The 72,089-nt window shown below is 37.4% G+C and overlaps 3 protein-coding genes and 1 non-coding gene across 4 annotated transcripts; 3 read left to right on the top strand and 1 right to left on the bottom strand.

The window, feature by feature from the left end:
* Positions 1–4,234: 4,234 nt before the first annotated feature.
* On the top strand, positions 4,235–9,634 carry LOC105054634 (bax inhibitor 1). The gene is made up of 6 exons (XM_010936198.3): positions 4,235–4,455; positions 5,272–5,415; positions 5,515–5,606; positions 8,712–8,898; positions 9,000–9,155; positions 9,276–9,634. Exons 1-6 carry the CDS (start codon positions 4,348–4,350, stop codon positions 9,327–9,329), a joined length of 741 nt encoding a protein of 246 aa, XP_010934500.1. The 5' UTR covers positions 4,235–4,347; the 3' UTR covers positions 9,330–9,634.
* Positions 9,635–13,874: 4,240 nt separating this feature from the next.
* On the top strand, positions 13,875–26,695 carry LOC105054636 (light-harvesting complex-like protein 3 isotype 1, chloroplastic). The gene is made up of 3 exons (XM_010936199.4): positions 13,875–14,430; positions 26,029–26,166; positions 26,255–26,695. Exons 1-3 carry the CDS (start codon positions 14,064–14,066, stop codon positions 26,500–26,502), a joined length of 753 nt encoding a protein of 250 aa, XP_010934501.1. The 5' UTR covers positions 13,875–14,063; the 3' UTR covers positions 26,503–26,695.
* Positions 26,696–39,375: 12,680 nt separating this feature from the next.
* On the top strand, positions 39,376–42,048 carry LOC105054637 (pentatricopeptide repeat-containing protein At4g14190, chloroplastic). The gene is made up of 2 exons (XM_010936200.4): positions 39,376–39,832; positions 40,675–42,048. The coding sequence occupies exons 1-2, from the start codon at positions 39,440–39,442 to the stop codon at positions 41,824–41,826; spliced, it is 1,545 nt and encodes a 514-aa protein (XP_010934502.1). The 5' UTR covers positions 39,376–39,439; the 3' UTR covers positions 41,827–42,048.
* Positions 42,049–66,283: 24,235 nt separating this feature from the next.
* On the bottom strand, positions 66,284–66,389 carry LOC140853065 (small nucleolar RNA R71). The gene has a single exon (XR_012136143.1). It is a non-coding gene; the product is annotated as a small nucleolar RNA R71 (small nucleolar RNA).
* Positions 66,390–72,089: the final 5,700 nt, after the last annotated feature.

Below are 72,089 nucleotides of genomic sequence, written 5' to 3'. Positions count from 1 at the left end.
GGAGGATTTTATAGATAGCCTTCATGCCACAATTTAAATGTATAATAATAGGTTGATAATTCTTTTAACTTAATTATTGTTAAATTATAAAGGGACACAAAAAAAAAATTATGTATTCGAATTTATGTCAGAATTAAATCAAATAAGAACAACAACCTCGCATACAATAATGATCAGATAATTTTTTTAGTAGGTTGGATGATGTATATTATTTGATAAAAAATATATCTATAAAAATTAAAAAATAAAATATTACTAAATCGTAAAGAAAGATCAGTCAAAATTATCTAAAAAGATTCATCCAATTCATCTAAACCATCCAATCAGTCACTTCTTGATAAATATGTAAGGTAATAATAATTGTAAAAATTGATCAGATAAATTTTTCAGGGCTAAACCACTCTAAAATATAACCATTCGAAGTTTGTAACCAGGGATAATGCTTCCATTATTTTTTATCTTTAATAATTAGTTCAAGTGAAATATTCTAGAGACACGTTTTTATGGGGCTACCAGAAAAATGAGTACTTTATCTAATTAATTTAAAAAAAATTTATTTACAAAAAAATCTAACTTTTAACTTATTTATCAAAATGATGCAAACAGGATAAAACGCTATTCAAAATGACGTTTTTTGATTGCCACTTCACCACCCCATTCTACCCAAATTTTCACATAGACGAAAAAAAATAAAATAAAACAAAATCGCCATTTGAAATGGCGTTTTCAAAAATACTATTTTTTTCCTTTCCTTCATTTTATTCCAAAAATATCATTTTATCCCAAAAATATCATTTTATCCCAAAAACATCATTTTATCCTTTTTTTTATGTTATCCCAAAAACGTCATTTTATCCCAAAAATGCCATTTTTTTCCTTTTTTAAGGTATTTTTTATTTTATTTTTTATTTTTTAAGATATATTTTTTTGAGATATTTTTTTAAAAAAATTAATTTTAAAAGAAGATTGTAATTTGAAATGATGATTTTTATTTGAATTAAAATTAATTTTTTTTTAAATTTAAAATTTTTATTTTTATTTTTATTTTTTTCTTTTTTTCTTTTTTTATTTTCTTTTTAATTTTTTTAATTTATTTTTTAGGGATATTTTTTTAACAAAATTAATTTTAAAAGAGAATTGTAATTTGAAATAATGATTTTTGTTTGAATTAAAATTAAAATTTTAAAATTTTTTTCTTTTTTTCATATATATTTTTTAAAAATAATTTGAAATGGGGATAGTAATTTGAAATGATATTTTTTACTTCAATTAAAGTTAAAATTTTAATTTTATTTAAATTTCTAATTTATCATTTTATTTTTTCCCTTTTTTAACTTTTTTATGGCATTATTTATTTATTTTTTATTTTTTTTTATTTTCAAATTAAAATTTTAATTTTTTTTTTATAATTTCAAATTATAAATTTAATTCTTTCTATTTTTACTATTTTTTCTATTTTTATGGTATTTTTTTAGGTATTTTTTTGTTTGGAATATTTTTTTAAAAAATTAATTTGAAATGGAGAAGGTAATTTTAAATGATATTTTTTATTTGAATTAAAATTAAAAATTTTATTTTTTTAATTTCAAAATTATAATTTTTATTTTATTTTCTTTTTTTATGGTATTTTTTATTTGTTAAATTTTTAAAGATTTTTTTGAGATATTTAAAAAAAAAAAATTGAAATGGAGAAAGTAATTTGAAATGATGTTTTTTATTTGAATTAAAATTAATTTTTTTTAAATTTAAAATTATAATTTTTATTTTTTTCTCATTTTTTTCTGATTTTTTTATGGTATTTTTTAATTTTTTAATTTTTTAACATTTTTTGGGATATCAAAAATGCTATTGTTTTCTTTTTTTTTTTCATTTTATCCCAAAAATGCTATTTTATCCCAAAAACACCATTTTATCCTTTTTTTTTATCATTTTATTCCAAAAATATCATTTTATCCCAAAAACGTCATTTTATCCCAAAAATGCCATTTTTTCCTTTTTTACAGTATTTTTTTATTTTTTTTATTTTTTAAGATATATTTTTTTGTGATATTTTTTAAAAAAGTTAATTTTAAAAGGAGATTGTAATTTGAAATAATAATTTTTATTTGAATTAAAATTAATTTTTTTTAAATTTGAAATTATAATTTTGATTTTTATTTCATTTTTTTTCAAAAATCAAAATCATTTTTTTTCAAAAATAAAATAAAAATTATAATTATAATTTTAAATTTTAAAAATTAATTTTAATTCAAATAAAAATCATTATTTCAAATTACAATCCTCTTTTAAAATTAATTTTTTTAAAAAAATATCACAAAAAAATATGTCTTAAAAAATTAAAAAAATAAAAAATACTGCAAAAAAGAAAAAAATGGCATTTTTGGGATAAAATGGCGTTTTTGGGATAAAACGACATTTTTAGAATAAAATGAAAAAAAGAATAAAATGGTGTTTTTGGGATAAAATAGTGTTTTTGGGATAAAATGAAAAAAAAAGAGAAAACAATAGCATTTTTGATATCCCAAAAAAATCTTAAAAAATTAAAAAAATAAAAAATACCATAAAAAAAAAATCAAAAAAATGAGAAAAAATATAAAAATTATAATTTTAAATTTAAAAAAATAAAAATTTCAATTTCAATTCAAATAAAAAACATCGTTTCAAATTACTTTCCCCATTTCAAATTATTTTTTTAAAAAAATATCTAAAAAAATATTTAAAAATTAAAAAATAATAAATACCATAAAAAAATAAAAAAATAGAAAGAAAATAAAAATTATATTTTTAAAATTAAAAAAATAAAATTTTTAATTTTAATTCAAATAAAAAACATCATTTCAAATTACTTTCTCCATTTCAAATTAATTTTTTTAAAAAATATTTCAAACAAAGGAAAAAATACTAAAGAAAACCAAAAAAATAGAAAAATAGAAAAAATAGAAAAAAAATTAAATTTATAATTTGAAATTATAAAAAAATTAAAATTTTAATTTAAATTCAAAAAAAATAAAAAATTTCATAAAAAAGTGAAAAAATGGAAAAAATTAAAAATTAAAAATTAAAAATTTAAATTAAATTAAAATTTTAACTTTAATTCAAATAGAAAATGTCATTTCAAATTACTATCCCCATTTCAAATTATTTTTTAAAAAAAATGTATGAAAAAAAATTTAAAATTTTAATTTTAATTCAAATAAAAATCATCATTTCAAATTACAATCCCCTTTTAAAATTAATTTTGTTAAAAAAATATCCCTAAAAAATAAATTAAAAAAATTAAAAATAAAATAAAAAAATAAGAAAAAATGAGAAAGAAATAAAAATAAAAATTAATTTTAATTCAAATAAAAATCATCATTTTAAATTATAATTTTTTTAAAATTAGTTTTTTTTAAAATATCCCAAAAAAATATATCTTGAAAAATTAAAAAAATAAAAAATAACGTAAAAAAAGAAAAAAAGACTTTTTTGGGATAAAAGGATGTTTTTGGGATAAATAGAAAAGAAAGGACAAAATGATGTTTTTAGAATAAAATGATATTTTTGAAATAAAATGATATTTTTGAAATAAAATAAAGAAAAAGAAAAAATAGTATTTTTAAAAATGTCATTTCAAATGGCGTTTCCAAAAACGCCATTTGAAATGATGTTTTCAAAAATACCATTTCAAATGAATGAATGATGAGGTGGTAATTAAAAAATATCATTTTGAATAATATTTTATTCTGTTTGTATCATTTTGATAAATAAATTAAAATTTTAATTATTTTTATAAATATTTTTTTTAAAAATTAATTAAATAAAATACCCCAGAAAAACTCCGTTCTGCTGATTACCAGGCACATATTTGGTCACTATTCTGGGATGTTTATTCCCGTCATCCCGTCCCGTCCCCCACGTCCCGTCCTGCTTCCCCGAAGGAACGAGTTGCTTCCACGGAATAATAACTAGTCCTTAACGCGTACTCCTCCCACGTGGCGCTGTTCCATTGGTCCCAGAAGATAATTTGACATCATATTCCGATCACAACTCGATAAATCCAAACGGGCCCCTATCCTGACGCTTCACAATTCCAGATCAAATCACGCGGTCCAGATCCCATCACATCGACCAATCGACGGGGTAAAATACCGCGAGACTCTTCCGGCGCCGCTTCCTTAGGGGGCACAACTGTAAATAAGTGGTAATGCAGAGACTCGTGTTTGAAGACTTTCGCGAAACCGGAAGCGTTGGACCATTATAAAGAGGTTCCGGATTTCTCAGCCCGTAGCACTTTTCGTTCGTCGCTTTCGCTCTCGGTTTCATCTTCTTCCCCAAATCCCTTCGAAGCTTTCGTTTTGTTTGAGAATGGATTCCTTCTTTCAATCCCAGGCCGGGTTTGGAACCAACTGGAGCTACGAATCGCTGAAGAATTTCAGGCAGATCTCTCCCACCGTCCAGAATCACCTCAAGCTGGTACGATTTGCCAGCTGGAATCCCTAATTCGTGTTCTTCTTTGACTTTCCTCGATCTAATTTGTGTTTTCTCGCTTTGCTTTCATCTATGTGGTTTTCTTGTTGGATTCCTGAGAATTATTGAAATGGGATTGTTTTGTGGTAATATTGATGGCCTTTGTGTTGTTCCTCTCAATTGTTTTAATTGTTTCTTGATTTTATGGTGGCTTATTTAGGGACTGTTGAGGAGTCTGCTTGTTTCCTTTTTGTCTTTTTAATTGGCCGAGCTTTCTCCAATTTTAGCTATTTTTCCCCTTGCCGTATTTCTGTGCTAGAACATTCTTGGATGTTATCTTGGATTCTTGATGCCCGATTGTTCTTCCGTTCCTCATAAGGTGTTGATTGATCTGATTAGTATTTTCTATGTAATTTCTTATCCTGTTATTTATTTAGTTTTGATGAACTTTTATAAATTCTTCTTGGACATGGTTGTTTTTATTACGATTTTTCGCATTATGTCTTGAATTTCCAGTAGGTTTTGCGGAGATTGGAGATTTTGCTTTAGGTTTCTTTTCGTTCTTTTTATTTATGGTTGTCTTGATATCACGGTAGCTTGTGCAGACATTGGTGTTTTTTTCCTTGAATTAGATTTTATGTTTTATTAATTAATTGGCGGATGGTTTCTACTATTGATTTGCTTTAATTTTTACGGTTTTTGAGAAAGAAGCTTTGTTTTGTCTTGTTTCTATTATTTTGGAGGTCTTTTATGTAAACCTATTTCTTTTTTTTTTTTTTTTGATCAATTTGAAGTTTAATTGATTGAGCGATTGATATGCAGGTTTACCTGACACTATGTTGCGCACTAGCTGCTTCTGCGGCTGGAGCATTCTTTCACGTTTTGTGGGGCATTGGTGGCTTCTTGACTACGCTTGGATGCTTCATAAGCATCGCATGGTTATTTTCTTCACCCCCAAATGAGGAAGTATGAATATCTGGTCCTCTTTGATCGTTTTTTAATTTACTTTATTCACACTTTCTAGGTATAACTTTAACCATCACTATTTATTTTTTGCTGGGACAGAGAAAGAGATTTGGACTTCTGATGGCTTCTTCCTTCTTTCAAGGGGCTTCTGTGGGTCCTCTCATTGAGCTAACCATTGACTTTGATTCAAGGTACATTATTTGAGAATGTTAGTTTCTCTAATTTAGGATCTTAGAATTTTGATTTGTCAAGTATGAGGAGATATTGTTAGAAGCTTGAGCGTGTTGATGGTTCTTCCTTGACTTTTCAGTATTCCATAGTATACTAACTAGTAAATCCATGTGAATTTGATCTCTTCTGAGAGTTACTCTGAGAATGGATGGCAAAAGATTTGATATATGTAAATTTTCAGAGGTTGATCAAGGGGTTAGCATATTAACCTCATGGCTGAATTTCCTCATATGTGCCAGCGAGAAAGTTGACCAGCCAACCTAGTCCTCTACTTAATTTTATTATTTATTTTTAGATTTTGCTTGGGAAATGAGGAATGATGGGATGTCATTTTTCTGAAAATAGGGCATGTCTTAGCAAAATCACATGCCATTTTGTAAGCCAATTTGTCATATGTGTGAAACATAAAATATGCATCTTGAAATTAATTTTGCTAATTCTTGCAAACCTTTAAATTATTTGCTGCACTGGATGCATCCCTTGATATGAATTTTTAATGAAGAGAATCTATGACTTGATCCCCAATATTTGCAAAGGCATGATGGCTATGTTACTTGGTTAAGTTATTGGAGATGCCACAAAGGCATGGCAGCTATGTTACTTGGTTAAGTTATTGGAGATGCCACAAAGGCATGGCAGCTATGTTCCTTGGTTAAGCTATTGGAGATGCAACAAAGAGGAAAACTGCATATGGTCCCAACTTAGGAAGAATGGTTACTTCAATTGTTAGAGAGCTGCTCCCTCTAGAACTAAAATTGAGATTTCCTTGCTATCATGATGGTACTCACAATTCTATGTATGGTCACTCTCCTGTTGCTTATTATGTTTTTATAATTAAGCTTGTCATAATACATCTGTTGCATTGTAATGTGCCAATATTTGACAGCCATAGTTCATCAAAGATATGCACAAGTTAACATTTTTTGCCCTAGAAGTGATTGATTCAATATTTTTATTACGATATGTAGATTCTTCTTTCCTCCAAACTATATAGATCCAATAACATCATAACATGCATTGTCACCTGTGAGCATCACTAGCAACTTGCTACCATGTAAATCTTATGTGAATCTTAAATGACAAAAAAATTATATAGGGATATGAAGTCTACTAAAAAATAAAAGAAGATTGACATTTTATCTGTTAGTTGTATTGGTGTGTATTCGTATGTATATTTTTGTCTATTTTGGTGGAGTAAAGCTGATTCACCACACTATCAGGTGATGTTGTTTTGATACATGCCCCTCAATGTGTGAAGGATGTGTATGATGCTGATGGGACTTTAGTTACAATTTGATATCCACTGATACTTAATAAGCCCCTTTTCAAGTAGACAAAAGAGGTAGTTGGCTTCATTAGCAATTTCCAGGACCTACAAATCTCACTTCACCATATCATCAAGTAGACTGATATATTTGCTTTTTCAAATAGTCTTGCTGCATATAGCATTGATGAGCTTCAATCATAACAGTGTCTTTAAATCTAACTCTTCTCCATCATGTTTTTTTTGTCTTGTCTGTATGTTATATATATATATATATATAATCTTTTTGTGAAAGTTACACAATAATATTTAGTATGTTTAATTTTAACTTCCAAATATAGTGTTGCACTTTCTTTGGTTGTCTGACTGACCAAGGTTTTATGGCCCGACGGGACGGAGAGCATCCCAACCGTCCCATCCCGTTCGTGTGAGAAAATGGGATTAGGATGGGGTCGAGACTCCGAAATTCATCCATACAGGGAGAGAAGAAAGAGAGAAAAAAAAAAAGAAAGATGAAGAAAGGAAAAAAATGAAAGAAAAGAAGAAGAAGAAAAAGAAAAAGGAAGGAAAGAAGGAGGAAAGGAAAGAGAAAGAATAAGAAAAAGGAAAAATAGAAAGGAATGGATAAGAAAATGAAACAAAAAAAAAAAGGAGAAATGAAAATAAAAGAAAAGAAGGAAGAAAAGAAGAAAAGAAATAAAAGAAGGGGAGAGAAAAGAGGATATTTATTGGAATGCATGATCGGGATAGTTAATGCATGATCGGGACAGTTATCGGGACAAGATGGGATAGCGGGGCGTCCTGTTCCATGGAGATACCGAGACACGTCTGTCCCACGGGATTTAAAACCTTATGACTGATAATATGCATCTCATAAATTATTATATAGCATAAAACAACATTTCACTTCTCAGTCTATCCCTTTTGAAACCTGAACTTGATGGTCAACTATTTGGTAACTCATTTTTTGGAACTCATTAATTTTGAAAGCCCTCCATTTTTTGTGGATAATTTTATTAAACAATGCTCTTATAATTCTTTAACAAAATTCTCCATGTGTACTATTTAATTGAGAAATCCTTAGATGATTTAACCAATCATTCACATCTTAGATCCTTGAAGTCACCACACTACATCATGGACATGCTTTTTCGCTTGTAATGATTGTGCTTATGGGATTTTTGAAAAACTAAAATATAAGATTTTGAATATCTTTTCATTGGCCTATAGTTTTGTTTTTTTTTCCCCAGAATCATCTTTCTGATCTTTTCTTGCCTATTATATAGAAGTTGATGGAATTGATAATGCATTGTTGTTTGTTACTTGAATTTTGTGCAGACAATTGCCTTATCATTGATTTGCCCATTGTATTTGAAACTTATCTGCATGTGCTATTGTCCTCATCCTTGTTAATGTTGATGTTTAAAAAGATGGAACTGAAATATGAGGCATTTAAGCTCTCAAGAGGTGTGGAATATGCCTCAAGGTGTACCTGGCGTGAAAGTTAGGATGATGTTTCCTCAGTTTCCGTAGAAAGCATCATGTAAAATATAAATACAGGCTACTTCTTGCATTTTATTGTTAGTTTACATTTTATGCAGCTATGCTCACACGATCTTTTGAATGTGGTACATTTGGTTATTTATCATATAGACTTAGCAGTGAGCCCAATGCCTTTTGCAGTGTTTGGCCTGAGGCTTGCAGCAAGTTGTTCAAATAAGTTTTATGATAATTATCTATTCATCATTGGCGTCAAGGACATAGTGGGTTAGTAACTGTGTGTTACTATCTGAATTTTCAGCATACTTCTAACTGCATTTGTGGGGACCGCTCTGGCCTTCGGATGTTTTTCTGGAGCAGCCATTGTAGCCAAGCGGCGTGAGTACCTTTACTTGGGTGGCTTGCTTGCTTCTGGCCTTTCAATCCTCTTCTGGTTGCAGTTGGCAGCATCCATCTTTGGCCACTCTGCTGCTACATTCAAGGTTGAGGTAAGCTGTTGGCAGCATATATAATTGTTGGTGACTATATATTGATTATGACTTTTAGCTTCTCCGTGCCTAGTAGCTTGCTGATGATGTTTTCTTGGCAGCTTTACTTTGGACTGTTGCTATTCCTGGGATATGTAGTCTTTGACACCCAGGAGATCATTGAGAGAGCACACCTTGGAGACCTGGATTATATCAAACATGCCCTGACGCTCTTTACGGACTTTGTTGCAGTTCTTGTTCGTATTCTCATCATCATGGTAAGTGTTCAAAAGTTTGTTGCTTTTTTCTCAGAAGAAATTGTCCATTTTGTGTTTTTTTGAGCATTAGTTATGGCTTCTTTTGCATATCAACCCAACTTTAAATTTCTATTCCTGCAGCTGAAGAATGCATCTGAGAAGTCTGAAGATAAGAAAAGAAAGAAGAGATCATAAAGGTTGCCACAGAATGAAACCAGATATCATAAACCTAGTTGCTATGGCATCATGAATGCATAGCATTGCCTCTACGTTTTTCTCTTCTCTATGAAAACGGTAACCGTATGCTATAACAACAAAATTTGGTCAAGTTTATTTCTTTTTCTTGGAAGTATAGTTTGTTTTCACAGCCGGTGTGTCGCCTGCTCATGTCTGGAAGGGACATCTATGTTTGGTTTTGGTTTTGGTTTTGGTTTTGATCTTGCCAATATAGAAACTTGTTTGGGAAGGGAAAAAAAAGTATAAATCAGAAGTTGCACTGCTGCCCTGCTTTGTGATGTTTTTGTATTTGTTGCATGATTAGTATGTTCTTTTTCCTTTTTTTTTTTTTTTAAATATATATCTTACATGGAGTGGCACGCCATTTTAAAAGGTATGCTCTTGAACATTTGCTTAGATCATGTAGGGTTGCTTGTTACCACAGTTTATGCACATTTGTCTATTTCTTTATCCATTGAACTTACAAGATGCCTAATGTGGTGGTCTTTTCTTATTGTCAATTTCTTCCCTAAAAGAAAAAGGGAAGACAAAATGGATGACCCAGAGAAAGAGAATCCAAGAAAAATAAAGAAGGGAAACATAGACTCGGTTATGGAGTTGGGGAAATGCTGGGCAGCCATCCTGTGTCAGGAATGAATGAATGAATGATACCCCTGCCCCGCCACCCCAACCCCCGAAACCAATTGAGCAGGTCTTGTATGTAGATCAAAAGGTGGCCGCTACCTTGAAATTGTTCAAACTATTCCAACGGTAATGGAGAGACATAATATGGAAAGTATGATGTTTCTTTGAGGGATTAGTGGTGGTATAGTTTTTGCAGCCACATCAAGCTCCCTGAAAGTTCTGTATGGTGCCAAGTCGTTTAGATTTATCCAGCACTATTGTTTCAGAATGATTTTTTTTTTTTTTTTTTTGGGCATTTCTTTCGAGCCAGAATCTTCAGAAGGTGCACATTACAAGTATATTGCATATTTGCACGTTTGCCTTTGTAAGTTTAGTGCTCTTCAAATCTTTCCTGACTTTCAGGAGGGAAGGTGTCAATCCCGACACCAATTCTATGAAGTGTTTCCAAATTGAGATGGCAAAATTACGAGGATCAGCAAGCGATCATGGGTATCGTCTGCTCTTCACTAAAATAATTGTATGCCGGTTCCAATTTTTCTTCTTTTAAGTAACCAACTGTTAAGATCTTGTTCTGAATGCGATACTGGAAGACGAGCTTCAGCTTACTAATTTCTCCTGGAATTTATAGGCTTGACTAGAAGATAAGATACATCATTTGATTGAATCCTCTTGAGTCGGTATTTAAATAGCTGATTTAATGAGCCATTCACAATTTGAATTAGTTGACATTTAAGTAAGAAGCCTCCTAACGATAGATTCAGCTCTGAAAGCTTTTGAGCCTTCTTGAAGCGACACAATAGTTAAAAGCAATCGCTTGGTAGAGAATTTCATATTTCCAAACATATTCAGTTGCAAAATGAGGAGTGGAAAACAAGGATTTTAGATATGCTTCATGTTGATGCTTTTATATTGCCTTGGTATTCAGCGAGGTGGGAGAGTTAGTCCATTCTTAAGCTGCTCAAGAAGAGTTAAAAGATGCTGTGCATGATGTGACACTAGTTACAGTGTTTTTTTTTTTTGGGAATCTACACTAGTTACAGTGTTTTTTTTGGTAAAAAAAAAAACATGGGAATTAGTTCCATGTTTAGAGGAAGATGCATGGAGATACAGAGCATGATGGAAGGAGCCACATGGTTCAGGTGTGCTATCAAAGCAAAAGTGCTAGAGCGTCTATTAGGGTGCGGCTAGATGCAAGTGTATAATTGCATGGCCGTGCAGAAGTGGTCATGCAAGTTCATAGGTGCAAGCACCGCAGCAAGCGATAATTGGAAAATATAACCGTTGGATATTCATTGGTCTCAGTTAGATGTTTGACAGAATCTTAATATGACAACCATGGAGTGAACCCTCAGGGAAGTGTTTAAGACATCATCACCTTCAGCACACACTCTTCCCTGGTGAGGAGTCATTTGCACGAAGTCTTCAGCGTGGACTTCCCTTGAGGGGGGAGCGTAGGAGGTGCATTGTAGTTTAGCTAGGATTTTATTCTTACTTGTTATTTATTTCATTGTTATCCTAGTTAGTTATCGCCATGTTATCCAAGCTAGGATAGGCTCTCTTTTAGTGGGATAGTTGGAGCAAAATTTGGCTCGAGTTTTAATGGACAGGAAATTTTTATTTTACATAATTAAGCAATCAGTCTCATCTTTGTTTGAGTTTGTAGAGGAGTCTAGAGTCTCCTGACATGTGAGTGGGGATCTCTATTTCCTGATGTATGTTCCATTGCAGCAGAAGCCAGGAGCTTTGATCGGCTTTCAAGATTTATTTATTAATAAAATTTATTTATTTTCTTCTTTCAAATTTTACCTTTTTCAATATTTTTTATAATTATATATATATTATTATTATCGCTTATTCATGATAATTCTGAATCTGCCGATCTTATTTTACAAATGATTATACCGTTCTACATATTAACAGATATTTTATAATTTTTTTTATGTGATATTAGAGCCAACGTCCGATTCCTAATGAAAGTAATCTAGTTCCCTTTGTATGGCCATTCAAGGCAAGATCCTAGCTGCAAATGTTCTTGCTAAACGAGACTAGCCTAGGCCTGGCTCTCATGTGCTTTGCAACCAATCATAAGCCCCTCCAACCATCTCTTCCATACTTCATTGAAGTATGGAGCGTATTAAATTTTTGACTGGACATCTCCTTTCTACATAACAACATGGAACCAATTTGTTTGCCACCCTGGCTCGGTTCACAAAGCTTCAACGCCGGTCGGAAAGTAATGGCATTTGCAACACTGGACGCAAGCCGTAAGTCTCAAGGAGTATGCATATAGCTAACAACATCTCGGCAATTACATCTTGTTGTGAATACAGTGACCGGGTTGCAATCGAGCAGATTCAAAATAGAACAGCGAGAGACTCAAGTTTGTCTCAAATCAAAATTCTTAAAATTGAAATTCAAGTCCAGATAGAGCATATCTTAATATCCAAACACCAATCCTACTCAATAAAAAAAATAATAATAATACATTGATCAAATCATATTCAAATTTGAATTATAAAAATAATTAAAAATATATATATTATATTATATTATTTAAAATTTTTATTAATAATATATATTTTAAATAAAATAAAAATATTATTATAAATATTTATGTTTGATTAAATTCATAAATATTTTAGTCAAATATCCTGTCATTCGAGTTTGACTCAATCACAATAATAATTGAGTAGAACACAAACTCGAGACGAATTCCTGCAGCTTTGTTCGGATCGTTTGCACCTCACTCATTGAACAACAAGCAAGCAGCACAAATATTTATAAAATATTAATTTATACTTTCATATGATATATAAAATATAATTTTTTAAAATAATATTTAATTATATTTATCTATTTTATTGTGTCTTTCTCCGATTCATCCGTGGGAGCCGGCAGAGAGCGACAGTTGATTAGGGAGGCTTTGGCTCGGGTTTGGTCCTCGTCAAATTCTTTGACGATCTGATGCAGTCATGCAGAGCAAGTTCCCGTCCTTGATCTTGCGGTCGGATCCAAGAAACGCTGGGGCTTTAATGCCCCAGCCATTTGAACTTTATGAAGCCTACGCTTCTCAGAAATGAAGAGCCATCCCTAAAATTTATTATCAAATAATGTGGCAAGCATTAGGCCGAACCCCCACACGCAATCTTAATTGGGTAAAAAAGGGACCCTGTGACTTAGCGGGAATAAAAAAGAAAAAAAAAATGTCACGCATGAATTTTATATCAAAAAAATATATATAGATGACACGTAAACTTCTTTTATTGGTGCATTCACTGATAACTTACACTACCCATGCTGACATGATCTCTTCCGAGACACCCTAGCAGCCACCCGCGGGGTGCTCTTGATGCACTGCCGCTCGTGCTCCTCCACTTGGCGGCCGCCGCAGCCGCCGCCGCCGTCGCCGTCGGAGATGGAAACGGAGATCAATCCGTCGTCCTCCACCGGCACCGCCCCGTGCGGCGGGGGCACGGGGAGGGAGGGCTGGCAGAGAGCGACATTAGCGACGACACCGGTGCCGAAAAGGATGCAGATCCTGAGATTCCACAGTCGGGCACTCCCTCGTCGTCTCTCGCATCATCGTCGATGAGCCTGCAATGCTCGTCGGGCCCTGGGTGTGGTGGCTGTGAATTAGCCTTCTTGGTGCTTAGTGGGGAGGTTCTGCCCCTCCGGTGGGTGCCACGTGGCTTTCTCTTATTTTTCCCAACACCACACACACACACACACACACACACACACACACACACATATATATATATATATATATATATATATTAGATTAGATATATTATCTTTGTCAACATTAAAATAATAATAATAATAAATAAATCAAATACCTTCCTCTTTGCAAACGTTTGGGGAACCAATGGGGGCGGTATATTAGTGCTCCCCGTTTCGTCATCCCCACACTTCATCGCTCTACTTTCCCCTTGGGCCCTTGACCATCCCCTCACCCGTCTCTCATGGGCGCGGAAATCCCAATCCTCTCGCAAACCCAGCAAGCAGAGAAAAGTCTCTCCCTCCTCTCTTTCCCTCTTCCCCATACGTACGAGCATTTCCAATTCCATGGCCTTATTCTCCCCAATTCCCACCGCCCTCTCTACCTTATCCTCGAAATGTTCTCTCTCCACCAAACCCCACTTCACTCTTCCAACCCGGAGAAATCTCTCCTTGTTTGTCACAAGATCTTCTGCAGATAAAGGAGAAGGGATGGTGGGGTCTGCTGCTGTAGGGGAGAAGGTGGAGAAGAAGAAAGAATCCCCTTCTCCTGATTTGGAGGAGAAGAAGGAGGAGTCTCCTCTGGATTCTAGTGGTGCTGCGGTGAAGGTGGAAATACCCAAGTTCAAGGACCCGGGATGGGTGGGAGGAACCTGGGATTTGAAGCAGTTCGAGAAGGGTGGCAAGATTGACTGGGATGCTGTCATAGATGCTGGTGGGACTCTAGTTATAGTTTAAATTGCGTCTTTTATAATCATATTAGAACTAGGTTTGACATTTGTTTTTTCTTTTTATTTCTGAGCATGTGTGGGGTCTTTGTTTCAAGCAAAAGTTTTATTTTTATCCATGGATTCTTGGGTTTAGTTTCTAGATTTTGGTTTATTTTTGCTTATCCTTCATATTGATAGCTTTTTTTATAATCCTTATTTTGATTGTTTGCTGTAAGAACTTAATTTGACTGAAGATTTTCTAGTATGAGTTTTCTTAATTGACATTGGATGCCAGTTCTGGGAGAAGAAAAAGGGAACTAGTGATGACCTTGTTGTTGTTCTTAGTAATTATCAAGGATGCGCAAAATTTCTGGAAATATGGTGAGAGATTAAGAGGTATAGACAATTCTTCAGTTGTATTAGATGTTGAATAATCCTTTGATTGGGCTGGGATTTTTACAAAGTCGATAATAAAATCTCTTATCATAACTGTATTGCATGTTTCATCATTCGATCGTTAAAAGAGCTTAGAAAATTTTAGTTAGATGAAAGGCTTATAACCTTACGATGTCTAGTACTTTGATAGAGATGTGTCATGCCCGAAAGCTCCTAGAACAGAGAAGATCAAGAAAAATAGAGAGAAGGAAGGGCTCTTGGGTGATGGCAATTGACTGCAACAGTTCGGTGGCTGCCGGAGGTGAGAAAGAAGGGAAAGGGAGAGGTAGGGCTTCGGTGATGGGTCAACAGAGAGGGGGCGGTGGGGTTTAAATAGAGAAATTGGAAGAGGATAAACATCCATTCAACAATTGATAAGTCTGGCCGTTCACTGATGTAATCCATTCAAATGGCCTTCGGCTGTCCCTCACTGGCGCACGACTCTCCTCCAGCGCTTCCACGGCCTTATCCTCTCCATGGATGAAGATTGAGTAGGGGATTAAGGTTTCCTCGTTTCGATAAACTCCTTCTTCTTCTTCTTCTTTTTTTTTGAAAATCTCTGGTGAAGTCGGCAAGGATTGCCGACTTCAAGTTGAACCAGGTCCAATCGGATTAGTTCTCACATTCTCCCCCCTTATAAAAATTTTGTCCTCGAAAATTGAGAAATCTAGATTCTCCAAAGTTAAAGGTGCTCAACCCAAAAATTTACATATACAAATTTGTCCAGCTTTAGTATTTCTATCAAACTAAACGCATGATCACATTACTAAAATGCTCGCAAGCAATCAGACCCATCGAATCAACTACAATATTCATACATATTTTTATACCAAAGCATTGATTTTTTTCAAGAATACTTCGTAATTCAGCACCTCCACATCAATTTTGGAATTTTACCCCTATGATATACAATCAAAGATCTCATCTCTTCTTGATCAAAATCAGTGTGATTACCATATCAAAAGCTTTCAATCGCATTAGGATTAAGATATAGACTAATAAGATCGGCACTGATTAAGTGATCAAGACTCTGAGGTTGAGATAAATGCATGTTCATTTAAGATTAAGTTGGGATCAATTAGATGCAAAACCCTTACAACAAGATTGATTTTTAAAATCAATTGTATTTGGAGTGGATCTTGAAATGAATTCGGCATTAATACTATAAATGAAGTTTGATTCCATAAAAGATAATGGCCCACCTTGATTATAATCAAATCATCAGATGGCTGGAAAGCGATCATGATTATGTAGTAATGGTTTTAGGCAACGATGATCTATCATGATTATAGAAATAATCTTAGAATTGAATCATAAAAATTAAATTTGAGAATATAAAATATCGATATCTTGATTGTTATGTCAGAGTTGAGGTCATAAGGAGGAAAGGAATCACATTGGATTTATTTTGATACTTGATAAATAAAATAAATTCAATTAATGATCAACAACCATAGATATAAGGTAGTCAAAACTTTTCTTAGCATAACTAATATGGTCACATCAGGACTAGTTTGAGAATTCATAGTGATTAAAAACCTCTTTTATTGAAGGATCATATCTTTCATCATAATATATTTGAGACCATCATCTATATTGTCGGTCAATTTTAAATGACTCAACCACCATACTTCCACTCCATTTCTTAATGATTCTAGCTTTAAAATTCTATGAAGTCCAAGCAAAGATTTTGTTGTCATTGGATCGTAATTATTCATCAAGACAATTGCCATGTTTATACCATTATATGATCAAGATACTAACTTTTAAATTTGATTTGAGTCAAGCCAATTTTGGATTATCTTGACAATCCGATTAGACAATTCAAAATCAATCTCTATCTTTTGAGAAAATCAACTCCTAACTTATTCATCATGATCTTGTAACTTGCTAGAGCATAGTAATTAGAGAGGCGAAACAACTTTAGAAAATCCACTCACAACATCAAGTAAAAGAAATTATTCTTGATAACTATTTATAAAATACCCTTCCAATACTTAGATCCTATCATGATCATAGAAGTCTTTCTTACTCGCAATATATTTGAGTAATCATTCGATTACCTTTTGATGAAGATCCTAAGCCATCCTTGTGCGTTTATACTAGACGTGGGTGCAAATCCAGATTTGATTAGGATTTCATCATATTGATGATTTGATTTGAAATCCAAATTTGATTAGAATTTTTTTATATTGGTGATTTGATTTGAAATCTTGGTTTGATTAGGATTTTTTTAAATTATTGATTTGATTTGCAATCCTGATTTGATTAGGATTTCCTCAAATTGCTGATTTGATTTGAAATTCTAATTTGATTAGGATTTTTTTAAATTGCTGATTTGATTTGAAATCTTGATTTGGTTAGGATTTTCTTAAATTATCGATTTGATTTGCTTTGGTAGATTTGAAATCTTGATTTAGTTAGGATTTTTTTAGATTGCTAATTTGATTTGCTTTGATTTTCCTTGTTTATAGGATTCTATATGTATTTCCTTATTTTGTTAAGTGATGTTGCTTAATTTACTACTTCCAATTATGGGATTATAAGCCTATAAATACGGACTCGTAAGACATCATCAATATGTTATGAATGATTAAGAATCAAAGTATTTTGCAAAAGTTTCTGTCTATCTTCTCTGAGTACTCCTAAATTTTTTTCTTATCTTTGCTCTGCCATTTATCTTCTTCTTCTTCTATCTTGATTCTGCATCAATTGGTATCAGAGCAAACTGTGATCCACAACCATTGTTTGCTTCACATAAACAACTCACCACTATCACTACCACAGAACTTCAATGCCCTTGCCACCATCGGAATCATCAATAGCCATCGCTATCACCATCATCAATTTCAGAAGGTGTCCATCGTTCATTCGCCGTCAGAATCCAAGCCTCCACCACTAATCATCGACATCTTTAATCCTTGTCGCACCCAGAAGGCCCACTCTCTTCCCTCTCTGCTGCTGTCGTTGTTCTTTAGGTTGACCCAAACTCAGATCTAGATCTGTACCCACAATCAGATCTGGATCCAATCCAGTTTAAGGCTTCAAATCCGAATCCAACCGGCAAAAAAAAAAAATCTATTTGAAGAAAGTATGCACTTTTGGATCCTTGGAACTCTGATGTAAGGTACGTTTTCTCTATACTTGAGATCTATAACTAATTCCATATTAATTGATAAACTTGCAAATTGCAAAGGGGTCCAAGTAAACCGCTAAAGCCTATTTGTCTTTCTTTTTTATTCAAATTCCTGCTTGCTTGCACCATATTCACTTAGATTTTTAGGATTCCTTATTTCTACTTGTTTGAAAAAAAAATCGCATATCACTTCACATAGTTGCAGTTATTAATTTCATGATTGTTGCAAGAACAACATAGCACTTGGGGAATTATTACTTGTTGCAATTTGAGTCCAAAATCCAGCCTTCATCTTTTTATCCAAACTTCTCAAACATTATTTTATTGAGAATACGATGATCATTCGAGATGTTTCCAATGCCTAAGATGCGTTGGATAAGCGTGTCGATACTATTGTACATAAAGTCGATACTTTCCAAGCAACCATGGATCAATTTCGAAAAGAAATGACTAAACATTTTTTTCAATTACAAGTTGTTGTAGACAAACGTCACTCTAAGGGTAACTCTTCAGTTTCTCTGAATGTTGAGTATGCTGGTAGCATAAGTAATAGGCATCACACCATAGGAACTTCAGATGATAACCTAGGCTTGCTACCTACTCTCATTCGTCAGGTTTTCTTGACATTAAAAGCAGAAAAATTATATGTCAATCTCAAGAAATACTTTTTATGTAGACTCAGGTTGTCTTTTTAGAATTCATTGTCACGACGCAACGTATTACAGCTGACCTCGAGAAAGTGAGAGCTATTAGAGAGTGGCCCGAACCAACGACTCTTTCTGAGGTTTGTAGTTTTCATGGGTTGGTCACCTTTTATGGGCGATTCATTAAGGATTTTAGTACTATTATGGCTTCCATCTAGTGAAGGGCACTGGACCGTGGCTGGCACGGCCTGATCCAGGCCCAGCGGGCTTGAGGCTAAATAGGCCGTGCCAGGCATGGCACGATTAGCATCAGGCCCCAGCCTGGCACGGCCCTAGGCCTGGTGGGTGGCAGGCCATGCCTGGCACGGTCCATTGGCCTGTGGATCTCTTTTTTTTAAAAAAAAATTGTAAACGGGCCATGCCAGGCACGGCCTGTTTCTAGCCATTATAGGCTGTGCCAGGTACGGTCCGTTACGGGCATGGGGTGCAGGTGCAGCGGCCGGGGGAGGACGGAGGGAGTTCTGGGGGGGCGGCTTTGGCGCAGACAGACGCTGGGGCCTGAGGGGAGGAGAGGGAGGGTGGTGGTCACACAGAGCCGGAGGCGAACAACGGGTGCGGCACGGACAGCGGTGGGGCGAGACTGCAGTGGGTGCGGTGCGGACAACCGCGGCGGGTGCCTCGCGAGGGGAGGGTGGAGGGGGTTCTAGGGGGAGGCTTTGGCACAGACAGACGTTAGGGCCCGAGGGGAGGGGAGGAAGGGTGGTGGTCGCATGGAGCTGGAGGTGGACGGCGGGTGTGGCGCTGACGACGGTGGGGCGGGGCCGTGGCGAGTGTGGCGTGGACGACCGCCCCCGCAAAACCCCCTTTGCCCTCCCTCGGTTGCTGCGCCTGCACCACCACCCCAAACGGGCCATGTCATGGCACGGCCCATTTCAAGGGGGCCCGGGCTGGCACGCGGGCCGTGTCGTGCCTGGCCCACGGGTTGTGCCGGCCCAGTCCCTTATGGGCCGTGCTGGGCTTGGGCCGTGGGCCACAAAACCCCAGCTCAATCTGGCCCCCCTCTTATGGATCGTGCCAGGCACGGCACGGCACTGTAGCTGACCGGCACGGCCCGTCTCGTGCTAGGTCAGGCAGTGTCATTGGCGGCCCGGCTCGTTGTCCATCTCTACTTCCATCACTGATAGCATGAAGAAAGAAAAATTTAAATGGACTGATGCTGCACCCACAGCCTTTAGCATGATCAAGCAAAAGATGACTGAGGCACCCATTTTGAGACATCTTGGTTCTTCTAAACTCTTTAAGGCTGCCTGTGATGCATCTGGAATAGGCATTGGAGGTATTTTGAGTCAAGAGGGACATCTAGTCGCATATCTCAGTAAAAAACTCAATGAAGCTAAGCAGAGGTATTCCACATATAACAAGGAGTTTTATGCTGTTGTGTAGTCCGTGAGGCACTAGAGGTATTATTTGTTATCTCAAGAATTTGTGTTGTACTCTGATCATCATGCACTCAAGTACTTGAACTCCCAAAAAAAATTGAGTGCCAGACATGCTTGATGGATTGAGTTTTTCTAGATGTATACATTCATTCTTAACCATCATCCGAGAGTTGAGAACAAGCTATCTGATGCACTTAGTCGATTGGTACATCTCTTGCATACTATAAGTGCTTAGGTGGTATGGTTTGAGAGATTGAAGGATGAGTACATCACTTGTCCTGATTTTGGACTTATATATCAAGAGATCATGGATGGTAATTGTCGTATGTAGATTTTCTCATCTGAAATGGTTATTTAGCGGTCTTAAGCTATGCATCCTCGCACTTCATTTAGAGATTTTATTGTTTAGGAGTTGCATGTCGGTGGCCTTGCTGGTCATTTTGGGTGTGATTATTGACTTTCTTTAAAGAAATATGTTGCTCGAATTGGGTCCCAGTATCGCAATTGTCAATTAGCTAAGGTTAGAAAAAGAAACACTGGTTTGTACACATCATTGCCTGTTCCACACATACCTTGGCATGACCTTAGCATGGACTTTATTCTCGAATTGCTTAGGACTGTTAGAGGTCATGATTCTATCTTAGTTGTTGTGGATAGGTTTTCTAAGATGGCCCATTTCATATCTTGTGCGAAGATAACTGATGCCTCACATGTGGCCAAGCTATTCTTCCGCAAGGTTGTTCAATTGCATGGCTTACCTTCTTCCATAGTATCTGATAGAGATGTCAAGTTTGTAAGCTATTTTTGGAAGACACTTTGAAAGTTGTTTGGGACAACTTCAAAGTTTTCATCTGCTTTCCATCTTTAGGATGATGGACAAATTGAGGTTGTTAATTGTAGTTTAGGAGATTTGCTTAGATGTGTTGTGGGAGAAAAATTAGGAAATTGGGACTTGTTGTTACCTACTGTCGAGTTTGCCTATAACAACTCTGTTAATAGGACCACTGGTAAGTCTCCTTTTCAGATTGTCTTTGGTTTAGCCCCTCACCAGTCCATCGACCTTGTGCCCTTACCTTATAATTTTCGGCCTTCTAAATCTGCAGAATCCTTTGCTCATCATATTCGAAACCTTTATGCTGAAATCAGGCGTAAGATTGCAATGAATAATGAGACTTATAAACTTGCTGTTGATGTTTATCGCAGAAACAGATTTTAATGAGGGTGATTATGTAATGGTGCGTGTGCGTCTTGAGCGTTATCCTAAATATTTTTTCAAAAAATTGCATGCTAGAGCTTCTAGACCTTTTCGTATCATTCGTAAATTGGGACCTAATGCTTATTTGCTTGATTTATCTTCTGATATGACTATTAGTCATATTTTCAATGTGGAGGGTTTGTTTTCTTATCGAGGTACTTTCGAGCATTCCATAATATTTGCAGGTATTTCTATAGGTGGAGGTCGGACTTCTTTTGTACCTATCCCTAAGCTTTCGCCAGTTCATCAGTTAATCTGAGAGTAGATTAAGGGTGTCATTGAGGATGAGATTGTAGGTTCGACATATGGTGGATTCCAACGCTATCTGATCCACTAGAAGGGACGTCCTATCTCTAATGCTACTTGGATTATTGAAGAGGAGTTTCGTCGTCTTGATCGTGATCTTTTAGAGTCATACCAGCATCATAATTCATCGGAGTCGAGTTCTCTTCAGTCAGGGAGAAATGATGGAGATCCTAAGCTGCCCTTATGTATTTATATTAGATGTGGGCGCAAATCCAGATTGGATTAGGATTTTCTTATATCGACAATTTGATTTGAAATCCAAATGTGATTAAGATTTTCTTATATTGGTGATTTGATTTGAAATCCTAACTTGATTATAATTTTCTCAAATTACTGATTTGATTTGAAATCTTGATTTGATTAAGATTTTCTCAAATTGCTGATTTGATGTGAAATCTTGATTTGGTTAGAATTTTCTTAGATTGCTGATTTGATTTACTTTGGTTTTCCTTATTTATAGGATTCTCTATGTATTTTTTTATTTTGTTAAGATGTGTTGCTTAATTTGCTACTTCTAATTGTGGGATTATAAGCCTATAAATACAGGCTTGTAAGAAATTATCAATATATTATGAATGATTAAGAATCAAAGTATTTTGCAAAAGTTTCTGTCTATCTTCTCTGAGTGCTTCTGAATTTCTTCTCTTATCTTTTCTTTGCCATCTATTTTCTTCCTCTTCTTCTTTTGTCTTGGTTCTGCATCACCTTCTTTCTATTCTCTTTATCAACAAAATAATTTTCAACAAATTCTAGATTACTATTACATTCTATAATCATATCAAGATTAAATTGCCAAAATAAATCTTATACTAATACAACGTAGTATAACCCATCTATCATTCAAAGTATACCTCTATATATCAATTGTTTAATCATGATTACATTCTTCCTATAACTAGGCTTGAAGTATTTTACCAGAATCTTAACAATATAAACCTTCTATACTTATCCAAAATAAAGTTCTAAGAAACTCAATTTATATGTGCAAAATAAAATCAGACATTATGAAACAATTTATTATACTTCTAATACCAATATTTATTTTCAGATATTCAATCAAAATCCTAACTCTACCCCACTCTCACTAATCTAAGTTCTCATGGTCTTAAACCTAAGCTCTGATACCATTTTGTTACACTCGAAAGCTCCTGGAACAGAGTAGATTAAGAAAAATAGGGAGAAGGAAGGGCTCTTGGGCAACGGCAATTGATTGCAACAGTCCGGTGGCTGTCGAAGGTGAGGAAGAAGGGAAAGGGAGAGGTAGGGCTTCGGTGATGGGTCAATAGAGAGGGGGCGGTGGGGTTTAAATAGAGAAATTGGAAGAGGATAAAGATCTATTCAACAATTGATAAGTCTGGCCGTCCACCGATGTAATCCATCCAAACGGCCTTCGGACATCCCTCACCGGCGCATGACTCTCCTCCAACGCTTCCACGGCCTTATCCTCTCCACGGATGAAGATTGAGCAGGGGATTAAGGTTCCCTTGTTTCGATAAACTTTTTCTTCTTTTTTTTTTTTTGAAAATCTCTAGTGAAGTCGGCAAGGACTGCTGACTTCAAGCTGAACTGGGTCCAATTGTACCTGTTCTCACAAGATGTGTATAACAAGCCTTTGCAGATGACATCCTTCACAGTTGATAAAAGGTTACCACATATGGATCTTCTCTTCTAAATCAACTAAGACAAGGAAGTCCCATGGTGCCAACCATGTCTCTGGGGCATGTGGATGTGTTCTCTGATTATCTGTCTCCCCACTAGGTTAGCACGTTTCCTTCTTCGTTGCCCTTCGAAGTGAGATAACCTACAAAAGGAACAAAAAGAGAGAAAATGGTTAAAATGATATTAAAGTGCAGTATCTGCTCAGTGATTTATAATAAAGGAAAAACTAGAATTGAGAGGCAGGCACCAGGTACTGGATGAGGATTCAGGGAACCACTTGGCTGAAATTCTTACATCTGTCCAGAAATTTAAAAGCCCTATGTTAGTTATGAAAAATCTGCAGTGATGCAAGATCTTCGAATAAAGAAGAAAGAGTGAAGGATTAGGAATACCAGTAGGAATTTCCTAGTGGATTTTGAAGAGTGCTTCATCCTTCACACCAAAGCCAAGAGTTGCAATCCTCCTTGTAGAGTGACCTTGCAACAGGGTTCATTTATGTACAAGATGGAGAGGAAAGAGATGACAAGATAAGGTGCATAGAGGCATTGTAAAATGGAAGAAAACAAGGAAATGGTATGTAAAGGGAGACTGAAACAAAAATTTAATCTTTTATTATGTAATTAAACCAAAGAAAAAGAAAAATATTCAAGTTGACACAAAGTAAACCTGTCAATTTAAACCAAAGCAGGGAAATATGCATTAGTTGGAAATAAAAGAGAATTCTAGATGCCACAAAAATGTTGATGCTTCAATTTAAGCTGATACATATAAACCATAAAACAATTATGGATTTTTATTTTAATTTCAAAATTAAATGAAAGTTTCAAAACCATGCATGCGGTTTAAGCTGCCACACACTAGTTATGCAGCGGTTTAAGCTGCCACATACTAACCATACATCAGTAAGAAGGGTTGAGCATGAGTCAGAAAAGGAAACTTGGAACAGACACATACTAGCTGTGTGAGGTTAAGTTGGTATGTACTATATGCTAGTTTAGACTGGAGGCTTTTTCTCTTTTAAATGTTTGTAGGAGAAATGGCAGAAACTAAGCATCTCAAAGTAGTTTTTGGGGCTTCAAATGGACAATGAAACAAAAGGGTCAAGATCTGCATCATGTGCTTAAGGACACCTGGGTGGCCCTATAGAGCATCCAGGAGTGGGGTTCCATAAGGAGAAGCCAACCGCAAGATTCAGTGTTAAGATTTGTAAAATTATTACATGCTTAGAGGATTGCATGTGCTGCTAATTTATTTTATTGTTTGACATGTTTTTGCCGATTGCTTATGGGCCTCAGCATCAAACATCCACCTCTTTCATCCAGGCCTGATACCTGCATTGGTGATGCTATATATTTAAAATGTTTTTCAAAATTTTGCAGTAACATCAAAGTCTGACCTTTCACCTCAGGAATACTTAGTGAATGGGGGACTCACAGCTGGTACCAAATGCTCTGGACAAAGGGCTTAATGGTTATGGCTATGTATTGCTGATTAGAGTGATAATATGCTTTCGCTCCTAGTCTTAAGAGTAGGTTACAGATAGTTTTGCCTTTGTTTCTTCATCACTTTAACACATGCTATATAATTCAGCTATATGGTATCCTCTTGATTCAGTTTTCATGAGTGAGACTATTTTAACTGAAGTGCCTTGAGCAAGGTTTTAAGATTACAGATGTTTATGCAAGTAATGTATTAATATCCCTGTCATTCAAGAATCTGAGACAGAAGCCGAACTTTATGTATCAGTTCTTAGCCATCTTCATGCCTGTTCAATTAGCTATCTTAGTTCTGCTTTCTCTACATCTCTAATGTTTCTTAATTTCCTTCAAACCTTTATAAGAAATATAACAATCTTTTGCTAGTCTTGGTAAGTGCTATCACAATCAGCCATTGTCAAATCCTGCAGGTGATGGTAACATCAAGTTCTAGGGAGTCCCTGGCCTCCTGACCTATTGTTTTGTCAAATGTTGGACTGCACCATATCCCCTATGGTAATTATCATGTAGATTTCCTCTCAAAGTACACTTTAAGAAATATGTGACAAAGAAATCCTTCCTGGCTTATTACTAGTGCCAAACAAACTTGATGAGAAGTATTATAGATTAAAATCCTTTTATTAACATTGCTGCTTTCAGCAAGGAAGGAAGGGTGATTATGTACCTGTCTTAGACATCTTTGAGCTTTGGAAAGGCCACAAGCATATCCATCACTAAAAACTGAGAACTTTGTTCTAACCAGATTTAACAGGCTCCATTCTATTGAAGATCCTATATTGGTAGCATCACTTTCGGGAGCCTGTCTATTGTGGCACATGCTATGACATAAACACAAATATGCAAATGAGCATAAGCAATCATGTTTGGCAAAAAGCCTTTTGTGCAGTACTTCCAGGAAGTTGAATTAGAACTAAAATTGTTGGTTTCTTAACATGACTATTTAATTATACACCATAGTTTTGATGTAGTTCGGGAAGTATAAGTCAATTGCTGTATGAAGTATTACTAGTGGGAGCAGCAGGGCTTGACGCATGTAGCTTGATTCATGAAGATATTTGTCACATGAACACCATGCCATGACTTGGGCATACACTGGATTGATTAATTGTTAAACAACACATGAATATTATATTATAAGCCAATTATAAAAATTCTTAGTGTCACATGTTTTTGCTAATGGACATTTGTTTTTAAAATACATCTTACATTTGGCATCTTGTCCTATACTTTTAGAGGCCAGGAGGAGAAAATGGCTTGAAGATTATCCTGAAGCATCAAGCAATGAGGAGCCCATAATCCTTGATACTTCAATTATACCGTGGTGGGCATGGATCAAAAGGTTTCACCTTCCTGAAGCTGAAAGACTTAATGGTTGGTTGTTGTATATCTTCTGAAATTTTTATATAATTGGTTTTAACATTTCCATCTCAATACACTACCAACATCTGCAATTATGCAGGCCGTGCTGCAATGATCGGGTTTTTCATGGCTTATTTGGTTGACAGTTTAACAGGCTTAGGTCTTGTTGATCAAATGGGGAACTTCTTCTGTAAAACTCTATTGTTTATAGCAGTAGTTTGGGTGCTGCTAATTAGGGACAATGAAGATATTGAAAAACTGAGGAAGATTCTTGACGAGACAACATTCTATGACAAGCAATGGCAAGCAACTTGGCAGGACGATGCTTCTAGTGATTCAAAGAAGTAAACTAAATTTTCCAGAAGTTTCTTCATATGTTGTGCATTTTCACTTTGTAACTTGTGGCAGTTAGAGCCAATGTCTTTGTGATCCAACTTTTTTCATTTTCCAAGACAGATGCACTGTTATGCTTGGAGTTCAGTTAGTGCTGTAAATCTTCTTTCTTTCAAATAACTACTTTCCCAATGAATTTTAGCATCCAGATCCTACTGCTTTTTCGTTATTATGGTTCTTTTCAGGTAAATGCTAAAATTTGATGCTTTGTTTGCGATATGACACAAGACCTTCTGACTACTTTTGCAATCGGTATGAGCAGCAACTTTGTGATCTTAGATATTGGTAGATTGGTGAATGCAAAACCCCCTTCATATATGGTTCTACTGAAATGTTAAATTCTTATAAATACCTCTCATTGGGTTTCATATTCTTTGTAATCTTTATATTTCGGCAACAATAATTGTTCTCACTGATGGGTCTTTATTGTCATTTCGGATTTGTCCAGGACTTCACCATGAATCAAAATATCAGTTCATAACCTGCTGATATTCCTGAGAAGAATGCTGAAGACATAGCATTCTTCCATGGCAAATAGAGATAATGCAACTATTCTGATTGAATCTTTCTAGTCAAAATTTATTTGCTTGCCAAAATTGGGATATAATTTTTGTTATTTGTGTTATCATTTCAGAGATTGATAAGATCCCATCTCATAAGCTAGTTTTCATTGTTGCTCAGATTGTGGATGTGACAAGTACTTGAGGGAAGAAATAATGCATGAGGATATGGATACAAGAGATCAATGTTTAAGCAATTGAATTTACTATCTATATTAGAAGATGAAAAATTGAACACTTAGTATGAGTCTACATTGTGTCGTAGACTAGATTATATACTAACACGTACACGATAACACACATGCATGGACACATGTATATCGGGTGGTTGACAAGCTGAGGTATAAACTGCTAGGTAAACCTGGTGAGACTCAAATAAGCCCTCAAACCATCCTGTGGAAGAAAGGAAATCTCTAGTGCTCTCGTAGCTCGCTCAAGCAGAAAGTTCTTGTAACTCGCAATGGATTTTGAAAATAAGAATGCTAAAAGCAAATAGGAGATTCTGAAAGCAACTAAGAATTGAGAGCAGAAAATCTACACCATGAGTTATGTAGCATCCTCTTACTTCAGTTGTCCTGGGTGAGATTATTATTAACTGGACTACCTTTTACAGGTTTTAAGCATGGGAATGTTTAGACGAGTGATACATTGATACCCTTGTCATTCGAGAAACCCAGAGAGGAGCTGAAATATGTGTATCAGTTTTTAGAAATCTAGGTACGACCTAAAGGAGCTTTTTCAGTTCCGTTATTTAGTTATCTTTCATGTTTCTTAATTTGCTTCAAAATTCTATACAAACCTTCTTTTTTTTTTTTTTAATAAGATAGTTGACTAGAAGATACAGCGATTGTAATTGGCGTTTATATCCTGTCTATACCTGCCAATATCGGCTTTCACAAGGGATCCTTGTCCTCACCCAACACTTCGGCATAACAAGGTATGATCATCTGTTGATTATGTTGCAACTTAGACCCTTGCTTTATGACTTTCCCTCCAATTAATCAAAATGTGCCCCATAACGACCCTCCACCTTTAAAGATTCCACCACAAGTAAAACAGAACCCAAATTCCTAAAATCAAAACGAAAAATACCATCCAATTTTGTCCGCAACTGTTGATGGAATGTGAAAAAGGTGATATATGAGCGTACCAGACTACTAGGGAACATCCATGTTGACAATTGTACCTGCCAAAAGAGAACACTAAACTCTTTTGCTAGAATTTGTCCAACCATTACAAAACAGCATCACGATCAAGCAGTCTCAAATCATTCAAGTAATGGTAACATCCAGCACTGGAGTCTATGGCCATTCTCTTCTTCATCTTCAGATCCAGCTCATCAGCCTGAGCAAAATCGACCCTCGGCAGAAACAACAGTGAAGCACTAGTGTCAAGGAAACTTTATGAGAGGAACATCTGTATTTATAGCAGATAAAAAAATAATTCGTAAGTTTATAGACATCACCACATAATTATATAATGTAGTTCTGTGTGGTTATATAGTTAACATTTTCATTTTGATGCATTCCAACATCTGTATTTATGCAGGCTGTGCTGCAATTGTCTGGTTTTTCATGGCTTTTTTGAATCATTCTTTACAGGCTTAGATTTTGTTGATGAAATGTAGAAATTTCTCTACAAGGCTCTGTTCTTTAAAGCAGTAGTTTTGGTATTGCTAATTAGAGAATTAAGATATTGAAACCCTGAAGAAGATTCTTGCGGAGACAACATCCTCTGACAAACAATGGCAAGCAACTTGGCAGGGTCATGCCATTAGTTATTCCAAGAACTAATTAAATTTTCTAAAACAAGTTTCTTCATATTTTGTGCATTTTTACTTTGTTACTCTGCCTCTTATAGTCTGGCAGCGAGAGCTGTTGTTTTGTGATCCATACTTTTCTTTGAAGATATTGAAGATAAGTGAATTATTACTTGAGTTCAATTAGTGGTATAAATCTCATTTCTTTAGAAGGCCAATTTCTCTTTAACTACCCATCAGTGAATCTTGCATTTGATCTATATTCTGCCATTTTTCCATTATTATTATTCTTTTCAGGTACATGCTAAAAATTAGGTGCTACGTTAAACCTTGAGGTCAAATGAGCAGCAGCTATGTCATATTAGATAGTAGTAGATTGGAGAATTCAAAAACCCTTTTTGTACAAGTTTTATTGAAATATGTTGTATGAATTACCATGGTGCTTGAATATATACATCTCATGTGGTTTCATATTCTTTTGTAATCCTTACTATATAGAAAACTTGTGTAACTATGCCAAATGCAAGCATACATACGCCATGCTTTGGATACTGAATCTATAGTAAATGCACCTATCTTTTAGGTTTCAAAATTAAAGATATGAGATTTGCATGAGAGTGAATTGATGATGTGCAGTGGAAAGCAAGGGTAACGATTATTACATTTGACTTGAAATTTGTATCAATCTTTATCTTTTTTGTTGTGGCCAAAACCCAAGCCAGTGAGGTCGGACTTTGTCTCTCTAAAAAAAAGTGCGGCGAAGGGATCTTTGTCAGAAAATGAGATGGAGTCCTCGGCTAGAGATGAGATGGAAGTACCCTCGGAGGGAGATGAAGTGAAAGTGTTCTCAGCTAGAGATGAGATGGAAGTATCTTCGAATGGAGATGAGGTGAAAATGTCCTCATCTGAGGATGTTCTCAACTGGAGATGTGATGGAAGTATCCTCATCTGAGGATGAGGTGGAAATATCCTCATCTGGGGATGATATGGAAGTATCCTCAGTTGGGGATGAGGTGGAGCTCTTGGCTAGATATGAAGTGCAAGTGTCCTCGATTGGAGATGAGGTGAATTAAGTCCTTGGCTGGAAATGAGGTGGAGCCCTCCTGCGTGCTAGAGCTAGACCTGCAAAATAAATCCTTGATCGAAAAGATTTTTCGATGGAAACCCTCCGACGCTCATATTAGCTTGGAATTGGAGAACAATAGTAAGAGAGAGTATTTCGAGATCTTTCGAGAGCTTATCTTAGGGGTCTCCATGCCCCTCTGTTTATAGAGGCAGAGTTAGAGTTGTATACGCTATGGAGTCTAGCTAGTTTTCGATTATTATGCGTAGATTAAGCTGGTGGAGAGTTATTTCCATTCGGGGCATGATCCAATCACGGGGATATTCTTCCTTATCTGGACTTTTTTGAATTGAAGGAGGTGTGGGATCAATCAATGAAGGCTATTGTGCATCATAGTCGAAGGTCGGCTTGGGCTGACTTGGAGTATCATGGTTCTAGTTAAGATCTGAGCTGAGTCCTAAAGGTGATTATGGCTGACTCTTGCTTATCTCGGCCATATATTTGGCCAAGGCCGATGTGGTGGTCTACAACATTTTTATTTTTTATTTATAGAAATATATTTATTATTTATCTAACTTAATTGACATGGTATTGCTTATGGCTTAGTATAATCTCTTATTTTAGATAAAAACTAGAAAAAACATGTTTATTAAAGATAATAGTGATCATAAAGATGAAGATATCTTGAAATGGGATGCCTGTGTTCCAGTGTAAAGATTTCTTTTCTAAGTTTTATCATTTTGAGGTGTTTGGGGTTTGGGGAGTTAGGCTGGAGAGCTGTAGAGCATAACGTTTAGTATTTTTGTTAATACAATATACTGTGCCATAGCTAGTGAGGTACAAACGGCTATTCATGTTTATGAGTTATATAATGTATAAGAGATTGAGCATGACAAGCATTTTAATTTGGCAATTGCTTAGTTTGATTTATTATTATTTTTTTCTATGACTTTGTTTAGAGATACATGAGGCTAAGTCCACGTAAGATCCATTTTCACCCTATATTTAACTTTTGAACAGATGTTAGATTTTAAGATTTAAACTTGGATTCAACATAATAATTATAAATTTTAAACTAATTTTTGAAGAAATTATTAAATGACCCCGATTCATTAAGGATAAAAGTGGTATGGATATAATCTATTTTTGTATCCGAATCAATCCGGATATGAATAGAAATTTGAGGATCCAACTAATATTCGTATCAATATCCATCAAAGAAAAATGGATATAAAAAATGGATAGACAACTATCTGATCCATATCTGAATATCCAAATTTACATGTAACTTTATTAAAAATTTATATAGCACTTACAAGTAAAACATACAGCTATATAAATATTTTATTAGTTTGATTTATCATCTATTTAATAACATCTTTGATTCTGTAGTCATAAAATTTAATTATCTAAGTTATATATTGTTATGGCGATTACTGTGAGCGTCTCAGATCAGCACTATATTATAAGATATTTCAAGTTCTCGGATCATCAATACGACTATTGACCATCGTATGAGCTGAAGAGTCCATCTCCATGCTAAGCTAAGGCGTCTCCGAGGTCTGACCTGTGTATGAGCTGCTCAACCAACTTATCTTTTTAACGAGCGCGACAGCTATCTATCCCGAATAAATAGAATTTGGCGTAACCATCTCTCCTAATCTTGCAGGAGCGATTAAGAGCTGAATTATTTCGTCTAGTTTGGTATGACCAACGATCCGGCAATCTCGAGATCGTGCAATCTCACAGCTAACAATCCAGTTGTCCGATATCCTTCTATATAAACAACCAAAGCTCCGAGGATCCAGGTAAGTCCAATTAAATCCCTCTTAGAAAACCTATTGCTGCTCTTTTATTCTCTGTTTTTCTGACTTGAGCATCAGAGGGTCCTCACCGGAGCCACAAGCTCTGGTTTGGGACTTATTTTGCAGGTCACTTCAGTGCCAGCAATGCCGCATAAGATTTTCAAGTATCCGTCTACCGACTCCGATCGATTTCAGTAGTAATAGATAGAGGAAGGGCCTACATTCACATTCATGGCTCCAAGACAGACACTTCCCGACTTTTTAATGCCGCCGCTTTCCGACAGATGGCCAGCCAAGCTGACAATCAAGTTCAACCACTGGCGTCGGAAATCCTCCTGTCGATTCAATCGATCGTCCCTCCATTGGTTCAACCGGCCTAGTCGGTGCTAGTCACGGCCGACCAATTCGGCCAGCTCTTCTAGCAAGTTCAACATCTGACGATCGTAATCCAAGCGGTCCAGACTTTTTTCGCACCCTTTCAGGCGATGCCACTGCCTCCCTAGGCTGTCTCTGCACCCCCTACGATGGTGCGTCATACAATTCTCTCGATGGTGCTGCCTATGCCTTCTACAGTGGCATCCCTGCAGAATCCTGTTTTGACTGTGGCTCTACAGCCACCACCTCAAGCAGAGCCGCAGGCACCTCCTCGAAGTCTGGTGAGGAGGTTGACTCATCAAAGTTGCCTTAGGGCCCAGCAACCGATCAGGCGGCGATCTCTAAGCCCACAGTCAGGCCATGACTCGACCCTCGAATGTCGATCTCCTCTGCGCTTCGAGGCTGGTACTGTCTGTGAAGTTGATTTTGAAAGGCAATTTCAGGAGCTCGGCTAGTAGTTGGATCAGAAAATAGAAAAAGCCCTTAACAATAATAGCTCATCGATGCTGCCCTACGAAAGATATAACAGCCAGCCACCCTTCACCTCGAGGATTGTGCTGGAACCACTCTCTCTGTACTTCAAAATGCCTCAGTTGGAGGTCTACGACTGGACCACCGACCCCGTCGATCATGTGAAGACCTACAAGACAACCATGCTCCTTTAAGGAGCATCAGATGCAATTTTCTGTGGAGTGTTCCCTCCAACCTTTAAGGGGGCCGCTCGGCAGTGGTACTCGAGTTTGAGGCAGACGTTTATCTATTTCTTTGAGGACTTGTGCCGGTCTTTCATCAGTTATTTCATCAGCAGTCGGCGACAATAGAAGTACTTTGACTACCTCCATACCATCAAGAAAAAGAGAGTGAGTCAATCTGCTCTTTTATGAACAGATACAACGTGGCAATCCTGGAGGTTCAAAATCTGAACCAATCGACCGCAATGACCGCAATGATGAGCGATCTGCAGAAGAACGACTTAAAAAAGTCATTAGTTAAGACTTATTCTCGGGATCTCTCAGATATGCTTATCCGTGTGGAGAAGTATGCCCGTATGGAAGAGATCTTTGTCGATGATACTCCTGTCAGTTCAGCTACGGCAGGATCTAGTAAGGAGCGCCATCCAAGGTGAGAAGAGAAAAGATGCCAGCACTCCCGATCTTTGCCCCGGAGATAGAATAATGGGGGTTGAAATCGTCGATCCCGCAGTCTTCCGAGAAGGGTTCGGCAACTATCACCTCTTGGACAGTACAATAACTACACATCCCTGACTATTTCTCGAAGAGAGGTGTTGTTACAAGTGGAGCCTGAGTTATCCAAATCTCGACTGATGAGAATAAGGTCAGAATACTGTCGAGACCTGAATAAATACTACTTTTACTATCGTGACCATGGTCATGATACTGAAGACTGTCACCAGCTTCGTAATGAGATCGAGAGGCTTGTCAGACAGGGGCGGCTGAATTATTTTATCTAGAGAGCGGCCCCTCAACATTGAGTTCTGAAAGTTTAGTAGCCACCCCCTTTGCCTCCGCAGCCTTAGCCGTAGCAAGCCCCAGCGTGGCAGGAGCGGCAGCAAGTCGAAGGGCAAATGGTGGAAGAAGAGTGACCCATCTGAAGAGAAATCCACATGATTACTGGGGGGGTCGTTTGAATCAGAAAAGTCCCTCGACTTACAACGCCATCTTCGATCGTCCTAGTCTGTAGATTTTGAAAGCTGACATCTCAAGCTACCGTTTGGTGATGAAGTTTCTGACCAAGCACGGAGTGGGGTAGATCTAAGGCAACCAAGCTATGGCTCGTGAACGCTTGCTGCCAAGCTAAGAAGTAGAGAATCAACCGACCCCGGTAGAGATCCAGTCCGAGCACTCGATAGGCTTGGATGCTAGGGAGGACCTTTTAGATATCCCGTTGAGAAAGGAGAATCTGAGCCAGATGATGAAGATCGGCTCATGACTAGATAAAGTAACCAAATACCGGCTAATTAATCTTTTGCAAGAAAATACAGATCTTTTTGCCTGATCTGCTGCAGATGTGTCTGGCATCGATTCTGAGGTGATATCTCATTACCTAAGGATGGACCCAATCTATCGATCGATAAAGTAAAAGAAGTAAAGTTTTATCCTGGCTAAGCCAAAAAAGTTCCAAGCTGATGATTTGGTGCTACGGCAAACCAAATTCTCATAACCTACCAAGCAGGTGCTAGAAGGAGGGCTATCGTCCAACTGAAGGTCCTTATCGGATGGATGAAGTGGGACGCCCAGGAACTTATAGGCTAAAGTAGCTCGATGGGACTCCAATCTTCAGGCCATGGAACTCAATGAACCTCAGTATATATTACCAATGATGTAACATTATTTTTCATGAAAATAAAATTTACAGGGCCATCAACTTATGATGGGCGCCCAAGTCCTCCAAGAATTACCTCCTCCTACTTAAGATTCTGAACTATAACTACGGTTAAGTAACGGGAGGGCAAACTTTTCTGACTCTCGAGAACACCTCACTGACTTCGAGATGGGGTTAACTTACTAGATCCCTGCAGAGTCCAAGTCGCACAAGAAGTGGAGGAAGACTCTTGAGGAAATCTTCGGAGAGATAACTAATCAGACCCTCAGGATGCCGTCGAGAGTGCAAGATGCCGTAGGCACAAGCTCATCACTGGCATATACTATCTCTTGCGCGAAGACGAGAAGTGTTAGATGTCGTAGACACAAGATCGTTGCAGGTACACAATGCCACTTATGAGGGCTAACTTATCAGACCTTTGCAGCACCCGAGTCGCATGAGAAGCAAAGGGAGACCCTTGAGGGAAACTCCGAAGGGATAACTAATCAAATCCTCAGGATGTCGCCAAGAGTGCAAGATGTCGTAGGCACAAGCTTGCCGCTGGCACACATTACCTCTCGCACAAAGATGAGAAGTGCTAGATGCCATAGGCACAAGATTGCCACAGGCACACAACACCACTCATGAAGGCAACTTACCAGACCCTCGAGAAGACCTCGACGACTTCGAGGTAGTGCTAACTTATCAGACACCTGCAGAGACCGAATTGCATGAAAAGTGGAGGGAGACCCTTGAGAAAATCTTCAAAGGGATAACTAATCAGACCCTCATAATGCCGTCAAGAGTGCAAGATGCCATAGGCACAAGCTTATCACGGGCATACATTGCCTCTTCAGAAGAAGAATAAAAAGACGGACAATGTATGGCTGGAGGTATTACCTTAACAGTACTCCTTTGGATCTCAGATTTCATCTAAGAAATTCAAGTCTAGATCCGAATATTTGGCAGCACAACTTGGGCTCGAATAGACTGCCTTCCGGTGTCATAGGCATCGATGGAATATTCGACTCTTTTTTTCTCATATTCTTTTAAGATCCGAAAGTCCTCCATAGCCTTAGAAGCAACCTCGACCATTCGCTTCTCCTCCACCTCCAGTTGGGCCTTCAGCTCTCTTATTTCCTTTTGCAGGTGAGAGTTCTCCTCACGAGCGGCCACATTTCTCTTCACCTGAGCTTCAAACTCCGCTGCCTTGCCCAGTAGCTGAGAATTCTTCTCAATAGCCTTTCTTAACACTGTCTCAATATCTTCAGCTTGCCTCTCGATGGCATTGGTGTTCATGGAGACTTCTCCAACCTCCTTCTCAACCTTCTCTTTCGCTCCTTTGAGCATCTCAGCTTCGAGCCCAGACTTCTTTGCCTATTTAGCCAGCTCATGCGAGCTTTCAATGTACCCTTTCAAGTAATGGATGAGCTGAGAGGAGCAGTCTGGAGAATAGCTCGCTCACCAGCATGGGATCTCTCAGTGTTGAGGCCTCAAGCTTCAACTCAATGGCGCAAAGTCAGGCTCCATGGTGGTCATCTCTCTTTCTCATGCTAGAAAATCACAAAAAGATGAAGAAGAGAGGAACTTGCAGTAGAAGGAGAAGATAACCAGAACTTTGCAAGGTTCGCATCTCATTCTGTCTGGAGATTTTAAATAACCTCAGACTTGAATGGAACCTCCAAAAGCCACCTTTCATTGACACATTAATTGCAGGAGACGTGCATCGACAGAAGACTGACGTATGCATGACACATAGAGACTACGAATGGACATGATTGTTACTGCTGATATGGTAGTTAATGCCAATGACAGGTGAATCACACTTTACGTCACTTTCAAAGGAATGTGTATAGATGTGCACCAATTCCTTCCATACGGATGCAATTTGAATTCCAATCTTTTCAAAATCTATACGACAGGTATGAAAATTCGCCTCGGATCGAAATGAGAATTATAATCTCTATTACATTTGTAATTCTAACTACAGCTAGAGCCAACTCGGATTTTTGCCCTAACTTCAGCTCGACTCGTGCCTTGCTGAAAGCACAACACAGACTAAGTATTCATCTGGGCTATTACTCTAATCAAGTTTTATAGTTACAACCAGGGGTCGAGCATATGTTAAAGACTTTGATTCATATAGTTAAAAGTATAATTCTTATTCATCAAAAGAAGAGGAATACATCTGTTCCTGTGGAGATTCTATTATAAGATCAGAGGTCTCAGGTCACAAAAAATAAAAGAAGAAAAGGGCATAAATCACTCCTCAGGGGGGTTGCCAGGGCGATCATCTGTGGGATGGTATTTCTCGATGCTGACGATGCCTTCGGTCTGAACGGCTCCATCGATCTTGTCCACCTCATCCGAAAAGTGGGACGTCATTATAAACCTCGATTAGTTATCCGATGACACCACCTGTAAATCTTTATCCAGACAATCGATTTGAAGATGCTTGATGAAGTTAGGAGGAAGTTGCATCTGGGCAATGGACTTGCACTTCTTGAAGTCTGTGAAGAATGCTGTCTTGCAAGCTTAGGCTATGATCTTAGCTCCTTCCTTCTCTAGCTGCTTTCTCCTGCTTTCAACACATTTGAATAAAATTTTTTGATCTATAAATTTATCCCAAAGAAGCTTATGATTTATCTTTCTCTCTTTCAACTTCTTCTTCAGGTGCTCCACCTCCAATCTGATCTCCTGGACTCTCGAGAGCAACTCTGAGGAGGTTTGAACTCCCTTGGAAGTGGAGCGCCCATCTCCTTGAGGAGCTCTCTCCTCACGGCTCATCCCTTTGGAGATTCTGACCCTCTTGGATGGAGCACCACAGGGGCTCCTTTGAGAGTGAGTTTCAAGACAAAGAGAACCTCTTCTTGCTTCAAGTGTCTTCCTCAGGTGCTCTAGGCCATCACGGGTCTAGCGATAGTCTCTCTCAGTCTTAGACCTCTATCTTTTAAGAGTTTTAATCCTCCCTTCGAGGTCTTCAACCTTCTTGGTGGTCTTAGATTTCTATTGTTCGAGGGCCTCAATCTATCTTTTAGCCTACCGTAGTTCTTCATCCCGATGGAGAATCGACTCCTGGATCTCTTGAAGAATCTCCTCTATAAAGTTGAGCTCCTTAGCCAGCTCAGTATTATCCCTCTCTAGATGCTCTAACCAATACTTCAGCAAGTCGATCTCCTCCTTCTCTATCATCGAAACATTGAGGTTGGAACTAACGAGGTTTGCCAAATATTGAACCATATATACAAGAATCTTAAGGCATCAGCAGATCGCCTCTCCCCCTTTTGTTTGTTGAGGAACAACCTCTCAACTGGTGGTAGGAGGTTCCTTAAGTATTCCGCTACAGATTGGAGGCTCTCTACTATGGATGGAGCACGAGAGGTCGAATCTGAGGGTCTCGCATGAGCAGTGGATGCAAGAAAGTGTCCAGCAAGAGTCACCATCTCTAGAGATCCCTTAGTCTCCATCGTTGTCATCAGATCCTTCTCCAGATTGTCGACCATCTCTTCTATTCGCACTACCTCAATCGGATCTTTTTCAGAGCGTCCCTCGACGCTCATTTTCGGTGCCATCTCTATCAGTGCCCCATCAATCAAAACTTCTCTTGGAGAATCCTGCATCACAGCTTCTAATGATAGGGTCGTGGGTTCAACAGTAGAAGTGACATGTTCTTCTTCCCTGATCGTGGATTCTATTTCAGCAATCCAAACCACAACCTGCCTCCTATGAGCTAGAATTTGCTCAAGTCTCTTCACGCGCTATGAATCCATCTTGCTCCAAGAAATCGTGATGAACAATAAGCACAAAAAAGATCTGTGATTACCTGTGCCTTTAAAATGCAAATTTAAAGAGGGAAGAAAATAAAAAGTCACCATAAAGTGATTAAAATCTCGAAGAGACCGTCGTCTGAGTGGTCCCATCAGTTACGCCCGTTCGCACCAGTCGCATTAGACTGACGTTACCTGCTTTAAATATAGAAGGCAGGTGTGAAGGTAGAAACATGTGGCATAGGATCCGAGGTATTTTTGGAGTACTTCTTTCGTCTGATCCTCAGACTCAGAAGTAGGGGGATAGTGTTACAGTGATTACTGTGAGCGTCTCGAATTAGCGCTATATCACAAGACATTTCAAGTTTTTGGATCATCAATACGATCACTGACCACGTATGAGCTGTGGAGTCCATCTCCATGCTGAGCTGAGGCATCTCCGAGGTCTGATTTGTGTATGAGCTGCTCAACTGATTTATCTCTTCAATATGTGCGACAGCTGTCTATCCCGAATAGATAGGATTTGACGTAATCATCTCTCCTGATCTCACAGGAGCGATTAAGGGCTGAATTATCTCGCCCAATTTGGCATGACCAACGATCCGACAATTTTAGGATCGTGCAATCTCACAGCTAACAATCTAGCTGTCCGATATCCTTCTATATAAACAATCAGAGCCCTGAGGATCTAGATAAGTCCAATCAAATCTCTCTTAGAGAATCTGTTGCTGTTCTTTTGTTCTCTATTTTTCTGATTTGAACGTCGGAGGGTCTTCGTCGGAGCTACAACATCCGATTTGGGACTTATTTTACAGGTTACTCCAGTGCCAGCAATACCGCATGAGGTTTTCAGATGTTTGTCTACTGATTTCAATCGATTTCAGCAGCAACATATATGTAATTATATCCATATTTCTAGAATTCGAATTGTATCCGTATCTATTTAAAACAAATGAGGAAAAAAATTATTGTGTCCGAATAATATCAGTATATATATTTATATTCGTTAGATAAAATAAATATGAATATGGATACATCGGTATCTGATTCATATCTAATCCAATTTCAATCAAAAAATTTTTTATATTTCAATTAAAAATTTTTTTATATATAATAAAAATATAATTTAATTTTAGATCCAGGGTAGATCCCATCCACCTAATAATCTCCCCCAAAATTCAGCCACCATAACAGAAATCGCGAGTGGTACAAAAGATCGGCCGGCATCTAGCCTCAGCGCCATGGCAGCTGCAAAGCTAGCACTCAACTCGTTCGCGAGAGCCCCATCGGCTCGCAATACTCCCACCTCCTCCTCCTCTTCTTTCTTTCCCATATCGAGAGCTATCTCCTCCCCTCCTCCGCTCCGCTCTTCGGCCCGCCAACTCCCATACCACCACCACCATCCGCTGCCGAAGGAGCGGGCCGCCGAAGATCCACAGCGGCAACAGCACAAGACCATCCTTGTCGAGACCTTCCACCGAAACAACCGCCTCAAAGCCCTTCTCGGCGAGCTCTCCAGAAAGGGCTCGAACCCTGTTCGTCTCCTCCGAAGAGATGGGGATTGGACCCACGACCAGCTTTGGGCCGCCGTTACATTCCTCGTGGAGGCCGGCCGAGCCCCAGAGGCCCTCCAGGTTTCTTTTTCTTTCTTTCTTTCTTTTTCTTTTCTTTTTTTTTTTTTTTTCAGATCCTTTATTTGTTCATGCTTTGCTACCCCAATCTATGTTTTGGAACTCTCAAATGCAATGTTTGGGTCGAAAGTAACTTTTCAATGAACAGGTATGCTTCAGTATGCTGGCCGGAATTTGATTTCCTTATGTTGCTAGCACAAAACATTAGATTCGTCCTGCTTTTAGTTATATTAAATCCTCGATTGCACTTTGAGTTTGAGATCTCTGTCTTTGAAAAATTTGTCTGCGTCAGAGAAAGATTTGTATTGTTCAGAAAAAGGATATAAGATACTGGTCATTTTATGAAGTCTTTTAATAACTCCATCCTTAAATAAGCTTGAAAACAACAAGAAGACAACTTGTGATGTCAGTATGGCAAAATTCATCTGAGAGCTGTTCTAGACTCATCTTTGGTGCAGTTCAACTCCCTACTGATATTTAGAAACTGCAACTAAATTATCTAATATGTATGTATCTGAAGTGTTTGATGCATGCTCAATTTATGGATACATGTCAAATCAGATTCCTTCGAGTTTGGTGTAACGGTCCAATTTATATTTTGTATTAGAACCTGTATTTTCTACAGATGAATGAGGTTCCTATTTGGTTGGCTTAAAGAATTCATAGTTCTTCTTAGAAGCTGTGGGTAAAGTAGAGATGTTGTCGGTCTTTTCTAAAGTATATATGGGTGCATCAGATCTTCTCTTTAATTAAATTCTGTTAATTCCATGAAGTTTTAATTCCAATAAGTTTTTTATTTGTTATGTTTGAACTGAGATTCAAGACCTGTATTGTATGATAACCAGGTGTTTGATTTCTGGAAGAGCAAAGAAATGACCCGAATCAATGATGCTAATTACTCAAGAATCATTCAGTTGTTGTGTGAAGATTGCTTAATGGAAGAAGCAGTTTCTACCTTACAAGATATGGAGAAGTATGGTCTTGTCCCTTCTTTGGCAATCTACAATGCCATAATTCATGGATTTGCTGGAGAAAAGGATTTTGATAACTCAAGTGCTACTTTTGAGAAGATGTTGGAGGCTGGTCTGTTGCCTACATCTGAAACATACAATGGACTAATTCGAGCATATGGAAGTTATGGATTGTATGATGAGATGAGTAAGTGTGTGAAGAGAATGGAATCAGATGGATGTTTTCCAAATGAAGTTACTTATAACATATTGATCACAGAGCTTGCCCGAGGTGGACTTATTGAAAGAATGGAAAGAGCATACAGAACGCTCTGTTCTAAGCGAATGAATTTGCAACCCTCCTCTTTAATTGCAATGCTTGAGGCTTATGCAGACCTGGGGATCTTGGAGAAGATTGAAAAGGTTCACCGCAGAGTTATGAACTCGGATGCTTATATGAAGGAGTGCTTGATAAGGAAATTAGCCACTGTTTATATCAAGAATTATAGATTTTTACATCTGGAGGAGTTGGGAAATAATATCAGTGCTAGAAGCGGTAGAACTGACCTTGTCTGGTGTATCCTCCTCCTTTCTAGTGCTTGTGTTTTGAGCCGAAGGGGTATAGAGTCTATTATTCAGGAGATGAAAGTAGCAAAAGTAAGGTTCAATATAACATTCACAAACATTCTTGCAATGTTTTATTTGAAGATGAAAGACTTTAGGAGTTTGGATGCTGTGTTCTCCCAAGCTGGAAAACAGAATATAAAACCTGATATTTTCACTGTTGGTGTACTCTTTGATGCATGCAAGATTGGGTACAATGGAACCTATGTTATCGAAGAATGGATAAAAAATGGATCTTTAGAAGAAGCGGTGGAAACTAAAACCGACAATTTAGTCCTGACTGCTTTTGGAAAAGGATCTTTTATTAAGTGCTGTGAGAAGCTATACTCTTCTATTGAATCTGAAGCAGAACAGAAGAAAATTTGGAGATACAGTGATCTGATCAGTTTAGTTTTTGGAAAAAAGCCAGGAAGAGTTGCCTAGTGCAAATTGAACAAGAATGAATTGGTTAGATGGGTTTTTCTTAAGTTACTCTTTTTCATATGGTTGGGGGGATTCTTTTCTCCAGTGGACTTGAATATTTCCCTCCAAATGATGGAGTGGAACCAAGTCAAGGCAGGTTGATCGTGTGCACAAAAGCTAATGATTTCTGAGATAAACCAAATTATTCTATAATACTGGCAGCTTTATATTGCTTTCACAAAATTGATTCTGCAACTTTTGGCTGAAATGCTGGGGGTTTTTTTCTTGACCTGCTTTTAACTCTTCAGATCCCTGCTACAATCATGCATGCATGTAACTTATTTGCTCTAGCTTCCCTTACAATTGCCTATACTTGGAAGGTCTGAAGAAGCAAGCTGTTCTTCTGTATATTATACAATGTGCCAATGAGGAGGTGAACAATTGCAGGCAAAAATTCAGTGATAGGAACAAATCTTAAATTTCACGGATTATCATGGGCTGTTGTGCTGGAACATGTGGACAGAAAGCTGCATGCTGCAGAAAATAATATAGATAGGCATACACACAATCCTTGGTTGTGAGGACAGTCCTGCTGCTTTAAAAGATTCTAGGAAATTGTGACATAATTCCCAATTAAAGAAATTGAACTCAGACAACTAATGTGAACTAAAACTCTGTTAAGACTATTTCAGGCTCTAGCTGTAGATTTGGTGAATAATCTTAGACCACCATGGTGATATTTAGTAAGCCTACAACATGAGATTCATTAGCAACAGTATAAGCATATCAGACAGTAAGTAAATTCAGGAAATGGAAATTACACTGAAAGTGACTAGTCCAGCTGCTAGTGCATTTGAAATTCTGAGACACTTGGGAAGCCAGAGCTATTATTTCTGTGTGGATTCATCAAAAGAATCAATATTATCGTGTGAAGATGATCAAGTTGCAGACCTTACCATTGGAAGCTTTTGGACCTTTCAAATGACTGTTTTTCCTCCTAGCTTCTGTGACATTGTGATTACTGTAAAGAAAATTTCTTGTGTGTTAGCTTGCATGGGCTCATGGTATAGCTGTCTATTTCATCTTTAAATCAAAGTACATGGTGAGTCATTTCAAAAAAAGAAAACTGGGTATTGCAGATTTCTCGTGAATGTTTTAATATATACATCACATTTCCTTGGTGCATACTTTTCTACCGTTAATGTGACATAGCATGGATGGTGTTTTATTCCAAACACGTGACAGTATCAGATGCTGCAAAATGATGTAAGTTATATTCTGATTTCAAGTGGCGTGTGTTTTTTTTTTTCCCCTTGCTATGAAGATTATTGAACTGCAGTCTGAAGTTACTGAGTTTCCTGGCATACCAAGAATATTTCTAAGGTACAATTTCTAAAAATATCTGAGTGTGGGTGTCAGACTCTTTTTTGTGCAATATTACCGATATATGTGCGTGGCTTCTTGTTCTTTCGACAGACGTTTGTCTCGGACTGTAGTCTACTTGAGCCAACCATGAAGAGTCCCACTGCATACTAAATTTTCTTAGGACTGCTTAGATGCTCTGGAGCCTATTTTTTCGATTGCAGTCACAAGGTTGGAAGGTTATTGGATAGACAATACGAAGCTCAATGTATCAGAAATATTGTTTCTCCAAGTCTCAAGTTTCTTCGTCACTTTAAAGTGTTGGGACATTTTTTGGACTTTCTTCACTTTTTGTTGCGACACTTTGTATCAGAATGTGCACATAGCTTTCTTGTACCATAGACCTCCCTCTAATTGTTCTTCTTCTTCTTCTTCTTCTTCTGGATTTCAGTCTACTTAATCCAAGCAAGAGGAGTCTCAATGCATACTAAAAAGTTTTATTTAGATGCTTGATCACCTGTTCTTTTGATATTTATCTACCACAGGTGGCGGTTGTTAGGTAGTAGGAAAACACAAACGTGAGAAATTTTGGCAGAGTATGTTGTTCTTTGTCCTCAGTTTTCCGGGATGTAAAAGCCTTCTAAAAGGTTGATTTGCAACGTCTCAAGACACTTGTGAGTTGTGACTGTGAGATGCCAATCTTTTCGAGCCTTCAGAATTCATAAGTTAGGTATTTGAACAGACTATTTTCTCACTTTGCTTCATTTTTACAGTTACATTTATGCCAATGAGGTTGAAGAGAAACTAGTCAAACCATCTAAATGGATTTTGTATAATTGGATGAATTAATAAAATGTTATAAAGTGAAAAAATCAATAAATAGTATTATCAATCCGTCTCTAATTTGAAAGTAGTATATAGTCGTCTTGTTGTTATTTTGTTTATCGCTGTTGAGGGTTTGTCAAATCACTCCGGACTGGACGGTTCAGAGCATGTCGAGTGGTATTAGCAGCTAATAGGTGCGGTTTAGACATTTGATTCGGAAAGCTAGTGAAGACGGAGTGAAAGAAAAGGAAAGAGAGGAAGAGGGAGGGGAGAAAAGGAAAAGGAAAGGACGGTGCCTCTATGGGCCTCTCTTTCTTTCCGTTCCTCTCCCTCCCTCCTTTTCTCTCTTTCTCTTTCTTTTCCTCTTCAATTCATCTCTAATTTTCATATTAATTTAGATTCCGTACAATTTGATATAGGGACGTTATGACTCGTACCACCTGCCGGACGGTATGGGGTCTAATTTCGAGTCGGTGATTATTGGTTGGATGAACTTGTCGGGAATGCTCGCTTCCTTGACCTCTTCAAAGAGGATATCATCACCGACCGCTTTAGCTACTTCCACCCATGATCTCTTCAATGCCCTAGGAGCTGCAGTAGTGAAAAATTCGAAAGCCATCTCATCCTCAAGTTGTGTTTGTTCTGCTCTCTGGGACCTACCTAGAGTCGGGCAAGATTTAGGAAGACCAGATGCATTCTATTTCATGAAAAGTACTAACTTGCTGACAAAAGATCGAATCTTGCCATACTTTATCGAGCAGATTCTTGAAATCAAATTAAGGGCCCATTCTTTTGAGGGTAAAAGATCAGAAATCTATATTTTTTTGGATCAGTATTTTTCAATCAGCATTTAGATAGAAAAATAATTTATCCATTTTCTTTTATACATTAAAAAATGATTTAAAAATCTATTATCGATGCTCTTTTGCATTACTAGTTTCCTAGATAAGTTGCTACGATCTATCCATATTTTTCATAATATCTTTTATTATATAAATAATATTATATATAATAATATATTATATTATATTATATTAATATATATTATTATATAAAAAATATATTATATTATTATTATACTATTATAGTATTATATAAATATTACTATCTAATATAATGTAATATATATTATAAAATATTATTATATATAATAATATAGCATAATATATTATATTATACTATGCTAATATCTTATATTAACATAATATAATATATTATTATATATAATATTATATATTATTATATTATTACTAAAGTATTATCTTATTACGTTATATTATAATAATTTATTATAATATTTTATATAAATATTATACTATTATTATTATAAAGTTAAGAATATATCCGGAATGAATTAAAAAAATTATTTTTTCGGTTGATGGAAAAATAATTTAACCATTTCCTAAGTAGATAAATTTTTTTATCATTTTATTGATAAATATTATTTATAAAAAATAATTTATATATTTTAAAAAATAAAAAAAAATTAATTAATAAAAAAATTTAATTAATTTTTTTATAATATTTATCTACGAAAGAACGGGCTTAAAACGGAGAATGCTTAGGTTTCTTCTGTACGCTGAAATGTTTTGGATGACGATCCCATCATCCGTAGCGATCGTAAATGCAACTCCAGAGGGGTATTTTAGAAATTTTGAAGATTTTAGATCCCCACGCGATGGTCACGCGAGTCATTTATGGTAGTCCATGGAAGGGTCGTTCTAAATTAAAACTGTAGCACCATGGATGACTCAATCTGAGACTTTTTAAAGCAAAGGGTCCAAGTATAACTCGGCAATGTACGGTGGTGAAACTGTATTTGTCCCTTAAAATTTCCCTTAACTTCCGCTAATTACAGTATTAGAAATATATTTACAACGTCCTGTAAGAATCTAGCTGAAAATGTTCCAAAATTATATTCTCATGAACACCATTTTGTGATGGTCTATACCAACTATAACATTTTATATTTATGATGGACCAATACTTGATACACATCTCCATATCATACCATACCAACACCAAAAAATACCGTACCAATCAATACCCATGCATATCAGTCTATTATATTATATTGTGTCAATATATACAACACAGGGACGTATTGAGTCTCAGTGTGTCCAATTGACCTCTGGACCAATATAACAATAAATTAATTTTAATATGAGATCCAATACTGAGATGGTATATCTTGGACCATACTGATACACAGCTCTTGATGTCACATTTGCTATGTCATCGCCAGCTATAGTTTTCTATGTATCAGTTTGGTACGTGTTGGTGCTATGGTACATCAACCTGATCAATACAAGAAATATCACTGATTCTATAAGGATAGAGATTAAGTTGGACATACAGGTCTTTCAACACCAAAAACAATTGCGATAAACATATGGTGTCATTTAACATTGTCAATAAGTCATTAGTAACATTAGTATATCCTATCTTTTCAGTTTATTGCAGTATATTCAGGATGTTCTGTTCCACATTGTAGTACACGGTCAAGGAAACATACTCGAGAAATAAGAACTATTGCCTATGTATCATATGCAGTCCTTTTTTCTCCTCTTTTCAGTGCAATCATATCTTATCATTTTGAACGACCGATCATTTTGGAACCAGTGGATATGCTATTAGACATCATTTGGTTGTAGAATTGTGAAAGTTGGGATATTTATTCCTTTCCCTTCGTAATTTTTCTTATTTGTCAAATAAGTCTGAATTGAATTTAGTTTCCTTACTTTTTTTTTTTTTTGGTAAACTATTTAGTTTCCTTACTTTAAAGTAAGCTAGAATTAGAGGAATTAGTGTCACAAAATCCCCATTTCTCTTGGATTAGCTAATTCATCACAGGGGAGGAGATTGAGTCTAGTCCAGATCTGGATGGGGGCATTTGGATGCAAAAGGCCCCTCATCCACCCTCAGATTGGTTCTTGTATACATTGAACGCAACAAAGAACATTTATATGAAGATAATACTTGTGTTGAAAGGGTGGCATGAGTCTTATTATGTATGTATGCATCAGACTCCAATAGGATCTTAACATAAGCATTTTAAATGTGAAGATCTACTGGTTACAGGAAGAAGTTTCCATTTGAGCATGCTTATTAGAATAGTTAATTTGTTATTCTGATGGTTTATCACATTGTTTCAACTATTTATTTTATTGACTAGATGCTATAGAAATGCCTTGCAGGGCAGACCTAAGTCATGCCATTACCCTAACTGATATCTCTCATTTAGAGCAAATGGACAACGTTACTAATATTTGTAACGTTCGGGCTGAGAGAAGTGCTTCGGTCTATGCTTTCTATTGGACTGTTGGACTGGTTGGGCCTGCAAGGCTGTATTGTTGGGTGGTCCAGTTAGGCTCCGCTGCTAATCTCTTTTCTGAGTTCCGGTTATATCTTCCGTATGAAAGAATGATTCATCCACTTTCACGATGTTGTTAATGCTAATTGATGCCATCACTTAGATTTATTGGAGAGAAAGAAACTCTTGGATGTTTCTCAACAAGGACACCACTATCGTTGTAGTTAGGGGTATAATTGAGCCGAGCTAAATCGAGTAGTTGAAAGCTCAAACTCGACTCGACTCGACTCAAAATATTTGGATTCGAAATTCGACTCGAGATCAACCGAGTCTTACTATTCTAAGCTCAAACTCGACTCGATGAAAAATATGCAAAACTCGAGATCAACTCGATTCGACTTGAATATCAACCAAACCATGCTTGAGCTCGAGTTCAAGCTCAAAATCAAACTTTAGCATACTAATAATATATATATTATAAATAAATATAATATTATTAAATATATATATATAAATTTGAATAGGCTAGCGAGCTTTCAAGTCGAGTATCTTGCTATTCAAGCTCGGTTTGAGCTCGATAATAATCGAGTCGAGTCGAGCTCAAGTAACTCGCGAGCAGCTTGACTCGTTTGTATCTCTAGTTGTAGTTGTCGAACAAGCTTTGTATCTTCTCTTTTTTTTAGTCCACTCTCTGCAATTTTAAAATGATCATGGAATTCTCAAAGATCCGAAATAGACTTACAAAGTTGTTTGAATGTTTGAGTAGATGAGGAGCCTCTTAGGAGGAATTAATTTTTATTTATTTATTTTGATCTTTAAGGTACGGTGTAACTATTTTTTTAGACTCTTTGTAACCTCCATTGTATATATATTTCTCTTTTCATTAAAGGTTAGGTGGCTGCTTTCCCTGCCTCAAAAAAAGATCTTCTTTCGTGATGTCAATCATTGAATGGTACTCCGCACGATTCTCAAGCACTCCAAACTCCTTCATCCACTTGCACAGATTATGAATAGCTATTGTACGATCCAATGGTAGATTCATGTGAAGAAAAAAGAAGCCTTCTTTCACACAAAAGATACCATCAAAATCTCTTTTTCTTTTTCCTTGTCCTTTCCTTTGTATTTTCTCTTACCCCTTCATAGTTTTCTTTATCTTTTTATACCCATTTCATTTCTAATAAAATATATGGCAGTCTTTCCGACCATTTTGCATTATTTAAAATATAATGCAAAAGCATATTTTATGTTGATTTAGTTTCAAGAGCGGGATCTAACTCTAGTAGACTTTGACTCCAAATTTGTTAACATTTGAGTTGACGTCAAGGATTCCGATGACCTGCAAGTTCATTCTTTAGGTTTGGCTTAGGTTCATGACAAGATGGATGGATACAAGTTCACACATTTCATTAGCAACTCCCATGTCTGATTTGAAAGCAAGGCAAACTCATTAACATCTGGGGAAACAAAACTAGAGCTCCATATAAACATCAACAGGTAGCTAAGTTTCTAAATTACATCAAAAGCAAGTTTCTAAATTTTACCTGCATAAGGAGCCATGTCAGTTGGGCACCACCAAACAAAATTGTTAAGCAAAAAATTTTTCCTTTCTTATAAAGTCACAAATGTCTCTTTTTGGTATTTCTTCTGATTTTTCAGAAAGGTATTCCAAGAAGCGCTTCAACAAAAAAATTTTTTTTTTTTTTTTTGATAGAAACACACACACAAAAAAAAAAAAAAAACAAAACAAAACAAAAAACAAAAAAGTTCTTTGAGAAGATGCATTTCACTTGTCTGGTTTTTTTGGGGGGCAAAAACGAAAACATGGATGGCACTTTTAAATGTACCTGGTTTTAACAAGGATGCATTTAAGTCTATCAAATCCAACTTTATGAAGCTTGTGATTCAAATTCAAGGTTTCAGATGAACCACAAAATCATATTTTGGATTTAGTCTAGGTTTTTAATGAGTTATCTAAATGTGAATGTGCTGATCCATTTGCACTTCCAACATGAAATTAATGTTTCACAAATATAGTGGGTGCTGGTTATATGCATAACCCAAAAGCTAGTTTTCTTCAAGCTTCTTGTGAAGGGAGTTCCTTACCTTTCCCTTACGTGAGAAAGGCTTTTTATCGAGGGCTACCATAGTTTTTCCCCTCCTCTCTCAAGAAGTGTTAGTAAAAGGCAATGTTGGGGTAAACCCACCGACCTCAACTTTGATCTCCATGACTCCGACTCGATAATAGTCGACCGACCGAACGTACGACTCCAACTGATCGACTCCGATCCAAATATAGCCGACTGACCGAACGTACAACTTCGATGGAGTATCGGCCAAACTGACGACTCCGACTCTTCATCAATCGATTGAACAAATATCACCGACTTATGGTCGGTGACTGATGATACAGCAGAATCATCAACTGACGACTGTGCCTACTACCGACATACAGTCGGCTAATCTACTCAATATGCCATAACCATCACGAACGGTTATTGACCGCACATCACGGTGCCATTAATGACCCACTATGTGATTATGGCCCAATGATTTAGCATCATAAAATACGGGACCACGTCCGACGGTTACAAGATCCTCATCTATAAAAAGGGATAAGCAAAAGAGGGCTGGTAAGCCACTTCTGGCCAGAACTCTGCTACTCTGAATATTGACATCAACTGTTCACCAACTTTTCTCTCTAACTTAAGCATCGGAGGGTCTTCGTCGGACACAAATCCGATCAGTGCGGACATTATCTTGCAGGTATTCGTTCCCGACGACAGACGACGGGGAGTTGGCCGCAACAGATTGACGTGCCAGGAAGAGGAAGAAGAGAGACAATATTCACCATGGCAAAAATTAGAGCCCAACATTTGACTACAACTGGATCAGCGAGACACTTTTTCCACCAGAAAGAAGTTCCTCCCCCTCCTCCAGTAGCAGAGCCTAGTTCCTCATGTCCTATGGTCACCATGACTGTCCAGATCGCTGCACTCATGTAGCAGATGACTATTCTTACGAAGGCGGTTAGAAGCCTCCAACAGCAGCAGACTCAGCCACCACAGCCATCGGTGGAGCAACTGATGGCACAGTCGGTGCCATTCAGGCACAACCACCGTCATCCATGGCGATCACAGTCTCCTTCACTAGAGCGACCATCTCGGCTCTCTCATCGGGATGAGCAGCGGCACTCACGGCACTCTCGACGCACCACCCACCATTCACGGCATCCCTCTCCTTCTTAGTTAGATTGAGCAAGGAAGGGAAAGCGACCGCGAGCATCGTCTGCTTCCCCTTCTAACTCATCGAGAGGTTCCACTCCCGAAGTTTTCAAACGGCGACTTGATGATTATGAACGTAAATTTCAAGAGATCAATCACCAACTTGCTCAGCTTCAAGTGAAAAATCGAAAGTCCTCCAACGACACGACTTCTACACCACCCAGCCACTTTCTCGACACATTTTGGACCAATCGATCCCATCTCGATTCAAGATATCTCTGGTAGAGTCATACGATGGATCCACCGATCCGATCGACCACCTTGAGAGCTACAAGGCTCTCATGATGATTCAGGGGGCCACCGATACCCTCTTATACATCAGCTTCTCGATAACTCTTCGAAAAACTGCTCGAGCCTGGTACTCCGGGCTTCAGTCGGAAAGCATATATTCTTTTAGACAGCTAGAATATTCTTTCATAGCTCACTTCAGCACCAATCGAAGGCCATCACGAACTTCTGATAGTCTCTTCTCGATTAAACAAGGAGAGACTGAAACACTTCGAGATTTTGTGGCTCACTTTAATGCGACCACGCTTGAGGTCAAAGACCTCAATGAAAACATGACTATCTCGATCATGAAAAGAGGTCTGAGGAGATCTCGATTCACATATTCATTGGATAAAACTCTTTCTCGGACTTATGTTGAACTTCTGGAGCGTGCATACAAATATATGCGTGCAGATGAAGGAGCTTCTGACCGGCGCCAGACAGAAGGCAAAAGTCAAAAGAAGAAGAAACAAAAGAAAGAAGAAGCTTCGACCGAATCAAGTCGGCCACCATCCAATAAGTGGGCTTCACTCTGATGACGGAGTCCAAGATCGAGTTATGGTAGGTATGACTTTTATACTTTTCTTTTTGCTCTTCATGTGCAGATCCTTATGGAGATCGAAGGAGCGAAATATCTATGACACCCCCCATCGATGAAGGCGTTACCGAGGAACCACGATCGGAAGAAGTATTGTCGGTCCCATCATGATCACGGTTACGATACCGAACCATGCATTCAGCTCAGAACTGAGATAGAAGCCCTGATTCGATGAGGCTACCTCAAAAAATACTGGAGAGATCCACCGACTCAACCTCCTGCTGATCGACGACCTCAACTGCAAACTGAGGAGGCTGTAAATAATCAATCGACTGCAGAGGTCATCAACATAATCTTCGGACGACTGGACAGGGGGGCAACTTTCGAAGATGAGTCGGCAAAGTGATGATGACTCGATAATGTAATAATTTTTTTGAAAGAAGATGTTCGGAGAATTCAGACTCTCCATGATGATGCTGTTGTTGTTTTGACAATAATAGCAAACTATGATGTAAAAAAAATCTTTATAGATAATGGAAGCTTGACTGATGTTTTATTTTATTCGACTTTCTTCCGAATGCGGCTGTCAAATGACCGACTCAGAAGAGTCTCAATACCATTGGTCGGCTTTACAGGAGATGCTGTCACAATGGAAGAAAAAATCTCTCTCCCCTTAACCGCTGGGATCGAACCACAACAGAGCACTGTTTTCATAACGTTCACAGTAGTTTGGGTACGTTCGGTTTATAACTCCATACTCAAATGACCCGAGCTTAATGCCCTGAGAGTAGTGATTTTGACATATCATCTGTTAGTCCAATTTCCAACAGAACATGGAGTCAGAAAAATACGTGGAGATCAACAACTCGTCCGACGTTGCTTCCTTGTCTCCACCCAAAATAACAAACCTGAAGACTCTTTGTCTGTTGACAAATTGGATCAAAAAGAAAATCAGGAGAGGGGTGAACTGACTGAACAACTGATTTTCATCCCGTTAAAAGAAGATCCTGAGAAAACAGTCCAAATTGGATTACAATTGTCTGACTCAGAGCAGCAACAACTAATAAAATTGCTTAGGGCCAATATCGATATTTTTGCTTGGTCGACCACCGATATGCCCGAAATTCTTTCAGAAATAATAACTCACCGACTTAACATCAACCTAAATGTTAAGCTGACAAGACAGAAGAAACGGTCTTTTGCTCCTGAAAGATAAAAGGTCATTGATGAAGAAGTCGATAAACTCCTTGCAGCATGCTTCATCAGAGAAGCTACATATCCTGACTGGCTTACCAATGTGGTAATGGTGAGAAAAACTAATAGAAAATGGAGGATCTGCATCGACTATATTGATCTAAATGTAGCCTGTCCGAAGGACAGCTTTCTATTATCAAAGATTGATCAATTAGTCGATGTGACTTTCGACCACCGACTTCTGAGTTTCATAGATGTCTTTGCCGAATATAACCAAATCCGTATGGTACCAGAAGATGAGGAGCACACGGCTTTTGTGACCGACAAAGGCATATACTACTACAAAGTAATGCCTTTCAGTCTGAAAAATACTGGCGCTATCTATCAACAGCTTGACAACAAGATCTTCAAGATGCAGATTGGGCGAAACATGAAAGTATATGTGGACGACATGCTGGTGAAGAGTTTTTAAACTTCAGATCATGTTCGAGACCTGGAGAAAGCTTTCAGTACACTCCGATGGCATCAGATGAAATTAAATCTGACCAAATGTGCATTTGGAGTAACCTCCGAGAAATTTTTCAAATTTTTTGTTTCACAATAAGGGATCGAGGCTAGTCCCGAAAAGATCAAAGCCATCATCGATATGAAGCATCCGAGTTCTAAGTAAGAGATACAGTAACTTAATGGAAGGATTGCCACGCTCAGTCGATTTATTTCTAGGTCGACCAAGAGATGCTTGCCATTCTTTAAAACTTTTCGACAGACGAAGGATTTTTTATAGTCGGATGAATACTGACAATCCTTCGAAGACTTGAAACAATACTTGGCTTCTCCACCTTTGCTCACAAAATCAAGGGTCGGAGAGACATTGTATTTCTACTTGGCAACTTCAGCAGAAGCAGTTAGTTCGGTGCTCATCCAGGAGGATGAGAATTGAATTCATCGACCAATCTACTACACCAGCAAAGTACTTCACAATACCGAAATTCGATACTCAAGAGTAGAGAAAATGATCTGCACCCTAATTATATCAGCACAACGACTTCGTCCGTACTTTCAGGCCCATCCAATTGTAGTTTTGATAGATCAGCCACTGAAAGCGATTTTACACCGACCTGACACGTCAGATCGGATGGCAAAGTGGGCAGTAAAGCTTGACGAATTCAATATTCAATATCACCCACGACCATCTATGAAGGCACAAGTTCTAGCTGATTTTGTCACCGAATGTACCATATTCGACAATAAGCTAAAAGACACAGATGACAATACAATAAAAGAGGATACGACTCTCGACCCTGATCTAGGGTCAACCTGGGTGCTGCACATTAACGGAGCATCTAATGCACATGATAGTGGAGCCAGCCTTATACTCACAAATTTTGAAGGGGTAGTCACCAAATATGCCCTTCGGTTCAATTTTAAAGCTTCAAATAACCAAGCCAAATATGAAGTACTTTTGGCCGGTTTGAAGATATCTAAAGAGCTCGAGATCGATAGTTTAAAGGTCTTCACCGACTCATAACTGATTGCTAGACAGGTCAAGGATGAATTTGAAGCCTGAGATCCTACTATGATGAAGTACCTTCAAAAGGTGAAAGATATTACGGCGAGCTTGAAATATTTCGAAATATTTCACATCCTCAGAATCGAGAATGCTTGGGCTGACATACTTTCATGACTGGCTACTACTGCTTTCAACTTGCTGGGTCAAACATTTATCGAATGTCTCGAGCAGTCGAGCATTGACTAAGTCGAGGAAGTATTGCAGCTTACTATCGAACCGAGTTGGATAGATTCGATCGTCCAATACCTAACTGATGGGACCCTTCCTGTGGATTTCTCAGAGGCTAAACAACTCCAATGGATAGCCTCTCAATATGTGATGATAAATGGCTATCTATACAAAAGGTCTTTCTCTCTCTCCTTGCTGAAGTGTTTGGGACCTACAGATGCCAACTATGCACTTAGAGAAGTACATGAAGTGATTTGCAAAAATTACTTGGAGGGTAAATTTTTAGCTTATAAAGTCCTGTGACAAGGATATTATTAGTCTACCATAAAAAGAGATGCAGCTGAACTCATTCGAAGATGTGAACCATGTCAAAAATATGTGAATATACAACATCAACTGGCTAGTCAGCCGACATCGATTGTAGCACCATGGCCCTTCGTACAATGGGAGATTGATATACTTGATCCTTTTCCTCCGACATCTAGTTAGAGAAAATTCATAGTGATCGTCATTGACTACTTTACCAAATGGGTAGAAACCGAACCTCTGGCGCAAATCACCGAAAGCAAGATAGAAGACTTCATTCAGAAGTTCATCATTTACAGATTTGATTTGCTACACACCATCATCACCGACAATAGTCGATAATTTAACAATCAAAATTTTAGAGAGTTTTGCACAAAATTTCATATTACGCACAAACTCACTTCGGTCAGCCATCCACAGTCAAATGGTGAAGTGGAAGTAACCAATCGAACAATCCTGTACGGACTGAAAATTCAATTGAATGAAGCTAAAAGCCTCTAGGTTGAAGAGCTATATCTGATCTTATGAGCATATCGGATAACTCTTTGTACATCGACAGAGAAATCCCTCTTCAATTTAGTTTATGGAGCAGAAGCAATGATACCACTTGAGATCGGATTGCCATCAACAAGAGTCAAACAATATTGTGAACCGAGCAACTCTGAATGTCAGAGAGCCAATTTAGATCTCCTTCCAAAACTCTGACAGCAAGCTCAAATTCAGATGGCTGCATATCGGCAAAGAATAGTTCGGTATTATAATGCAAGAGTCAAGCTGAAGGTCTTCCGATCAGAAGATTTGATCTTAAGAAAAGCAGAAGTATCAAAGCCTTTAGATCAAAAAAAATTATCTTTGAACTGGGAAGGATCTTACAGAATATCCGAGACTCTTAGATCGGACGCATATCGATTAGAAACTCTCGAACGGTCGGTGATTTTTCGAACGTGGAATATCGATAATTTGAAGATGTATTATCAATAAAGTCATCGATATGTACATTATTTGAAATACAATCAAAATTTTAGAATCATAAATCTTTGACAAGTTTTATCGACTACCGACTGAATGTCGGCTTTCATTCCCAAAGTCGAGTTGTTTCCTATACTTAGACACAAAGAATCAACTGCTTCAGTGATAACTGTATCTCGGTTCTCCCATAATAACCGACATCAACTACAGGCTTCGCTACAAAAATCGAACTGCCGACTATATTTCAGTTCTCAATATCAGCTTTTTATTACAAAAGCTGACTATAGTCGAAAGACTAATATGCCGACTTAGTTCCAACTAAGCGGAACAAAAAATATCAAAATGATCAAGGTCAGATTGAAATTATACTGACTAGACTACGGTCAGTCAAAAGATATTCGGCTTGCCACCGATTATTAGATAATTTGACGTACAAGCCCGACCAAACGTCAGGCATGGAATATTCGACCTACAATCGTTATCCTAATTTTGTTAAGTACGTCAAAATGATTATGCGACTAATGGATATTCTACAAGTCCTACCGAATGATCGGACAATCGATTAATGTTCAATGATTATTCTATTTCGCAGGCATTATCAACAAGCGAAACAAAAGACAAAATTTGGAAGAAGATGCTTTCATTCATTATCAAAAAGAGTTACAAAATTGGATCAAAATCCGACTACAAGTGTCAGATTACAAAAAGAGAAAGTAAAATACACCGACTAAGCTTCGTCATCATTCTTTTGCTCGAGTGTAGTATCTCCGACTTAAATGATTTCGAGCTCAGTCGATGCTTCTTCTTGAATCGGAGCGACTTCTTCTTCAGTAACTCCATCTTCTGATCTTGGAGGGATGATGCTGCTCAAGTTGAGATCTTGACATAACTCTTCGACCACCTCGCTTGGCCGACCATGTCAACAACCTGACCCACTCGTACGGGAACAAAGAAGGCTTCAGATTTTCATCCACCGTCATTAGCATCCTTGGTTGCGTGGCTTAGACGAGGATATGAAGCACATAATGGTAGCTTATTCACCCGACCATCGACTCTAGAGATGAAAAGTTGAAACTGCTCCGGGATACAAACTGCTCCCATAGTCGTTCGATATTCGATCCCGAAAGTGAAGATGACTTCATATCTGGACTCGACTAGGACTCATCAGTCAGATTCTTTGATCGATCTTCCTGAGAAGGAGAAGCCCTAGCCATGAGAATTACTCTGAAGAAGATAGAAGATTTTAGAAGAAAAAAAGAAAGGACTCGAAAAAAAGCAAAGTTGACCTGAAAGCTGCGAGCGATAACCTTGGACGTTGGGGCAACAACCCGATAGAGTCCCAGCACCACCAAAGATAGTGAAAAGTAAAAATTTGACTGAGAGCGATCTTATATATAGGATCCCTCAACGATCGAGATAAGAGTTGTCAAATCGAAGATCCACCAGATGACGACACGTGACAACATCTGGACCGATCATTGGTCGGATGATTCGACACACCTATTTCAGATTGAACCACGTCACCCCTATCCGCGTGAATAATTCTGAACCAATAACATCCGAACACATGGAACAGATCTACTTGTCAGAATCATATCATTTGATGCTGAATCGACTTTTTGAAATGACACCTGACACTGACAATTGATACCAAATCATTCGGTCAGTATAACTGATGACTGTACCTATCAATATGACAAAATAGCCGATAACCCGTATCTCGAAGAAAACGACGTCAAAATCGAAGCTCGATATGATAGAACTCTCTTCGTCTAATGTGATAAACCACGTGACAATTTACATGTTGGATCACTTTAGACTTGAGAGTGAGGGGCAATTATTGGGATAAACCCATCGATCCCTACTTTGGTCTTCATGACTCCGACTCGACAATAGCTGACCGACCGAACGTACGACTCTGACTGATCGACTTCGATCCGAATATAGCCGACTGACCGAATGCACAACTTCGACGGAGTATCGGCCGAACTGACGACTCTGACTCTTTATCAATCGATTGAACAAATATCACCGACTTATAATCAATGACCGACGATACAGCAGAATCATCGATTGACGACCGTACCTACTACCAACATGCAATCGGCTAATCTGCTCAATATGCCATAACCGTCATGAATAGTTACCGACCGTTTATCACGGTGCCATTAATGATCCACTACGTGATTATGGCCCGATGATTTAATGCCATAAAACATGGGACCATATCCGATGGTTATAAGAACCTCATCTATAAAAGGAGATAAGCAAAACAGGGCTGGTAAGCCACTTCTGGCTAGAACTCTGCTATTCTGAATATTGACATCAACTGTTCATCAATTTTTTTTTCTAATTTAAACATCGGAGGGTCTCCGTCGGACACAAATCCGATCAGTGTGGACGTTGTCTTGCAGGTGTTCGTTTCCAACAACAGGCGACGGAGAGGTGGCCGCAATAGGCAATATAGAAGCACCAAAATGCAAGTGAGCAGCCTTATATCTACATCTACTAGAAGTTTGTCCCAAACAAAATGGAGTCATAGAACAACTCAAAAAGTGAAAAGAGGTGGTAATGATAAAATACCCCTGACAACGCCCAATTCCTTCTCGACCTTGGCCTTCTTCTCTTTGAGGATGTGGGCCTTTTTATTGAGCTCCCTAAGCCTCTTCGCAACATTCTCTAAGATCTACAATATATTGCACCAATCTAGTCTATTAAAAAGGAAAGCAAAGAAAAGCAAACTAGAAAGAAAGAAAGAGAAAAAAGCCAACCAGCCTAACCTTTTTAGAACTAGTTGGCTTAGGCTCATTCTTAACGGTGACCATATCTTCATCGGCTTCCATGATGGTCTCTTCTAGGATATCTACACCATAAATGTCATTCTCTTCTTCTTGTTGTTTGGAAGGATCCATCTCAACTCTCTTCTCTCTCACAACTATCTTCACCTCTTTCTCTCCTCAAACCTGTAACAAGCATAAACTATGTATAGGGACTCATCCAAACTAGTAGCATATTTAATGAATAAGCTAAGAGAGGTGATGCTCCTTAGTCCTTATTCATTGCCACACTTTTTCTTTGACTACCCATAATAATTAGAAAAGGAACTCTTAATCATATCTCTTAATGTGACCTAATTGGATTTTTTTTGAACTTCATGGGTAAAATGTGAAATAAAGCACTTTATAAACCACCTATCTTGGTGCATAAAAACCAGATTTGGCACTCATTCGAAGTGCACTGAGGGTATAAGTAATATTTATCAAAAAAATGCACTAGATATGATAAACGATATCAATTGCCTAGTACCCATAAAAAGCTTAATTAGGGCAGCCCATCGACAACCCTCTATTTAGGCTGCTCAAATAGAGGCTTTGAGCATAATCAGGTGCAGATTATCTAAACATGGTTGAGTTCAAGGTGGCAATTTTTGACCAAACATAATCAACTTATTCAAATATATCAAAATAAATGGATTTAATAGACACCCAAAAAAATTTGTTTATGCAAGACTCATGATGATAAATGCATATGGTTCCAATTTGAATTAGATAGGCTGCCATAAGTTGGACAAACCAATTAATCTGAAACTAACTTTTCCTCTTTTTTTTTTTACTTTTAAAGATAGTGATAGTAATGAGCTAAGCTATGGGATAATCATGGTTTAGTTTAGCAAATTTAGAAAGATTCTATGAAGTTAAAGAGGTTAAGAAGAAAATGTTAATACAAAAATGGATATGTAATAAGTTGTCATAAATTAGACTATTTAAACCCAAAGCTAACATTTTTACCTTTTAGAATGGTGATAGTTATAAGCTAGCCATAGGCTAATCAAGGTCCTGCTTACCCAACTAGAAAGGTTTTATGTCGTTAAAGAGGTAAAGGAAAAAAATACTAAATCAAAAAATGAGCATGTAAAGAGGTTCACATAAGGTAGACGGACCACTTAAACTAAAAATAACTTCTTTTCTCTTTTTACTCACCAGGCAAGCAAGCCGGCATACTCAGAGAGCTCTTCGCCCTTGGTTCGATCCATTAATAACTTAAGGTTCCACTTTAGTATTTAGAAAGATATTATATAGTCGTAGAGGTCAAGGAAAAAAACAAAAAATACTAACAGAAAAAAGAGATTACAGATAGGTTGTCATAAGTTAGGCTAAAATTTACAACTAAAACTTATATTTTCATTTTTTTAGTATAGTCATACTAACAATTAAGAATAGTTTAAGTAATTAGAAATATTTTATATAGTTGGAGAGCTCAAGAAAAAGAATAAAATATACAAACATAGAAAATAAAGATGTAGAGGCTTGTTGCGGCCAACTTCCCATCGCCTGTCTTCAGAAATGAACATCTAAAAAATAGCGTCCACGCAGACTGGATTTGTGTCTGGTGGAGACCCTCCGATGCCCAAGTCAGAGAGAGAAGTTGATGAACATGAGTTGAATGTAAACAGTAGCAGAGATTTGGTTCAGCGTAAGCTTACCAGTCCTATTTCTCTTACCCTCTTTTTATAGATGAGATTTTTGTAACCATCAGACATGGTCTCATATTTTATGACGCTAAATCATCGGGCCATAATCACGTAGTGGATCGTTAATTTTCACTGATCGTGCCGTGATATGCGGTCAGTAACCGTTCGTGATGGTTATGGTATGTTGAGCAGATTGACCGACCATATATCAGTAGAACCGTCCATATGTTAGTAGAATCCATGAGCGACTATCGACTAGTAGTTCTATTATGTCGATGGTCCAAGTCATCTGCTGTCGATTGATAAAAGTTAAATCATTAGTCGGTCAGCCGGCAATAGATCGGTGTGGTTCACTCAGTTGGTCGATGAAGAATCGAAGCCGCATATTCAGTTGACGAAGAGTCGGAGTTCTATGTCCGATCGATCGACTATTGTTGAGTCAGAGTCAATAGTCGGTTGAACTGAATCGGAGGTCGATTGACTTACCCCAACAGTTACCCCCACTCTCAAGTCCAAAGTGATTCGACGTGTATATTACCACGTAGTTTGTCACATTGGATGAAGAGAGTTATTTTTTATCACATTGAATCCTGATTTTGATGCCATTTTCTTCGAAATATGTGATCGATTATTTTATCATATTGGCAGGTACAGCCGTCTGTCACACTGATCGAACGATTCGGTATTAGTTGTCAATGTCAGGCATCATTTCAGAAAGTCGATTCGGTGTCTGACGAGATGATTCTGACAAGTAGATTTATTCCACATATCCTAATATTATTGGGTCGGAGTTGTTCACGCGGATAGGGGTGACATGGCTCAATCTGGAGGAGGTGCATCGAACCGTCCGATCAATGATCAGTCTAGATATTGTCATGTATCGTCATCTGATAGATCTTCGATTTGACTGCCTTCATCTCGGTCGTTGAGAGATCCTATATATATAGGGTCACTTTCAGTCAAATTTTCACGTTTCACTGCTTTTGCTATTGGGACTCTGTCGGATTGTTGCCCCAACGCCCAAGGTTATTGCTCCTAATCTTCAGGTCAACTTCGTCTTTCTTTCAAGTCCTCTTTCCTCTAAAGTCTCTGTTTTCTTCAGAATTGTTCTCATGGCTAGGGCTTCTCCTTCTCGAAAAGATCGGTCGGAGAATCCGACTGATGAATCCTAATCGGATCTAGATGTAGAGGTCTCTTCACTTTCAGAACCAAATGTTGAATGGCTCCGAGAGTAGTTTTGTATTCTGGAGCAGTTTCAACTTTTCTCCCCTGGGGTCGATGGTCGGGTGAATAACCCACCTTTGGGCCAAGTGGCTTTCTACGTCAAAGATCTTCAGACGGATCTTCGATTTTCGATTTCAAAATTTGTTCAAAATATTTTAGATTATTATGGACTTTGTCCGGCTCTGTTGACATCGAACTCAATCTAGCTGATAATTAGCTTTACTTTATTGTGTCAGATGTTGCCGATCATGTCCTGTCCTTCTCTTTTTTGAGCCTTCTTTGTCCTCCGACCTCATTCAAAGGCCCGAGGGTAGTGGTTCTTCAATCTCTGAAAAGGCCTTTTCTTTATTACCGATCTTCCATCATCTATTTATGGATAGAATAACTAATTTTTCTTTGCTTCTTCTTCCCTTCCTTGGGGTTTTCCTTCTCATTGGGGCGGTCCTCGAACCGGTCCCAATGACAACAGTCGGGTAGAGGTCGACGACCAGGAGGACTTTCACCGGCTAAAAGATATATCGATGCCAAAGCAAAAAGAGCTTGTAACCGAATAGGCCCTTTGTGATGCCAGCCTTAGTTCGGTTCCTCATCTACGTATAGTATAGTTGGTCGGTTATTTTTGATTTTTCTTTTACTTGCTGAATTGTACTGACCTCCATTGTAATTGCAACCATGCAGCAGAGGGTGCGAGTGTCGAATCCCGACATTCATCTGCATGCTGTCAAGAAGAGGACAGCATCTGAGGTCGGGTCTTCACGACCACCGAAGAGGCATCAAGCACCGGCTCCAGTTGGTGTTTCGACGTCGGTCGTGGAATCCAATGCCCCATCGGCATCAGTTTCGACTTTTAGATAATACGGCCTTTGATCGATCTGGCCTTTGATCGGTCCAATATAGAAGGAACCTTTAATCAACTTTTAGACAACACAGTCTTTAATTGATCTGACCTTTGATCAGCCTAACATAGGAGTCTTTGATCAATTTTTAGACAACACGATCTTTGATCGGTCCAATGTAGCAGGAGCCTTTGAAGAATTTTTAGATAATACAGCTTCTGATCAGCCTGTCTTTTGATCGATCCAATGTAGAATGAGCCTTTGATTGGCTTTTAGATAACACGATCTTTGATCGATCCAACATTGAAGGAGCCTTTGATCGACTTTGAAACAATATGGCCTTTGATTGGCCTGACCTTTGATCAGTTTAATGTAGAAGGAGCCTTTGATTGGCTTTTAGACAATACGGTCTTTGATCAGCCTAGCCTTTAATCAGTCCAATACAGAAGGAGTCTTTGATCGACTTTTAGACAACACAGCTTTTGATCGGCCCAATATAAGAGCCTTTGATCAACTTTTAAACAACACGACCTTTGATCGATCTATTCTTTGGCCCAGCATAAGAGCCTTTGATCGGCTTTGCATGGTTCGATGACCCCTGATCGACTAGGAATGCTAAACTCATGCATACATGTGAAAACATGAAATTGGTTGAATTTAAGATTGCTTTCCAATTAAAGATAAAAGTTTCTACAAAGACGATGAACTAGGCATTACATCAAAGAATGATAAATAAACATACACAACAAAGGTCAAGCCAACTCTATGCCTTGTCTAAAGAAAATATCATATAGAAAATTTAGATAGGACTAAAATATACATGTCAAAAAAAAAAGGTATAAGAGGACTAAAATGCAAAAAGATACTACACTAAGCCCATAGTAAGTTAGAGGACTTAAAGAGTGAAGTGGGAAGTTGGCAAAAGAAAAAACTCTAGAAATTTCTTTGGACTTCACTCAACCACTAGATGGGTAGAATTGATAACCCGATAAAATATCCCTTTGATGATCTAGCCAGGTATCAATTGACTTAGAATTGCCACGATAACTCTCATTTCTAGGATAATTTGGTCGTATTATTGATTTATCTATTTTACTCGAGGATGAGTAAAAGTTCAAATTGGAGGGTGTGATCAATACATTAATTATGCCACGAGAAGTATTATACCTGTGCTATTTAATCTCTATTATTTTATTTTTTTTCAAGAATTGTCAAGTATAAAGGACTAATTATAGATCGACTATGTGACCAAGCTTGAGCTCGAATCCAAGTCGATTAGGTGCATATCCAAGTTCTAAGATCACAACACCTGATGGACTAAGCAAATGTGCATAAATTTTAAAATATATTTAATGCAAGGCTTGGCATGTTATGAAGTCAATAGATCATATGCAAGCTTGGACGTGCATGGTTTTTAGCACACAACCCTCCCAGTGGCTTAAAAGAAAGTGGTTCACATGATAAAAACTGACTTTTTAGATGGGACCCATGCGATTTGGTGTTAGGAAGTTAACTATAAATAGAGGAAGTGGCGTGTGGCTTATGCTGGTACATGGGTTGGCATGGCGTGCGACTTTTTGGTGTTGGGATCAAGTGCTGGTAAGGTGTGAGAATTTGATGCGGACACTGGACCAAGAGCTGAGAGATTTAAATGCATAGCTGACAGGTTAATAAAAGCGGCATTCACGCGGTTTGCGCGTGAGTTAGGAGCTGGCAACGAAGATGTTATGAAGCAGGCGGAACTAATGCGGGAGCTACGGAACAGATGCGAGAACGCGGTGTGGAAGCATTTACACGACTCAGATGCGGCTTGGAGCTTTATTAAAAAGAAAACCACAAGAGTGAAAAAAGGAGGACACGTTGGACACTACCATTCTCCATCTCTTCTTCCATCATTCTCATTCCATATTTCATCTAGCCTCGCCCTCCAAACATCCAAAAAGCTTCCACCATCCATCACACACCAGCCCTCCTCTTCTATCTCCAACCTTCCAAACAATCCATCTGCTCAATCTCAGGATGTCAGCGCGCAAGAGTTCCATGGAAGACTAGATTCCTTTAACTCAGAAAGACGATGAAGCCTGCAACACAGATTTATTTTCTTTATCTTGTATTTATTTTCCATACAATAAAATAAAAAATTATTTTATGCTTCATGTTCATTTAATATTCTTTCTTATTTCTTAGAGATTTGGATTCGACGTGTACGATTTATTCTTTTTACAGACATGCCGTGATCTACAGATACGGTATGTGCTAGGAGAGATAGATTGTTACATTTCAAGTTCAAGTCTCTAACTTGTAGTTGAGTTAAGGTAATCTATACTCTGGACGGATGAGCCATAATTCAAGGATATGGTTCGTACCTATCCGAGATAGATTACACTGCTTCTTAATTACAAATCTCATCATTGCGACATAAAAGTAAAAGAAAATAGAATCTGTTTTACATGGTGGATTTTGAATTTTTGAGGTTTCTTTCCTATTCAATTTTCTTTCATGAATTAAACTTAAAATTATTATTTTCTTAGTAATTAATTAAAATTAATCTTCTCTTTCTTTTATTAATTATAAATAATTATCCGAGATCCCTATAAAACGATCCTGATTCACCCTAGCTACGTAGTAAGTTAGAACTAAGTTTATTTTTGGTGCCCTGACGATGCGCATCAAATTTTGGCACCATTACCGGGGATCTTGGCACTGTTGATTTTTTTTAAAAAAAAATTATTTATTGCTTTCTTTAATTTATAGTCTTTTTAGTTAACTACTTTATTTACTTGTTTGCTTTTTGTTCTCTAGATTTATAAAAAAAATATTATAAATATTTGCTTACTTGCTAAATTGCTTTAGTTTATTTTCTTTATATTCTTGAGTTAACTATTAATATAATTATTTTTTTTATTTTAATTACTTAAAAAAAAATTATCTCTACATTGACACCTCATAAGCCATTTAGAAAATTAGAGACTTAATCATAAAATCTAAAAAGAAAAATAAATTGATTTAATTTAGCCTTGACTGTATACTAATTAGGAAGATTGGACATCTTGGTTTGTTACATCTTATCTCCATAATTAATCTTAAGGGCAATAACCCATTAATCAGATAAGGTGGAAATTTGATCATCCTTCCTTGGCCCAAAAATCATATCCTTTATTTTACATTAAATCAAGCCTTAATTTTAAAATCAACTAGACATCAGCCCTAAAAATTTCGAGCTCAATAGGACAAGAAAGCTCTAGAGTTGAACCAAGTGCGGATTAGTTAATTGCTCAGTATCTAAGACAAGTGGTTAAAGAAAGTGGTTTTCAATTGATTCCGTTGACTGACCTGGCTAACTCAGTTGGTGTCTAAGAAAAGCAACGAGCAGGAAACCTCCCACATCTTACACTTACCTGGCCGAGTCAGTTAGTCAGTCTTGAGCTTGGAGTGCTCAAAGAAGGTCTTGAAAAGCTGTCTAGATCTAGGTTAACCCTAAGATAGAGAGTCTATGCTTGTTTAAGTTGATTGCAATTGACATCTAAACATTAACTAATATCTCCCTTTTCATAGATTTAAGATTCTTAGGTTCTTCTCTTTAGATTTCCTTCACTCTTTTCTTACTTTATTAAAAAAATATATATATATTATAAAAATTAAAATTTTCTATGTTTACTCTAAAGTATAATTGTAGGGTGTATGCTCGGTCGTAGATCATTACGACCAGAAATCCAACCTTTTGATCCAGAAATAGAAAGAACCTTTAGAGCCAACAGACGTAAAAACATGAAACAAAATCAAGAGAATGATCCACCAAGACAGTTGAAGGAGTACTTTACTCCTTCCACATATACCTACTCTCCTTGTATTCAAGTGCCCCCTGTGGAGGCCACCCAATATGAAATTAAGTCTAGTATAATCCAAAAGTTACCTTCATTTTATGGACTTAGTAATGAGGACCCTTATAAATATCTTGAAGAATTTTTTGAGATATGCTCAACTATCAAGATTCACAACTTCTCTGATGATGCTCTTAGGTTAAAATTATTTTCTTTCTCACTTAAGGACAAAGTCAAATACTGGCTACATACTTTGGATTCCATGACTATATCAACCTGGGACCAGCTGCAAGGAGAGTTTCTTAAGAAATATTTTTTCATAGGAAAACTAATCAAATAAGAAAAGCCATAACTAGTTTTTTTCAATTAGATGGAGAAATATTTCATGAAACATGAGAGAGGTTAAAAGACCTTATTAAAAAATATCTCCACCATGCTGTACCCAAGTGGCAGTTAATCCAATATTTTTATGATAGGTTATCTGAAAGACATCGATAAATGGTCGATGCATTATGTGGTGGAACATTCATGCTCAAAAGTGAGGAAGAGGCATGGCAACTATTTAAAATTTTAAGTAAAAATTTATTACGTCATATGTCTGCCTTCATTAGAGATAAACCCATGTTAAACCCAAAGAGAGGTGGAATATATGAAGTAGAAAACTCAATAGATATCCATCATAAGGTAGATGAATTATCTCAAAAGTTAGATCGATTATTAAGTATGGGACATTCCTCTTCTCCATCTTGTCAGATGCAAGATATATGTGCATTATGTTCGAGCCCCACTCATCGTGTGAATGATTGTCCAATTGCACCACAGTTTTCTGACTATGTACAAGAACAAGTCCATCAAATCCAAACTACTCATAGACCAGGAAACATCCTCTATTCTAGTACGTACAATCCAGGATGGAGAAATCATCCAAATTTCTCAGGGAAATCACAACCAGTGGTTCCTCCAGTGCAACAAAGATTAGGTTATCCAGATGCGGCTTATGGGCATCCATCTCAGTCACAATACCAGAACCCTTCTCAACCCACCCCGAGTACTCATAACTCAACTTTCAAAGAAAAGGTGCTGCAAGCACTTAAAGGACTAGAAATGAATACCCAACTCCTTCACTCCCATACGCAATCAATAGCAAAGCTAGAGACCCAGATAGGTCAGCTAGCAACAGCTTTCAATAGGAGGGAAGAAGGCAAATTACCCAGTCAGCCTATTAATAACCCAAAAGCACAGTACATGGCTGAAAGCACCATTGGTCCTGAAATTTTTTTCGAACATGCCAAATCGATTATGACCCTTAGAATCGAAAAAATCTTAAATCAATCTGAAATAACCCAACAATAAGAGCAACCAATTCCAGCCACACCAGAAAAGAAGAAACCTGAAGAGAGGAAAGAACCTGTTAACCCAGCACATGCACCTAAGGCTCCATTTTCTAGTGCTTTAGAATCTCCTCTACCTCTTGATAAGAAGGGTATAAAAATGAATGAAATGTTGGAACTATTTAAACAGGTCCAGACAAACTTACCCCTTCTCAATGCCATTAAGCAAGTTCCAACCTATGCTAAATTTTTAAAGGATCTGTGTGTACAGAAACGAAAATCAAAGGCACAGATATCAAGAAAAGACTACTTAACTGAGCATATCAGCTCAATTTTTCAGCAAATTACCCAATCCAAACTGAAAGATCCAGGTACCCCAATTATTTTTTGTGTCATAGGGGACCTCACGATTAAGAAGGCATTATTAGATTTGGGTGCAAGTGTCAACCTTCTCTCGAGCTCTGTATATGATCTATTCGGATTTGGAGAGTTAAAACCCACGACGGTGACCTTACAACTAGCAGACCGATCTATTAAGGTACCCCGGAGAATGCTGGAAGATGTGTTGGTGAAAATAGATGAATTCTATTTTCCTGTTGACTTTCTTATGCTGGATATGGAATCTGGCAGCAACCCTAGCTAAATACTGATCATCCTAGGTAGATCCTTCTTAGCAACTGCTAATGCTTGAATAAATTATAGGACCAGAGTTATGGATGTATCTTTCAAAAATAAGAAGTTGAGATTGAATATTTTTAATGCATCTCAAGGACCACCTACGTACGACCATAATGAGATCAACCTGTTAAAGGAAGTTGTAGAAGATAAAGCTCTTGCCTTACTCAACTCAGATCCTTTACAGGCATGTCTAACACATTTTGGAATGAATAATTTTGATATCGACGGTACACTGAAGAAATACATGCTTTGCTAAAACCTCTCAATTTTAGCACCACTCCCCCTTGGACTGTAAAATATGAACAATTACCAACTCAATCAAGTCCTCTAGTACCATCCTTAGAAGCACCACCTACTCTAAAACTAAAGCCTCTTCCTGCCATGCTGAAATATTTATTTCTTGGACCCAATGATATCCTTCCAGTGATCATTGCATCTGACCTAACTACTGACCAGGAAGACAAACTTGTAGGGGTGCTCAAAAAGCATAAAGAGGCTATGGGATGGTCGATTGCCGATTTGAAGGGTATAGATCCTTCTGTTTGCATACATCATATTCATTGCGAGGTTGAGGGAAAACCACATAGGGACATGCAACGAAGATTGAATCCGAATATGCAGGAAGTCATAAAAAAAGTAGTGAAATGGCTAGATGCTGGAATTATCTACCAATTTCAGATAGCCAATGGGTTAGTCCAACCCAAGTAGTACCTAAGAAGTCAGGTATTATCGTAGTAGAGAACAACGAGGGTGAATTAATTTCTACTCGTGCAACAACTGGTTGGCGAGTATGTGTGGGCTACCAAAAGCTGAATACCGTTACTAGAAAAGATCATTTTTCTTTGCCTTTTATTGATCAAATTTTAGAACGGCTAGCAGGACAAAGTTTCTTTTATTTTCTAAATGGATATTCGAAATATAACTAGATCCCAGTATTTTCTGCTGATCAAGAAAAGACTTCCTTCACATGTCCATATGGAACATTTGTATTTAGACGTATGCCATTCGATCTCTGCAATGCACCAGCCACTTTTCAACGGTGCATTTTAGCCATCTTTTCTGATATGGTCGACAAATTTTTAGAGGTCTTTATGGATTATTTTTCGATATTTGGCTCTACCTTTGATGATTGTCTTCAGAACCTAGCCAAGGTTCTCCAACGATGTGTAGAGACAAATTTGGTTTTAAGTTGGGAGAAGAGCCATTTTATGGTTCGTGAGGAAATCGTGCTTGGACATATTGTATCCAAGCAGGGGATCGAAGTAGATAAAGCAAAGGTTGAAGTAATCTTGAAATTGCCTCCCCCAACCACGGTTAAACAAGTGCGATCCTTCCTAGGCCACGCAGGTTTCTATAGGCGCTTCATTAAGGATTTCAGCAAGATCTCACGATCCTTGTGTAACTTGCTTGCCAAAGAAAATTCTTTTGATTTTAATGAAGATTGCCTAACCACTTATAATAAACTCAAAACTGCCTTAACCACTGCACCAATCATAAAATCTTCGGATTAGACCCTACCATTTGAAATCAGGTGTGATGCTTCTGATTATACTGTAGGGGCAGTCCTTGGGCAAAGATTTAATCGGGAACCGCATGTAATTTATTATGCAAGTAAAACTCTTTCAGATGCTCAATTGAATTACACCACGACTGAAAAAGAGTTACTCATTGTTGTGTTTGCCCTAGATAAATTTAGATCATACCTTTTGGGCTCCAAGATCCTAGTATACTCCGATCATGTAGCACTAAAATATCTGCTATCCAAAAAAGATACAAAACCTAGGCTAATTAGATGGATCCTTCTATTACAAGAATTTGATTTAGAAATTTTAGACAAAAAAGGCTCCGAAAACTTAGTAGCAGATCATATTTCTAGGATCCTGGTAGAACACAATAAAGAAATGATTAGAGATAGATTTTCTAATGAACAACTCTTTTCAATCTCTTCCACTGGTCTTTCCTGGTTCGCTCATATAGTCAATTACTTGGTAGTGGGACAAATACCATCACATTGGACCCAACAAGAGAAAAACAGATTTTTCTCCCAAGTAAAGTACTATTTCTGGGAAGAACCAGAGTTGTTCAAATATTGTCCAGATCAAGTAATCCGACGTTGTGTCCCCGAGTGTGAAGTCCAAAATATTCTTAACTTCTGCCACTCGCTAGCATGTAGGGGATATTTTAGTGGAAGAAAAACTGCAGCAAAGGTGTTGCAGAGTGGATTTTATTGGCCGACACTATTCAAAGATGCACATGAATTCAGTCGTAATTGCCTGTGATGCCAGCAAACAGGAAATATTTCGAGAAAAGATATGATGCCCATATGCCCTATACTTGTAGTAAAAATTTTTGATATTTGGAGAATTAATTTTATGGGACCCTTTCCCTCCTCATTTGGATTCGAGTACATTTTGATAGCATGGACTACGTATCAAAATGGATAGAGGCTATGGCAACCCAAACCAATGATCACAAAGTCGTGATCAAGTTCATTCAGCATAACATCTTTAGTCGATTTGGATGCTCAAGAGCCATAATTAGCGATGGGGGTACACACTTCACGAATAAGCACTTCGACACGCTAATAAAAAAATATAGAATAATCCATAAAGTCGCCACACCTTATCACCCCCAGACAAGTGGCCAAGTTGAGGTCTCCAACAAGAAAATCAAGCATATTCTTGAAAAAATGGTAAGACCCGATAGAAAAGACTGGTCAGCATGCTTGGATGATGCATTATGGGCTTACCGTACTGCTTTTAAAATACCCATAGGAATGTCTCCTTATCGACTTGTATTCGGTAAAGCTTGTCATCTGCCGATGGAATTGGAACATCGTGCATTTTGGGCCATACAACAATTTAACTTTGATATGAAAAAGTGGGTTCCAATAGGAGACTTCAACTAGATGAACTTGAAGAGCTACACAATGAAGCATATGAGAGTGCTAGAATTTATAAGGCTCGAACTAAAGCATACCACGATAAATTCATTGCATGAAAAATGATCGAGCCTAATCAAAAAGTTTGGCTCTTCAATTCTAGGTTGCGACTTTTTCCTGATAAACTTCGTTCACGTTGGAACAGACCTTTCATTGTAACTCAAGTATTTTCCTATGGAGCCGTAGAACTCAGAGATCCTAAACAGGAGAACACCTTTAAAGTAAATGGTCAGTGATTGAAACCTTACATAAATGAAATTAGCGATGGAGAATTAATTAAATCTGTTGATCTAATGGATCCAATACCGTCATGATACTCAGTTCAGTCTGGCTGAAGACTTTAAACTTAGCACTCCTGGGAGGCAACCCAATTTATATATTTTTTTAATTATCTAGCCTCTTTTCTTTTCATAGAAAAATCCAAGAAAGGCAATCAGCCAAGTTGGGGGGAGCATCTCATCCAAAGCCCAGATGGAGTCATGAACCAATCACGCCCACAAAGGAAGAATTCCTCACCTGATAATGAACGAGCACATCAAATCCAGGTGGTATCTTTCCTTGTAATTTTTTTCTCTATTCTACTTTGTTATTTTCTTCATCCATTAAGGATAATGAAAATAAAGTTGAGGGGAGAGAATAATTAAATTAATCAAGTCCTCAAGTATGACCATAATCAGTTTTGTCTATCAAATTTTGTCTTGATTTCAAGTAAATCAGGTGTTCTAACTGACAAATGATTAACAATTTAGATAATTTCAGAGATATTGAGGGGCAAATTATTAAGGAAGTCCAATAAATGATAGGGTTTAGACCAGAATAAATTCTAAAGTAATTTCAAAACCTTTGGCCCAATGATCTCAATAAAGAATCTACTTTATGAGGGTATAAGTGAAAAAGTCAAAGTATGCATAAAGTCTACCTTACCATCTATTTAGATTAATAAAATAAATTTTTAACATTTCTTACTGAGTAACCGAGCCCTTTCGCCTAAGTAAGCGTTATAGTTCACGTCAAAAGGTGGGAATGTGAAAGAACCTCTTATAAAGTCAGTCTTAACTCATAGCCTTTTTGACTCGAGTTAGTAAGCCTGAGGGGTGTTCTACACCTAATATCCTAAAGCCAACTGGTTTGGGAGTCATTGGCTTAAAACTCGCTATAATGGTCAATTAGAAAGCTTAAGGGGTTAGGA

Source organism: Elaeis guineensis, chromosome 12 (genome assembly GCF_000442705.2).
Source record: "Elaeis guineensis isolate ETL-2024a chromosome 12, EG11, whole genome shotgun sequence".
Classification (NCBI taxonomy): domain Eukaryota; kingdom Viridiplantae; phylum Streptophyta; class Magnoliopsida; order Arecales; family Arecaceae; genus Elaeis; species Elaeis guineensis.
The sequence above is the reverse complement of the archived record's forward strand: the minus strand, read 5'-3'. Positions and strand labels throughout refer to the sequence as shown.

Coding starts and splice junctions, on each gene's coding strand:
- LOC105054634 (XM_010936198.3), top strand. CDS start 4,348: ATGGATTCCTTCTTTCAATCCCAGGCCGGGTTTGGAACCAACTGGAGC. Junction 5,607..8,711: donor ACCATTGACTTTGATTCAAG/GTACATTATTTG, acceptor CTGAATTTTCAG/CATACTTCTAACTGCATTTG. Junction 8,899..8,999: donor CTGCTACATTCAAGGTTGAG/GTAAGCTGTTGG, acceptor TTTTCTTGGCAG/CTTTACTTTGGACTGTTGCT.
- LOC105054636 (XM_010936199.4), top strand. CDS start 14,064: ATGGCCTTATTCTCCCCAATTCCCACCGCCCTCTCTACCTTATCCTCG. Junction 14,431..26,028: donor GGATGCTGTCATAGATGCTG/GTGGGACTCTAG, acceptor CTATACTTTTAG/AGGCCAGGAGGAGAAAATGG. Junction 26,167..26,254: donor TGAAGCTGAAAGACTTAATG/GTTGGTTGTTGT, acceptor GCAATTATGCAG/GCCGTGCTGCAATGATCGGG.
- LOC105054637 (XM_010936200.4), top strand. CDS start 39,440: ATGGCAGCTGCAAAGCTAGCACTCAACTCGTTCGCGAGAGCCCCATCG. Junction 39,833..40,674: donor GAGCCCCAGAGGCCCTCCAG/GTTTCTTTTTCT, acceptor TATGATAACCAG/GTGTTTGATTTCTGGAAGAG.